Source organism: Sorghum bicolor, chromosome 8 (genome assembly GCF_000003195.3).
Source record: "Sorghum bicolor cultivar BTx623 chromosome 8, Sorghum_bicolor_NCBIv3, whole genome shotgun sequence".
NCBI lineage: Eukaryota > Viridiplantae > Streptophyta > Magnoliopsida > Poales > Poaceae > Sorghum > Sorghum bicolor.
In genome coordinates this window covers 1,832,140-1,895,440 of record NC_012877.2, presented here as the reverse complement: position 1 = coordinate 1,895,440, position 63,301 = coordinate 1,832,140, and the positions used below count along the sequence as shown (strand labels likewise).

At 43.7% G+C, this 63,301-nt stretch overlaps 4 protein-coding genes and 3 pseudogenes across 6 annotated transcripts; 2 read left to right on the top strand and 5 right to left on the bottom strand.

Moving 5' to 3' along the window:
- LOC8071455 (trigger factor-like protein TIG, Chloroplastic) lies at window positions 9,901-15,232 on the top strand. The gene is made up of 13 exons (XM_002442686.2): window positions 9,901-10,246; window positions 10,472-10,555; window positions 11,103-11,231; window positions 11,679-11,767; window positions 11,915-12,098; window positions 12,743-12,833; window positions 13,115-13,269; window positions 13,458-13,550; window positions 13,750-13,842; window positions 13,998-14,078; window positions 14,154-14,303; window positions 14,432-14,527; window positions 14,791-15,232. Exons 1-13 carry the CDS (start codon window positions 9,992-9,994, stop codon window positions 14,866-14,868), a joined length of 1,578 nt encoding a protein of 525 aa, XP_002442731.1. The 5' UTR covers window positions 9,901-9,991; the 3' UTR covers window positions 14,869-15,232.
- Window positions 31,559-36,489, bottom strand: LOC8071453 (annotated as a pseudogene).
- Window positions 39,715-40,289, bottom strand: LOC8071452 (annotated as a pseudogene).
- On the bottom strand, window positions 41,225-41,798 carry LOC110429739 (annotated as a pseudogene).
- On the bottom strand, window positions 44,068-50,202 carry LOC8067139. Of its 3 annotated transcripts, none has more exons than XM_021446385.1 (6): window positions 50,050-50,202; window positions 48,810-49,006; window positions 48,467-48,725; window positions 48,138-48,366; window positions 47,893-48,043; window positions 44,068-47,256 (listed from the first exon to the last, which is right to left on the bottom strand). In XM_021446385.1, exons 2-6 carry the CDS (start codon window positions 48,936-48,938, stop codon window positions 44,899-44,901), a joined length of 3,126 nt encoding a protein of 1,041 aa, XP_021302060.1. In that variant the 5' UTR covers window positions 48,939-49,006; window positions 50,050-50,202; the 3' UTR covers window positions 44,068-44,898. The 3 variants fall into 3 exon arrangements, with proteins under 3 accessions (XP_021302060.1, XP_021302061.1, XP_021302062.1); XM_021446386.1 differs by having other exon boundaries at window positions 44,627-47,256; window positions 49,992-50,196; XM_021446387.1 differs by lacking the exon at window positions 50,050-50,202 and having other exon boundaries at window positions 44,627-47,256; window positions 48,467-48,736; window positions 48,810-48,950.
- LOC8071450 lies at window positions 54,969-57,032 on the top strand. The gene is made up of 5 exons (XM_002442684.2): window positions 54,969-55,371; window positions 55,620-55,684; window positions 56,027-56,090; window positions 56,297-56,443; window positions 56,553-57,032. The coding sequence occupies exons 1-5, from the start codon at window positions 55,083-55,085 to the stop codon at window positions 56,681-56,683; spliced, it is 696 nt and encodes a 231-aa protein (XP_002442729.1). The 5' UTR covers window positions 54,969-55,082; the 3' UTR covers window positions 56,684-57,032.
- LOC8071449 (V-type proton ATPase subunit C) lies at window positions 57,436-61,296 on the bottom strand. Its single transcript, XM_002441710.2, has 11 exons — window positions 61,080-61,296; window positions 60,888-60,956; window positions 60,666-60,793; window positions 60,424-60,523; window positions 59,688-59,755; window positions 59,368-59,509; window positions 59,023-59,139; window positions 58,800-58,925; window positions 58,068-58,151; window positions 57,909-57,988; window positions 57,436-57,817 (listed from the first exon to the last, which is right to left on the bottom strand). Exons 1-11 carry the CDS (start codon window positions 61,200-61,202, stop codon window positions 57,721-57,723), a joined length of 1,134 nt encoding a protein of 377 aa, XP_002441755.1. The 5' UTR covers window positions 61,203-61,296; the 3' UTR covers window positions 57,436-57,720.

Here is a 63,301-nt window from a genome sequence, read left to right as displayed (position 1 = left end):
GAGACTGACGCGCGGGGCCCGGTTGGCGGTGAGAGAGGAGAGGGAGCGCACCTGCCTGGGCCGTTTGGGCCGCTGCGGTGCGGTGGGGGAAAGGGAAGCGGGCCGGGGGAAAGGGATTAGGCCCAGGGGGTTGGCTGGGTTTTCCCTCTTTTTTTTTATTATTATTTTCCAAAGCATTTTCACAAGTGAATTTGAATCAAATACATTCAAACCAAAAGCCAAAAGCACAGAATTAAATATGCTCCAGCATGAATGCATAACATGTTTCTGAACTTATGATGACTTTTACTTTTCACAAAATTATTTGTTTGCTAGATTCAAATGCCCACAAAAACACTTAATTAAATTAAATTAAATCCTATAAATTGAAAATCAGTATTTCGGGTGCTACACACCGTTAACTTCTCTAAATGAATAGGGGCAAACATTGTCTTTAGTTTAGGAAAAAATGTTATTATTTTATTATATTATATAATTTTGGTCAAACTTAAGATGCTTGGACCGTTGAAGAAAAGCTGTAATAACTTGTAATTTGGAACAAAGGGAACACTTAATTAAGGTTGTTTTCTCATATTGGCATCTATGAGTATTTACATATAGAGGCTTAATTAGGTGGTTCCTTTATGTTTTTTTTTTCTAATAATAGCATACATGGAAAACTTCATGAGGATTTCTAGGATAGTAGGATTCATCTTTTTTTGAAGCGTCCCGTGAGGATGCCACATCATAACATTCTTGCTCATCTTATTTGTCTCTGCAAAAGGCAGTCCAAAGAGACAAAATACTCCCAGAAAAACTAGGGGCTGTTTAGGCCTTGTTTAGTTCACCTAAAAAACCAAAAACTTTTCAAGATTCTCCATCACGTCGAATCTTACGGCACATATAAATAGAGGATTAAATATAGACTAAAATAAAATCTAATTACACAGTTTGCCTGTAAATCACGAGATGAATCTTTTGGGCCTAATTAGTCCATGATTGGATAATAATTACTAAATAAAAATAAAAGTGCTACAGTACCCAAAACCAAAAGATTTCCGGAACTAAACAAGGGTCTAGTTTCTGAAAAATTTTGCAAAGTTTTGAAAATTCTCCGTCACATCGAATCTTGCGAGACATGCATAGAGCATTAAATATAGATAAAAAATAACTAACTACATAGTTCACCAGTAATTTGTGAGACAAATCTTTCGAGCCTAGTTAGTTCATGATTCGACAATAATTATCAAATACAAATGAAAATCCTATAGTAGCCAAAACCAAAAATTTTCACCACTAAACAGCTGTTCATAAATTCAGCGTTGACAAACAGGGCCTGGCGCAGCTGAACCTATGCCCCAATCCCCATGCGTGCATGCGTTGGTGGACCAATGCTAGGGCAAAACGTCATCGCCGGAGCCACTCATATTTTAGTCGCCGCAGAACACTGCAAAGACAACGACGGCGGCGGCGGCGCACGCTGCTCGACCGAATGCACATGCATGGTTGGTCATGGTCCACATATGACAATTTGCTCCATCAGTAGTGAGATACTCCCTCCATACCTAAATTAATTGACGTCCTAGGCTGAAGATGCGTTTTCGCAAAAACTGTCGTCGTACGTCCGCTGTTATTTTTAGGACGCGATTGCCCTTGCCCACCTGTAGCGCTCGCCAACTCCTCGTTTCGCTCGCAATTAATCGCTCGCGTCAAAGTAGTCCATGCATCAGACCTTTGAAATCCTGCGCCACCGTAAAAAAAAACTAGCCCCGTAAAAAAACTAGCCCAAAACGCGCGCCACACCCAGACCCAGCCGTAACGCATGCAGGCAAACAATGCCAACAAAACCAAAACCTGCAAAATATGTGGCCACAAGGATTCGAACACAGCTGGCCTGACTAACACCTCACTGTACTAACCATATGAGTTAAGTAGTTTTCTCATATAAAATGCACCCGATTTCATATTTAATAGGGGTAGACAGGGAAAAATACATCCTAATTAATGACTCCTTGGTAAGCACAATCATGTCCTAAACGTCAACTAATCTGGGTATGGAGGGAGTAGTATACAGTAAGCACACGTTTGGTTGATCCTAGAGTATACATACCCCATTTGGTTAAGGAAGTCTCCTCATTGGAGACAGCCAATTTTTTATGCTTAGCCTTCTCTAGCTTAGCTAGATCTTTCAAACCATCGTAGAGCACATGACAAGAAGATAATGCAAACAATGTAGTATGTACCTTAGCTTTTAGTGCTGGTCATCATCTCTACCTCTCCTCTAAGCGATCGCACGCGAACACATTAAACTAGCTAAAGCATGATGTCACATGTTAAGCCTAACTTGGTAGGATTGGTACTTATTATTAATTTCTGCATTAGCTCATGCATGTGCTGGAGAAGATATCACTGCCTATATATAAAATAAAAAATATATAAAGAGGTGATGACCGATGAGAGAGCGAGCTAGTAGATAAGGGAGGAAGATGCATGGTAAGGGTCCAAATCCGTTTGCTTATAGTCACGCCCTAAGCATATCATAGATTATCTCTAATAAGCATGTTTATGAAAAGCTATATTGAAAGTTTTGGGGCTTACTAGGATGTAGTGACCTCTATATGTCAAAAGGCTAAAATGCTTTTGCGTTATCCATGATGACATGCACACCCCGGTTGATTCCTTTTCTAGAATGAGCCACTAGCCATTAATAATCGGGTGATATGAACTAACGTGTAAGTGTTCGGATCATGACTCAGTTTGCAGTAATCATGATGCTGGGTACTCACACAAACACGTCATTCTTTGTACTGTTGCCAGTTTTATTTAATAAAAGCACAGTAGGGGAACCCCTCGTACTGGAATGCCCTTCTTTGCCCTAAAACAGGTGACAAAGGCTTTGTCGATTGTTTTACATGTGGCAGTCGGCAAAAAACATGTGGCAAAGAATTCATCGGCAAAGAAACCTTTACCACCTGCCAAGTGGAAAGCAGTCGGCAAAGTCTTTGCCACCTGTCAGCATGGCAGTCGACAAAGGAGACGTACGCCGTTGTGAGATGACGGAGCGCATCCCGTTTGCCAACTACCACGCAGCAGTCGGTAAAGGCTTTTCTTATTTTTTTTATAACAGAATTTCTTTGCCGATTGTCTTGATGGACAGGTGGCAAAGGCTGTTTTAATTTTTTTCATAACAGAAATTCTTTGCCGCCTGTCTTTATTGGCAGGTGGCAAAGGACTCTTTGCCGACTGCCTTTATCGGTAGGTGGCAAAGGATTCTTTGCCGACTGTCTTTATTGGCAGGTGGCAAAGCTGTCATGGTTCATGAGATTCCAGCTTTGCCACCTGCTTTCCACGTGGCAGGTGGCAAAGCTGGAATAAGTAAAATTTTGGTCTGTTTTTTCTATTTTGCATCACAAATATGATTATATAACTGGAATTCGCATATATCACATAGATGCACATATATATCACATAAATCCACATATATAGCACACATAAACCATAATAAATGAGTCTAACAAGTCCATCATCCAACAAATTGTACTAATCGAGCATCCAACATGAAACATCCAACATAGTGTGCAAAACCAACATCAACCGTCCTGCAAAGTAGAAGAACCACATAGCCAGTCACGCGTCCTGCGACCCGTCGCCACCGTGGTGTGAAGAGCTCCCAGTTGGCCACAAAGGCCACGAGGACGGTCCAACCTGCGGCGCGCTGCTGTACACCCACCCGGATCCGATCTGCTAGGCATGCGGAGGGCCGCTAGCCCACCTCGGAGGCCCCCTCCTGCGTAGGCCTAGGAGGAACACCACCTGGTCCCACCTGGCCTGGAGAAAGGCCATGTGGAGTCGGGTTTGAACCCGCCGACAGTGGCTGCACAGAGGAGAAGCGATCTCATTAGTAACTGCGGGATGACTGTACAAGCGAAAACAATAGACAGACTGCTAGAAACCCACCGGAGTCCCTAAAGGGTTAGAAACTCGCATTGGAGATTTGTGCTGTAAAAGTTCCTCATATGTTTAGCTCTTTGCCATATTAGTTGGAGATATGTGCTGTAAAAGTTCCTTGTATGCTTAACTCTTTGGCATTTGCATTGGAGATGTATTTCACGAAAACACATCTAATTACTATTTGTATTTGCAAGTATTTATCCCAAAAATACGTCAACATTTTCACCTAATAGTGTCAACAACCAGGGAAATCAGGTTCAGGTTTCTTTTGTTCTATAAGTTGTTACATAATTATAGCTGAGTTATTATTATGATATTAGAAGAGGTCCTACTATTGTTATTGCTCTTTTGGTTGAAAACATCTTAAAAAAGAAGCTGATTTACTGCCATGGTTCATTCTATTTTTCATGACATAAATCATCTCCCCATGGTGTTGATAGGATTTTTATATATCATAGGGAATGGCAGTAACCACACTCAGATAAATGTTTGATATCTCTGTCCCAGATTCAAATTTGTTGCCTTCATACTACTTGCAGGCATCTGGAGGACAATTACTTGGAAGACCTGTGCGATCTCCTGGAACCACAGGAACCCCTAACTTCGAGAATGTATCCACTCATCCAACACCATATGCTAGCTCTCCTAGGTCAGGCACCAATATGATGAATACCCCTTCCCCTAGCAGCATCTAAAACTACAGCTACAGAGGCAAAAGCTGATGCAAGCATCTCAACAGCAGCTGCTGAGGCCATCAGCAGCTAAAACTCAGGCAATTACTGACTCCCCTTTTTCTGCTGAAATAATTCTTTTGCCTGAAAACTTAAATTTCTGAAGGAAGCCTTATGTAGGTCCCTGTTCAATTGCAAATGCAGTACAACCAAGCCTTGTGACAACAGTTTCATAACAGACAGATGCAGCCTGGACGTATGCAACGACGCATGCCTCAGAGTCAACTGAATCAAGGAACTCAGCTGCAAAATCATTTAGGCCAGTTTACTGGACCTGCAAATAATGCAACGTTCGCTGCTGCACAGGCATCATCAAACTCACAAATGGTTAGATAGATATACCTTCTGCATCAAATTCTCATTTAATTGACTCGCTTTGATTCAATTCCAAATTTCCACAACTGATGCAACATATTCGAAAGCTTTTTTTTTTCCATAGATACAACTCTATTCAGATATAGAAATGCTGTTTTTTCAACTATTTAATTTGTACCAGTTGGACTTGGTCATGTTGCATATTTGTAGATGGCATATTCGAATGTTTTTTTCCCATAGATACAACTCTTCAAATATAGAAATGCTATTTTTTCAACTATTTAATTTGTAACAGTTGACTTGGAGTTATTATTTTCTCTTGTTGCATATTTGTAGATGGAACGGAACATGTTTATTTTTTCCCATGAACAAGCAAGTGTTCCTGTTAGATATAACCGTGATTGTTCTACTCTCTAAGGTCTGTTTTATCCCCCCCCCCCCTTGATTTCTGTATAAGAGTATTGATAATTTGAGAGTGGCCTGCTGCATCCTATTTATGGAGTTATCTGAATGAAATATTAATCGAAACCTATCTGAACAAAGTGCCATTGATCATTAAATAACACTATTTTCAGTAATGTAGGCCATTTCTCATCCTTTTATTTTTGTATCTAGCCCTTCTCTATACATTATATTTGCTCAGTTGTTCGCACTGTTTTTTCCCGTTCATCTCCTGCAGTGACGACGGTGTATTTTGTGCTCATTTGTTCGCAGGCAGCAATGGTTGCCTCATCTGCTGTTTGTGTGACGTTGCTCTCTCTTGCTTTTAGTTTAGATTCTTATTCATGTGGTGCCTGAATGTGATTACAGCCATGTCTGCAAATTAGTTACAGCTTACGTGTGAAAAGAATTTCCTGTTGTGGGAAACAAATCTTTTATTCAGTATAGATCTGTTTTGGGCTTTATCAGTTTGTAAGTTCCTTTGATTAGACATGATAATGATCCAAAATGGGAGCAAATATATGTATTAGAATTTAGAAGTTACTTTGATTACACATTTACACATGATAATGGTCCAAAATGGAAACAAATATGTATTAGTGTTCAGCTTACAGTGAGGATGCACACAAATAGTTCTCAACATATTGCATACAGCTGTGGTAGGCCAGTGGAAACAACAGTTCGCCTTACTGCATAGTAGGTACATATCTGCTGTTTAAGTTACAATATGTGATTTATTTATGTGCCAGCGCTTGGTATCCTGATATGAAATTTTTGATGTTACAACATTCAGCAGTCCTAAAAGTACATGTGCAATGTGATCCACAGTTTGAGCAGGTTTTTGGTCAATGATGACCTTGAGATATGCTATGAGAATTTGAAGGTAATTCACCCAGATCATTGGCTACCTTGCCTGTATTTTTTTCGATGCAAGACTCCAATAATGACATTAATATTTTCTAAATAATTGATTGTAACCTGCAGAGGTTGCTATCTCTGGATGATACCAAGAAGATTCAGATGATTTTTCTAACTTTGATGAAGTACTTTTCCTTCCACTGTGGACTGATGCTTCAGTGTGTATTTTTGATGCTCAATCCCATTATCCTTCAGTTACCAAGTAGGGCAAAGAAACTGCAAGTTACTCTATCATGGCAAAAACCGGATGTAATCTATACCTATGCACCACCGTATATATGTAATATACACTCAATCATATATCCAACACGTTTTGCCCATCTTCAAAAACTTCAGTTACCAAGTAGAACAGACTGTATAATATACACTCAATCGTATATATATGTAATAAACACTACAGATTAGTGAGCATGCATGTATAAACAGTGTCCCTAGACTGAATTTGGGGGGGGGGGGGGGAATCCATAACTTTGTGATGTTTTTCAACTTTAATAACTAAACATATATGTGATGAAGGTGATGACCCTCAAGGTTGAACACTTGAATCCAAAAGGTTGAGAAATTTTTGAAATGGTGAGAGTTCAAAGTGAAGATAGAGTGAAAATTGCTATATCATGTATCCCACTGCTTTGAAATGGTGAGGTTCTTGGCTCCCTACTAGGCTGAAGCAAACACGATGTGTACTGTGAAACAACATAAAAAACATAGGCTTATTGCCATTAGTCACTAAACATATGTTTTCAGACCAGTGAACAGGCTCTCAAGGATTATGTTGGATGAAAATGAATACATGATTTTTTTCCAAAGTTAGATGTAAAATGTAAAAAAAACATCTGAATGATGTTGCACAAAGCAACAACAACCTACGTGTATTATCTATACTATAATTGACCACTTCAAATAATTTTAGATCTACCAAGGAAAATGTCCCTCGCTGAGTAGTCTAACCATTGTGTACCCAGAAAATTACACACAAAAATTTATCTCCATTAAAATTAAGGGCTCACAAAACAACTATGTCAGATCCAAAGGCCTAGAACCAAAGTTTGATGCGAGGCTTCTCACCCCCTTCACACCCGCTCCCTCCCCTCATGAGTCATCCCCCGCACGCCGCAGGTTCGATTCCTGAGACTCGCTAGAAAAAAATCACCGTATAGAAAGAAAAAAACCTCCCAGGCCCAGGGCAGCAGGACTCGCTGCCCTCGACGCCTCGCTCCAAGACGCACGGCGGCGGCCCTCACCATGCTTCTCGGAATCGTGCTCGAAGCCATGAACTAGGCCACGTGGAAGCAGTCCTCGCCATGTTGCATGGAGCCATGCTCGATCACCGGCCCTCCTCGTGCTGCATGGCCCCTCACGACCTCACTGGATGTTTGTACTCTACCACTTGCAGGTTCTTCTCTCTTCCTTTCCTAAACCCCTTCTGATTCATAATCCAATACAGGTTCCTAATACAATGGGCTTTGTGTTCTCCTGCAATGGATTTTTTTGTACTCCCTAATGATGTTGCAAAGTGTCCTCTTTAAAGCCCTGAAGATGTTCGACAAAATGGCAGAGTTGAATTGGCACACTCATGGTCAAGCAATGCATTTGCACCAAGGTACCTGGTAACAATAGAATTCTTTGATTCGTGTCAATTTAAGCTCCAGAAAGAAACTCATGATACCTTGCCATTTAAATCTAAGACTGGACCCTTTTTTGAGGACCCTCCAACTTTCAATTCCACAGAGAAAAATAGTACGAAAGCAACCAATTTTTTCTGTTTTCTTGCTCTATTCTGAAATGATATATTTGGCAAAATGGTCACAGAGAGCATTTGTGTCAACCTACATTTGGTTACTGCAGGTATTCACAAATTCTGATAAAGCTCATGTGGAGGAAGCTCTGCACAGACTTTGTTTATAGGGTTTACTGTGTTCACAAATTACTAGGACATGGTTGTGAGTAGTCCTTTCTCTTCTCTATGTGCAAGATGGTAACAGTAAAAGAGCTAGGACTTCAACATAGCACTATGGACAATGCAAGGTAAATTTAGATCCCCTTACAATATTCAATTATTAAGTCATTGCTAACATGGAGAGCAGTAGAGCTTTCTCATCCTCTGTTCTTTGTTTGACGTCACTTTAGGAGCTCCTTTTCTGCCTCTGACAGATGTAGTGCCTAGCCATTTGCTATCAAAATCATTGAATGCTACATCACCAAATTATATTTTTCTAGGTGCCAAGATTTATGGTTTTTAAAAATTTAGGCCAAGAATAATTTATGTTTTCAGGGGTAGAGATGACTGAAAAAATGTATGGAAATTTGTCTTTGATTTGGAGGTGGGGTGGGGGTGGGGGCATACTTTATCATCCGGTGAAACAAGAATGATATTTGAATGGCCCATGATGTGTAAATGTCAATGCTCTTGATCGATGTGAAGTGACTGCATGTTCTTTTTAATTCCTTTTATTGTTTTGCCAGCTGACCAAAATCAAGCAATTACCATGATATCATATATGCATCGTCAGCAGAGACAGCACAGGTAAGAAGGAAAATTGTGTACCTTCAGTGCTCCAATAGATAGGAGATTGTCAACAACAAGACAATTGGGGAAGGTTCAGACAACGTTTTGCTTGTGGGAATGGAGGGTGTTGCACCAAGTTCTGTCAGCATTGATGTTCTATATGTGGTGAGGATGTTAACACTTGCATCAAGATTTCTGTTAGTTAGGCCAATGAATACGAAGGTTTTTGCTGTTTGTTTGCAGAAAGTTGAAGATCCACTTCACTTTTATAATCAAGATATGCTAACGAACACATTTTCTTATTTAATCAATTGTTATTTTTGCATGTGAAGATTTCTGTTATTTAGGCCAATGAATACGAAGGTTTTTGCTGTTTGTTTGCAGAAAGTTGAAGATCCACTTCACTTTTATAATCAAGGTATGCTAACGAACACATTTTTTTATTTAATCAATTGTTATTTTTGCATGTGAACTTGCCTCTGCAGATATGCGCAACCTCATATGATCTATCTTGCAAATTGAGTGCAGTTTTAGATTCCAGAGAGCTCACTAGGTCAGTATCATTTCTATTTCACTAGAAAACATTACACTTGTGACTATCAGGTGATGGCTTGGGGGGAAAGGTCATGCTTGGATACGCAGAGAGTGGCAAGCTTATTGCCTTTTGCAAAACAAAAAACAGTTTTTAGGAGTGGCAAGCTTATTGCTTTTTGCACACAAAAAACAGTTTTCAGTGAATGAAGGATTGTTCCTAACCATCTTGCACTGAACTTTCTCAACCTGCCTATTCTCGGTTGGCATTAGAGAAGGAATAGGGTTCCACCATTCTTGTACTGCAGTTAATTTGACCCAACTTAAGGCATGGATAATATTTTTGACGAGAAACAGTTATATTGCTTTCTTTTCTACAATGTAATTTGGTTGCATTTGTATATATTTGAGTTCTAATTTGTAGGTATCTGAATGTTGTCGTAGGGCAATATACTAGTGTTAATAATGCTCTCAAATTGGCAGAGATGGCGCGAGAGGACAAAATCTCTTGTCTTATCCGCCACACACGTCGCGCCGGCCACACAAACCGCGCTGATCCCGGGCGCCCGCTTTAGTTCACTCCCCTGTCCCCTCCTCTCCGCGCAGCGGCGACCAAACCATGGAGCTGTCCACCGTCGCCGCCGCAGTTGCCTCGGCCGCCGCGCGTCCACACGGGCATTTCTCCTCTCCCCGCGCGGCCTCCGTCTCCGTCTCCGTCTCGTGGAACAACAGTCCCTCGCTCGCCTCCACCTCACGACGGCAAAGGCTGCTGCGGCGGCTCCCCGTCACCTCGGCCGTCGTGGAGCTCCGCCAAGCCGCTGCCGGGGGCGGAGACTCGCTTCGTGTCACCGAGACGCGGCAGCCTGGATCCAGTGTGAGTCCCCCGCCCGCCTTCCCCTTCCTTGCCTCGCCACGTTGCGATTGCGGCTCGGTGAATGAACAATGAAGCAGGGCGCGTACTGTTCGAGCTTCCATGGTTTGCATATCTTGCAGTTTGCCGCCACGGAGGCTGCTGTGATGGGTAGTGTGAGTAACAGTGGGTAAAGTTTCGTGCTTGATTTTTACGGCCACCTGGCTGTGCGTGTGTCGTTCTTGGCAGGTTAAGTTCAGCGTGGAGGTGCCTACTTCCATCATTCACGACTGTTACCAAACCACGCTACAGGAGTACGCGAAACGTTTTAAGGTATCATTTCTGTGCAAACTGCAAACACGTATGATATGAGTAGTGGGGGTACACCCATAAGAAATTATAAACACATTGGTTGGTTCCTCCAGGAGGTTGATTATGTTACAAATGTTTCGTGGCACAGCAAGACATTAAGCTTTACTACTTCAAATTTAATCGGTACATGCTTCTGTGATCATGTACTTATGAATGGGGTCATGCTCTACGCAGTGCTTAGCACACTGATAGTTTTCTGGATGTGTGGCCAAGTGTACGCTCAACATTCTCATTAAAATTGTGCCTCATCCTTTTTGTGTAAAATAAAGCGCTTTGAAACTGCAAACAGTCAGCCCTGCTGCTTGCAAGTTCCAGGATTTGTCCACTTGTGCAAAATTCGTCAATTTATCATAGCTACAGTACACTAGACATCATTCAAAGAGACCAGAATTCCAAACTGGTGCAGATGTTTCTTCAGAGTAGGATGCTGTCTGTCAGTTGTCACTTACCATGTGATGCTGTATATTATACAGTCTGTTCTGATGTCCATGCTGTTTCTTCTTGACAGGTTCCTGGATTTCGGCCTGGGAAGATCATTCCAGAAAACATTCTTATAAACTATGTAGGACCGCAACATGTACAGGATGCCACAATTGAAGCTGTCTTGAAACATACACTTCCTCAAGCATTGTCCTCGGTAATGAACTCTTAGTCCTATTTGGGGAAGCATCTCTGATGTCTATGATCATAAGCTGTTGGTTTCAAAGTGCTCATGGAAACCAAAATCTAGTTTTGGTAATCTATATTTTTATTATACTCATTCGAGTGATGGTGAAGATTTTGTGGTGAATCTGTCAATTATTACTGAACAGACAGCATTATCTACTAGCATTTCATCATCCCTACTGAACAGACAACTGGCAAGGTGATCTGCAGGCAACACTATCTACTAGCATTTATGTAGAAATTCAATGTGCACCTTTCTGTACTCCATATATCTCCAAAATCACTTCAGCAGTCTGAAACTCTGAATATCTTGTTGAACCATGACTTTTCCTTCCTCCATATTGGCATATATTGTATGACATGCACTTACTACTACGTACATCTATCCAGCTAATGCCTTCCTTTTTTTGGGTGTAAGGTAGAGGAGAGGGCATTAGAAGATTCTGTTCGCATTCTTACTCAGTTTGATGATATGAGAAATTCTTTCTCACTCGACAATGTGTTTAGGTAGACAGTTCTGCCATATATATGACCTACTCATTTCATTTTTTTTAAAGAAAATTGACAGTTCTCAACGAACAGGTTCAACGCTAATACACTATCGATCATGTGATCTTGAGGTCATATACTTTGTTAATGTCAAATTTTGGTCAGGTATGATGTTGCTGTGGATGTTGTCCCTGAAGTCCGATGGTTATCCGAAGACAAATATAAGAACCTCAAAGTTGTCGTTGAAATAGATGAAGCTGTTGATGCAGAAAAGGCAGCAGAAAAAGAGCTTCAGCGACGTCATAAAGCTCTGGGCTTACTTAGAGTTGTGGCTGACAGAGGCCTCCAGGTAATTCTATAGGTACTCTAGTTTGTAACAAACTAATGACACTCAGTTAGTTATTCTTGTAATGAGGCATGTCTGTTTTGAAGCAAATCATGGGCCCACTCATTTTACTTGAAACTAGGCACTTTCAGCAACTATTGCATTATTCCAATATTCTTTGTGTTCCTCTCGTACGTTTATATCCCTTATTTCTTATTTTGTCTCTACTCTGTCGAATTGACCTTAAATACTCATAGTACCAACCAGTATAGGCAATACTGTTCAAGACTGGTAGGACCTGTGACCGGCTAGCTCTCAGCTGAAGTGATAAGTTGATAGCCCTGGTTGTTCTGCCTCTGAGAAACAGATACTGATCCTTGCTGGCAATTTTCCATTGAATTATCGACAGTCAAATTTGCTTTGTTACAGTACAGGCCTAATCTGATATTGGCGCCAGTACTCATTTTATGGCATAAATCCATTTGCTCAATAAATGGTTGTAACGTTTATCTGTGCAAGATGCAACTGGAGTCTAGAGTTCTTTGTTCCCTTTCCCCTTCAAATGTTTCCTTGTAATCAACAAGCTTTTATTTTTGAAAAGCTACTAGCTTCAACAATAAACAGATATTGCGTTATCTAACCGCATTCATTTTCTTGGATATATGCAGATTGGTGATCTGGTGGTACTAGATATTTTTGCAGACAGCATTAACAGTGATGGCTCTAAAGGTGAAAAAATTTCATCTGCCGAGAGTACAGGTTTGTCAATACTCAATTTTTCACGTATCTGACTTACATGTTATTTTCATAACTTTGCCTTTAAAATTTATTATGAGTTATCCCTGATTAGAAAAAATGTTATTCTAAATTCTAATGCTGTATATAGAAACTACTGTGCCTAAAAGAAATGCTGTCATGCCACACTTGTTATGCCTGCTGAGTTTTCTTTGTGCACCAGTTACTATGCTAACTGAGACAACTGCCTTGCATTTCTTTTTTTTTTAATCACAGTGTTATAATATACCTACTATGTTTTTCAGGTTTCCACTTGGACACTGAGGAAACTAATAACCTTGTTCCTGGATTTCTTGGTTCATTAATTGGGATTCGTCCTGGTGAAGCTAGATCATTTCCTATTCAGTTCCCTGAGTCATTTGAGCAAGAAAGTCTAAGAGGTGTCCATGCACAGTTTACTGTGAGTGTTATTTCTAAAAGATCACAGACAAAGATTTGTGTTCATGCTTTTCACTAATCACTTCACTTTGTGCTTTATCACACACTCATTACAATCAATTAATATCAGCAGAGGGTGTACTCCCTTGGTTCTATCACTGCAGCTGGTAGCCTGGTACTCACAATCCCATTTTCAATGTATTGGTGTAGGTTGTGTGTAAAGAGCTCTTCTACAGAGAGTTGCCAGAAATGGGTGACTCACTTGCTGTAAAGCTTCTTCCAGGATGCACTACAATAGACGAGGTTTGTATTTTGTTTCTGTAGTAACGTACTCAACTTTCTTGGACATGTGCCAGTAAACCTTTTTTTTTCTTTTTTTGAAAATTAGTGCCATTTGATCCTAGTGCATCTATTCAAATATTATCTATAAACTGTGAACAGCATATAGCTGTTGGTTGATTATCTTTTCTGTCTTAGTAATCAGCCCCTCTGAATATTGCAGGTTCGAGGACGTATTTTGGAAAGATGTAAAGAAGTAGAGAAAATGGCCATAGAACAAGCAACCGATAATGCAATCCTTGATCAGCTCGGGAAGGTATTGCTCTTACTTCTGAGACAACCTATCAATTCTGAAGTCTTGGTGCAGGGTAGATCATTAACATGATATGCTTTCTTCAATTATTCAAATTCTTTTGCACCTTCTCTCCAAGATCATTTAAATTTTCACTAATCTCTCCTTGGTTTGCTTAGTTGGTTGAGGTTGATGTTCCTCGTGCCTTGTTTCAAGAACAAGGCCAACAACTTTACGGAGCCAAACTTCTGCAGCTTCAGGTACTCAACTGTCTAACAATCAACTAATTTTCAACCAACCCTTTCTGAATAATGTAGATTTATTAATTCCTGCAGGCAGAAAGGAAGCTAGATAAAGACCAGCTAGCATCCTTATCGACCCAGAGGTCAGTTCAGGCGTACCTAGAAGATGAGAAGGAGAATATTACAAGAATCATTAAACAGATGCTGGCTGTTGGTGATGTTTTCAAATCCGAGAATTTACAGGTAACAATAATACCTGGGTTTCGTTTTTTTTTTGTGTGTTTAGTTGATGCTAGCAAACCTCCTAGCTTTCGCCTTTAGTTGAAGTATCTTTTATCAGCATTAACTAATAACAACAAATCATCATGCAGTACTCTACTGAACAGCTCATCAAGGAAGTTGAAAACTCCATAGCAGAGTTCAAACAGTACAATCAAGACTATGATGAGGACAACATCAGGCAACAGGTATTAATTCCTTGATTTGGGTATTTCTGGTTGTGAGTTCCTTCACTAAACGTCTAAACTGCAGCCTAGCTATTTTTTTTGTCTGATTTAACTGCAATTTTGATTTTCTTGATATTATTTTTAGTGTCTTTTCATCTCACAGATGTCAATTGTCAGTGAATCATAAGTTCCATGCTAAAAGGGATTATCTGCCTAACCTTATATTTTCCCATGAATGGAAAACCTCATTTGTATGTATTTCTATGTGGAATTCAATGATGCAGGTCCAGGATGTTCTAGAGGCAGCGAAGGTGCTTGAATGGCTCAAGGAGAACTGTACAGTCGAGTATATCAGGCGATGAGTCTATGATGCTGCTGGGTCAAGGCTCTCTGAACGTGAGAAAGATGGCTGGTGTGGCGGTGGGCAATTTTGTGAGTGACCTTGGTCCTTGCCAACCAACCCATGCAATGAAGAATCTTGCGCATAGCAGACCAGTGCAGTGATTAAGATTTTGTTTCTATATAGCATAAGAAAGAAGTATACTATATTTTGTAAGTACAATGCGAGTTCACAAAAGTTGTACCCAGTCTTTAAGAGGTTGTAATCCACATTTCAACAGATCAGCCTTGCCTCGGTTTTTTCCTTCCCCAAACCCCACTCATGTGGGAGCCTCTAGCACTGGGTCTGCTCTCTCTCTCTCTCAATTGAATCAAGAGTTCTACATCCGCTCTGTTGTGTCGTCTCCCTTTTTCAGTTCTTCAATTTGGGTGTGATGTGTTGGACTATGTGCACGACGGATTTCTTTGTCTACATGAAAATGTGGAGTTGGAAGCATGCTTGGCTGGTTGCTACTGCTTCCCCGTGGCTTGCAATGTGCAATGTATGCGGATGCTTCCCCGTGGCTTGCAATGTATGCGGATGAGCAACAATTCAGTTACCATTTTATAGTATTTCATAAGCTATTTTGTATAGAAGTTATAAAATTCTAACAGGGCTGTTAGAGATGGGGCCATTTGACCCCCCATGGGGATTGGGCAATGATCAGGGACTACTAGCAATGGAATCGGGTCTGCTGCTTCATGATGAATGCCTTGACCACCTGCCGGAATGCCTCTTCATCGTCCATCCCAAGTTCCACTGACGCAACCCATGTCGTCGTCGCCGAATGCCATTGCCGCCACCTGTCGTTCTCTGACTTGACTTGCCATAGATCCGGTGAAGCTGCCCTCGTTGTGCTTGTATGGCCTGTTGTGCCACCATAAGTCTTCTCCGACATGGTCCACTGCAGGGGCTGGGAACGCACCATCTTCACACGCATTACCTCCTTGTCCTCGAACACATCTTCTAGTGGCACCGCCTCCTCTCCCTAGAGGGATCAGCCCTGGTCCCCATCCCCAATCCTAGCTTCCCCACCCCGCAACAACTCAGTTACTATTTTGTGGTAATTTAGAAGCTATTTTGCATAAATATCATATGGCTCAAATATCTAATGAGAAATACACACGTGCATGTGGCATGTGTGCGTGCACATAGAACCCACCCACGCAAACACGCACACAACCAGCACCACCGACACACATGCACACATGCACACACATCTTGAGATGCTTTGATTCACCAAGATTCTTGGAATGACTTATAATTTGGAATGGAAGGAGTATATAATAATTCTAAAGCTGTTACGCGTGCAACACAAGCTCTAGTTATTTCGTGGCTGTTTTGTTAGTTGCTAACTCATTAATAAGTAGCTCGTATATTGAGAGATCATACTGTGTGTGAAATGGACATTGATTTTATATTGCAAAAAGGACTACTATATATAATGGAAGGCAGTCCTTCGTATATTACACACACATGCATGCACACACGCACAATGCATGCATGTGTGTCCTTTTATATTGTACAATACTGCTATATAATGGAAGGCAGTCCTTCGTATATTGAGAGATCATACTGTGTGTGTGAAACAACACACATGCATGCACACACCAACGCGTACACGTGCACACACACTTCTTTTTCACTTAACAAAAAATATAATGGAAGGCACTTTAGTGAAGTATCAAATATGGGTCATTTTAGAATTCTACACGGCCAAACTTTAGAATTCTATCTGGCCAAAATTTTTTGAACTCCAACCAAACATATAATGGTCACTGCTAGAGCGTGCACATGTAGGATTTGAAATTTCGGCACGCTCACCGCCTTGCGCAGCAGTTCTTAGTTGAAAAGGAAACACACGACAGCTCATTTTCCCCAACTCCGATGCCCTCACCCCTAAAGATGAGCATGCAACCTGTAGTCTGGTGGCACGGCACGAGGCCCATCCCAAGCATGGCACCACCACCACCTCTGGTGAAACCCTACCTTGCCTGCGGCGCCACCTTCTTCCCCTTTCGCCCCTCCCCCCGCCGCCATGGCCAGAGCTCTCCCACCCCGACCTGGCCCGGCCGCCGCTACCATCGCCAGCTCCCCTAAACTGCCAACAGGCCATCCCTATCGCCTAGTCCATTCTATACCCATCGGAGTTGGGAAAGATAGGGGAGAGCCTACCAGAACCCTAGAAAGCGGATCCAGGAGGAGAGACGAGAGAGAAGGAGGAGGTGCAGGTGGTGGTTTGGAGGCCTACCAAGCCATGGCCGTCACCGCCATGGACGGCGCTCGTGGGCATTGCCATAGAGGAGGGAGGGAGGAGCTCGCCGACATGGGTGGGGATGTAGGCGTAGGCGCGAGGAGGTGATCGGGTGCGGGTGGGGGAGAGGAGCTCGCTAGTGAGAGAGGGAGAGAGTGGTGTAGGAGAGAGAGAGAGAGAGAGAGAGAGAGAGAGAGAGAGAGAGAGAGAGAGTGCGGAGCGGGGAGGGAATAAGTGTGTCAGGGTGTGTGGGTGTAACCTGCTGTATCCAGCTAGATACAAATTTTACCACAATAGGTTTCTAGCTGGATACATTAGGGTAAGCGTTGGAGGTAAGCACCGGGATGCCACCTTACTTGTCGCGTACCCCATTGTATCTAGCTGGATGTAACCTGTTGTCGTAACATTTGTATATCATCTACAACTTGGTACTATCGTCTCATTGATTATGTTGTCTAAATTTCTAGAAAAAATATATGTACCATGCCATGTGATGGATGTGACTTGATAAGTGATGTACCTTGTTGATCCTTTTTATTTTTCAAAAAAATGTTTGTTTTCAGTTATGTAGGCATATATCATGCATTAATCGCATCTTAGCATTATGGATGCACAAAACATACACTTCCTATTTTTATATAGATTTACTCAAACGCAGGTACCTGATATTTTGTTTACCTATTAGTTGACACGCCCACGCCTGTGCCGCGCCGAATAGGAAGAAGACGATGGCGAGGACAGAGATGGAGACCTCGCCAACGTTATGGTTACAGAATTTCCCACTCTTGTGCTCTCCCTCTCTTCTTCTCCAACTCCGGCAAGCATAGAAGAGGGGTTGGGGAGGAAGGTTGTCTAGTGGCGGGGTAGTTTAGGGGCCCTAGCAGCGATTGAGAGGTCAGGCCAGGTCAAGTGGGGGAGCTCCATGGCCAGATCTTGCCACAGAAGAAGGTTGGCGGAGGGGAAGAAGATGGCCGCCACGGGCGCGCTAGGGTTTCGCTACAGCTCCATGGACACCCCAAAAAAAACCCTAGCGCATCGTAGCGGGGCGGTGGGCAGCTGCAAGGGCGAGAACAAGGAGGAAGGTGCGGTCACCGGTGAGGCAAGCAGGGGTGGGGTGCAAGGACAAGGACGAGGAAACACGAGGGCGAGGAGGCGGCAGGGGCTAGGATGAGGAGACAGCGCGAAGAGGAAGGACACCATTTTTTATAACTTCTCTTGATTGTTTTTGGAAGTTTTGTGACATTCTGAGATAGTGGCTAGGGGGATGGGAATTTCTACCCAAGGAAATAAAATGCATCTAAAATCCCTCTAGGGCTTCCTTTTCCACTAGGTTCATTACCCACCACTACCACCACCATCCAAACTAGCCCTTTTTCTATCACATTCTCGTCCCGTATCTTCCCCTTGGTTTTAATGGACATAAAGATACCCTAGCCCTTCCGCTAGATCTTCCACTAGCAGCATGGGAAGATAGATCTATTTGCATGTTCTACATGAGTATATTCTAGATACGTGTTACATAGATAATAATGCAAACTGTAACACTCGTAAAGAGGAATTGAGGATCGATTTTGGCCAATAAATAAACCTAAAATATACACTGAGAGGCCTCTCAATTTAGTCTTAAATTGAAAACCCATTAGAATGAAGTACAAATCATGTTGCTAGACTCACACATGATCCTGAAACACACATGAGTCATTTGCCCAGGTCTGCTGCTTCACGATGAACACATTGACTGCCAGCCGAAACGCCCCACCGTCCTCCATCCCCAGCTCCACCGTGCTGCCGCTGATGCTGCCACTACCGCTCACTGACATTGCCGCCGCCTGCCGTTCTCTGACTTGGCTTGCCACAGCTCCGGTGACACCGCTGCGCCCTCGTCATGCTCATAAAGCAAGCTGCGCCACTGCAGGTCTCTCCGACGTGGCCCGCCGTGGGGACTAGCACGCACACACAAGCCAAACAACCACGCATGTGCAGTGCGTGCATACACTCACGCAAGGGCCACGCAGATGCGCGCGTGTGCACACAAGAGCCACACACCAACACACACACACACGCTCACACGCGCACATCTTTAATTCAACTGGTGTGATGTGTTTTTACTTGGACCTGCAAGGGGCAAGCCACCCCTGGCCTTTGAACTAAGAAGAAGGACCTTCTCACACAAGCCCAAAAAACCCCCGAACCCTGGCCCCGCCCATACACTAGGAGACGTTACCCGTGAGACTACCTGCCTGGGCCACCACTACTAGAAACTCGAATTCACAGAAAAATACAAATACCATATCTTTACTAGTGCTCTGGACACAGGGCCAGCAAGGGGATTTTTTTACCCAAGTTTCCCAAAATCCGCCCCACCGGGGGTTCAAACCTGGGACCTAGGGTGCCGCCAGAACGTGCCTAACCACTGGGCTAGGCACCCTTTGGCTAGGCATCCCACTGGTTCGAACCCTTTGGCTAGGCCTAACCACTGGGCTAGGCCTCCCACTGGTTCTGATGTGTTTTTTACTTGCTAGAATTCAATAGTTAAACAAGGCAAAGATAAGGGGGAAGGGGTGCAAACTAAAATGGCAGTTTGCCGAGTCCCTAATTCCCCATGGGGAATTCCCTATTAGGGGATGGGGATGGGGCCATTCGATCCCCATTGGGGATCGGGCCATGATCACGGACTCCTCACGGTGAAACCATGTCTGCTGCTTCACGATGAACGCCTCGACGACCTGCCAAAATGTCTCTCAGTCATCCATCCCTAGCTCCACTAGCGTTGCTGTCGCTGCAGCCAACCACAGTTGCCGCCACCTGCCATTCTCCGACTTGGCTCGCCACAGCTCTAGAGATACCACCCTCGTCATGCGCATATGACCTCTTGTGCCACCGCGGGTCTTCTCCGACATGGTCTGCCACAGGGGCTGGCCGTGCACCGTCTTCACGTGCACTGCCTCCTTGTCCACAAACACCTCCTCTAGCGGTGCCTCCTCCTCCCGGAGGGCTCCGCCTGGTCCACATCCCTGATCGTCGCTTCCCTGTCCCACTACGATGTGTATGAGAGTTGAGGGGTTGACAGATAAATAGAAATTTCCTAAATTAATTCATATCAAGAAACTTTAATGTATGTCTTTTTTGTATACGTTCAAGACACATGTGACACACACAACTGATGTGGTGTGTTTTCACTTACTGAAACTCAATAGTTAGGCAAGGAGCTTCTTCCTCAGGTGAGTGTTCCGGTAGTTCTTGATGTCGTTGTCGGTTCTCTGCGGGAGATGCAATGGCGGCCCACGTCTTGTCTAGCAAGGACTGGAGGTAGTGGAGAGGTCAGAGTTGGTGGGGAAGAGAACACTGGTATTATATGTATGGAGCTGAATAAAACACTAGTATCTGGCCAAAATATGGGCAGGCTCCAAGGGGATTAAACCAAGTGGGTCATGCAAAAAATCTGCCTCGAGAGAAAATATAGACACAACAACACCAGCCTATGCTTTAATCCATGGTATGACACATTCAGTCTACTTGAAGAACATTACTTATATAGATATGATATGTATACTTGTATTGAAAATGTTTTACATTTTAATTTGTGTCAATAAACTTTATTGTGTGTTTTTTGTTTTACATATGCTCTTTTTTAGATAATGGTTTTATACATGCTCCGGATGAATGGTTGCAAGGTACACAACAACAAACCGAACCTTTCTTTCTTTGGCCAATATTGTAGCACACTATTGTGTAAGGATGACATCCAATTCTGAACCTTTTCATTCCTCATTTGGGCTATATATATGCCGCATCGCATGCTAATAACTCATGAGGGCCCTCTTGGGGCATGAAAGGAGCGGCCTCCGATCCCCTTTGCCCCACCCCCAACATGGGTCCTACAAACAACCATAGCAGCTACTAGACCTCGTTGAATATGCTTCGTGAAGACCATCAAGCCCTAGGAAGAAGCTACAAGTTGTATCACCAGGCAAAAAAGTGTGTCGGACGCCCTGGGAGGGGCCATTTCCTTACATTTGGCCATAGCTTTCATGTCCTGATCATCGACGAAGAATTTTATGGCATATGTACTAATTCTCAAGATGCTCCACAACAAAAGCTCTAGTTATTTCGTGCCAGTTTTGTTGGTTGCTAACTCATTAATTTATTGAGAGACCATACAATTTAGTTTGTGTTGTGAAACCGACATTGATTTTATATTGCGAAAAGGACTGTCATGTGTGACACACACACAGACACACACTAGTGAAGTATCAAATATGGGTCATTTTAGGATTCTACATACCTGGCCAAACTTTGAAATTGTATCCCGCCATTTTTTTGAACTTCTCCAACCAAATATATAATAGAAACTGCTGGAGCGTGCATGTGTAGGATTTGGAATTTTCGTGCGCTCACCTCCTGGCACATCAGTTTTTAGTTGTAGAAACACACACAATAGCTCTTCTTCCCTGACTCTGGTGCCCTCACCCCTGTCGCTACTACCCTAACACAGCGAGCTAGGGTTTCACCGGAGCTTTGTGGCCGCTAGCTTGCCCGCGGCGCCACCTTCGTCTTCCCCTCCCCCGCCACCACTACCATCACCACCGCCGCCACCGTGGCCGGAGCTCCCCCACCCCACCCTAGCCCAGCTGCCGATGCCACCGCTAGCTCCCCTAAACCGCCCACTGGCCTTTCTCCCCCTGGCTAGCCCCTTCTATATCTATCGAAGTTGGGGAAGATATGGGGAGAGCTCGCTGAAACCCTAGAAAGCAGATCCAAGAGGAGGCAGAGAGAGGAGCAGGTGGTTGTGGTGGAGGCCTACCTTGCCATGGCCACCATTGCCATATATATCGAGCGCGGGCGTCGCCAGATGGGAAAGAGGGAGGAGCTTGCTGGCGTGGGTGGGGGCACAGCTGCAGACAAGAGGAGGTGGTGTGGCACGGGAGAGGGAGAGGAGCTCACAATTTGCCGGCTGCCGGTCGTTAGTGAGAGAGAGAGAGAGAGAGAGAGAGAGAGAGAGAGAGAGAGAGAGAGAGAGAGAGAGAGAGAGCGAGAGCGAGTGAGCGAGCGAGAGAGTGCGGGGAGCGGAGGGGATAAGTGTGTCGGGGTGTGCAGGCGTAACCTATTGTATCCAGCTAGATACAAATGTTACGACAACAGGTTGCATCCAGGTAGATACAATGGGGTGCCACTTACCCCATTGTATTCAGTTGGATGTAACCTGTTTTCTTACATTTGTATATCATGTACAACTTGGTACTATATTGTCTCATTGATTGTATTGTCTAGATTTCTATAAAAAAAATTATGTACCGTGCAATGTGATGGATGTGACTTGGTAAGTGATGTAGCTTGTTGATCGTTTTTGTTTTGCAAAAAATGTTTCTTTTTAATTCTGCAGGCATATATCATGCATTAATCGCATCTTATCATTATGGATGCACATAACATAAACTTCCTATTTTTATATAGATTTACTCAAATGCAGGCGCCTCATATTTTGCTTACCTGTCAGTTGATGCGCCTGTGCCTGCCCCTACCGGATAGGAAGAAGACGACAACAAGGATGGAGACAAAGACCTTGCCGCATCTTCTGCTCCCATGCTCTACCTATCTTCTTCTTCGTCTCTCACAAGCATAGAAGGTGGATTGGGGGAGAAAGATCGTCCAGGTGGTGGGGATAGCAGGCGGTTTAGGGGCCATGGCTGTGGTGGAGGTTGCCAGTCCAAGTCGGAGCAGGGGAGCTGCATGGCTGGAGCTCGCCACGGAAGGAGGGGGAGAGGAAGAAGGCGGCCACCACGGGCACGCTATGGTTTTGCTGGAGCTCCACGGACACCCCAACGAAATCCTAGCACGCCGCAGCGGGGCGGTGGGCAGCGGCAGGGGTGACGACAAGGAGGAGGGCCTGGTCACCAGCGAGGCATGTGGGGGTGGGGTGTGAGGACGAGAACGACAAGGAGGCGCGAGGGCGAGGAGGCGGCAGGGGCAAGGACGAGGAGGGGCGCGAGGGGGGAAGGACACCCTTTTTATAACTTTTCTTGATTTTTTTGGAAGTTTTGTGACATTCCGAATTAGTGGCTAGGGGATTTCCTTGATATAAAATGCCTCTAAAATCCTTCCAAGGTTTCCCTTTCTGCTAGGTTTATTACCCACCACCACAACCACCACCATCCAAACTAGCTAGCCCTTTTGCTTTCATAAAAAATATAGGCTTGTCATTCGTCATTCAACTTTTTAGAAAGGACATCGAATTTGTTTTCCCTGGGAATAAAGTCTCAATCTTAACTTTTCATTGATTGTGTAGGATGAACATAATTTTCGAAAACTAGATGTAAAAAATCATCTGATGCAATGTGATCTTGCATGAATTAATCTCTGCTAAATAGTTGCTTCCTGTGCATGTACTCATGCTACCTTTGCTTAACAGTTTTATTACGAGGACGAGGATTAATTATCCGTCAGGGAACAGGGATGGGGGAAAATTGTCCTCGCTAATGTTGATGGGGACGGGAATCCCCCCTCCACTAGGGACAGGGATGGGGGGCCATCCCCCAATGAGGAATTCCCCATTGCCATCTCTTGGTACACTGTGTTATTTGCTTGTAGAGGTGGTGGAGCAAAAGTTGGTGGGGGAAGAAACCACTGGTATTATACGCATGAGAATGAAGAAAAATGCTAGTATTCTACATATGGGGATGAAGAAAACACTATTATTGTACATATGGGGATGAAGAAAAAATGATATTCTATTTATGGGAGGCCCCAAGGGGAGCCAAGACCAAGTGGGTTATGCATAGGCATGAAAACGGATCGGATACGGACGGATATCATCGATATTATATTTGTTTTCATATTTCTAGTCGGATTTGGATTCGAATACAGATAATATCAACCACGTCGGATAAGATACGATTGGATATCGACATCATAAATATATGATATAAGTATTCGGATACGAATACGGTATCGGATGTTAAATATTCGGACTCAGATACGGACAGATCAGAACCTCTCTAAATGAATTCGGTCTCGAATACGGTCGAAAAATATCCGTACCGTTTTCATCCCTAGTTATGCATGATTTCCACCTCAAGGGAAAATGCAAACACAACAAGAACATTTCATATATAGTCATTATACTTGTGCCAAAAATATTTTGCATTTTAATGGGGTTCGCTACTTATCTGTCTCTAGATTTTTTTCCAAGAAATCTATCAGATTTCTCACCATATGGCTAGGTATAGAGATTCACGCTGAACTTCCTCTTCTTCACCTAAATGGGAGGAGGATAAGGGTTGGGTGAAGGAAATCTAGGTTATTATGGTCTTGCATCCAATGGTTAAGAATCTGACAAAATTTTCCAAGAAACATGTGTCAGCAGATAAATGGAAATTTCCTAATTTAATTTGTATCAAGAAACTTTAATGTATGTTTTTTTTGTATATGTTCAAGACACATGTGACATATACAACTGATGTGGTGTGTTTTCACTTACTGAAAATCAATAGTTTGGCAAGGAGCTTCTTCTTGAGGTGAGTGTTCCGGTAGTTCTTGATGTCATTGTCGGTTCTCTGTGTCAATGGCGGCCCACCTGTTGCCTAGCAAGGACTGGATATACTGGACAGGTCGGAGTTGGTGGGGAAGAAAACATTGGTATTATTGTACGGAGCTGAATAAAACACTAGTATCCAGCCTAAATATGGGCAGGCCTCAAGGGGATTCAAGACCAAGTGGGTCATGCACGAAATCTGCCTCGAGAGAAAATATAGACACAATAACGCCAACCTATGCTTCAATCCATGGTATGACGCTCAGTCTAGCTACTTGAAGAACGTTACTTATGTAGATATATGTTATGTATACTTGTGTTGAAAAATATTTTACATTTAAATTTGTGTCAATACACTTAATGTGTGATTTTTTGTTTTATATAATGATTTTATATATGCTCTGGATGAATGGTTGTGTGTAAGGTACACAACAAGCAAGCCGAACTTTTCTTTCTTTGAATTTTGCTTTTCTACGTCTGGAGGTCAAGATGGCTTCCAGTTCATTGAGATATTAATATATTCCCTTTTCTAAAAAAACACCTCCTCATTCCTTGTTTGACCAAGCCCCAGAGTGCTTAGCCGCTTAGGTAGTTGGCAAACCGAGATTGTAATCCTGATGTGATGTAATAAAGCTCTCGAATTTTACCCCAAAAAGAAAAACAAGCAAGCCACCGAGTAGTAGTCTAGTATGGTCGACGTCAGCTCCATTCGAGGTCAGTGCAGTCAATGAGTTCCTTGTTGAATCCTTGAAGGATTATTCCAGCTACATCTGCTCTGGCGGATCAGGGCAATCAGCGAGTCACGGCGTAATCAGGGTCATGGAAAAAGCGAGGAGTTGTGATTTGCTTCACACAACATGGCTCAAGTGGAATCAATTGGCGATATGTCTCGGCTTAGGTTGCTACCTTCTAAGTTTTGAATTTTTGGGCTATATATATGCCACATGCTAGTAATTCATATTATATACCTAGGGATCAGAGGGCCCTTCCGCTTGGGGCATGCATGGAGCGGCCTCCGATCCCCTTTGCCACCCCCAGCATGGGTCCTACAAACAACCATAGCAGCTAGACCTCCTCGTTGAATATGCTTCGTGAAGACCATCAAGCCCTAGGAAGAAGCTACAAGTTGTATCACTAGGCAAAAAAGTGTCGCCAACGCCCTGGGAGGGGCCATTTCCTTACATTTTGCCATAGCTTTCATGTCCTGATCATCGACGAAGAATTTTATCCTGCCAAATTTTTTTGAACTTCTCCAACCAAATATATAATGGAAACTGCTGGAGCGTGCATATGTAGGATTTGGAATTTCTTGCACTCACCTCCTCGCACATCAGTTTTTAGTCGTAGAAAACACACACACAACAGCTCTTCTTCCCTGACTCTGGTGCCCTCACCCCTGCCGCCACCGTCCCGACACAGCGAGCTATAGGGTTTCACCGGAGCTTCGTGGCCGCTAGCTTGCCCGTGGCGCCACCTTCGTCTTTCCCTCCCCCGCCACCGCCACGATGGCTAGAGCTCCCCCGCCCCAACCTGGCCGAGCCACCGCTGCCATCGCTAGATCCCCAAAACCACCCGCTAGCCTTCCCCCCCCCCCCCCGGTTGTCCCCTTCTATATATGTCAGAGTTGGGGAAGATATGAGGAGAGCTTGTAGGAACCCTAGAAAGCAGATCCAAGAGGTGGAGAGAGGAGAGAGGAGCAGGTGGTTGTGGTGGAGGGTTACCTCGCCATGGCCGCCACTGCCATGGATACCAGGTGCGGGCGTCGCCAGACGGGAGAGAGGGACGAGCTTGCCGGCCTGGATGGGGGCACAAGTGCGGGCAAGAGGAGGCGGTGTGGCGTAGGCTAGGGAGAGGAGCTCACCATTCGCCGGCTGCCAGTAGCCGGTGAGAGAGAGCGAGTGAGTGAGTGAGAGAGTGTGGGGCGGGGAGGGGATAAGTACGTCGGGTGTTCAGGCATAACCTATTGTATCCAGCTAGATACAAATGTTATGACAATAGGTTACATCCATCTGGATACAATGGGGTGCCGCTTACCCCATTGTATTCAGCTAGATGTAACATGTTTTCTTAACATCTGTGTATCATGTATAACTTGGTACTATATTGTCTCATTGATTGTATTGTCTAAATTTCTATTAAAAAATATATGTAGCATGCAATGTGATGGATGTGACTTGGTAAGTGATGTAGCTTGCTGATCGTTTTTGTTTTGCAAAAAATGTTTCTTTTTAATTCTGTAGGCATATATCATGCATTAATCACATCTAATCATTATGGATGCACATAACATAAACCTCCTATTTTTATACAGATTTACTCAAACGCAGGCACCTCATATTTTGCTTACCTGCCATATAACACGCTATGCCTGTCCCTGCTGGAATGGAAGAAGACGACGACGAGGATGGAGATGGAGATAGAGACCTTGATGGTATTAGGGTTCCGGCATCTCCCACTCCCGTGCTCTCCCTATCTTCTTCTCCATCTCCCATGACCATAGAATGTGGATTGAGGGAGAAAGATCGTTCACGTGGTGGGGATAGCGACAGAGTGGTTTAGGGGCCCTAGCTACTATGGAGGTGGCCAGTCCAGGTCGGAGCAGGGGAGCTCCATGGCCGGAGCTCACCGCGGAAGGAGGAGGAGGAGAGGAAGAAGGCGGCCACCACGGGCACGGCAGGGTTTTGCTAGAGCTCCGCGGACACACCGATGAAACCCTAACACGCCACGACGGGGCGGTGGGCAGCAACAGAGGTGAGGACAAGGAAGAGGGAGCGGTCACCAGCGAGGCATGCGAGGGTGGGGTGCAAGGACAAGGACGAGGAGGAGGCGCGAGGGCGAGGAGGCAGCGGGGGCAAGGACGAGGAGGAAGGACATCCTTTTTATAACTTTTCTTGATTTTTTGGAAGATTTGAGACATTCCGAGACAGTGGCTAGGGGATGGGAATTTCTAACCAAGGAAATAAAATGCCTCTAAAATCCTTTCAAAGGCTTTCCTTTCCGCTAGGTTTATTACCCACAACCACAACCACCACCATCCAAACTAGCTAGCCCTTTTGCTTTCATAAAAAATATAGGCTTGTCGTTCGTCATTCAACTTTTGAGAAAGGACATCGAATCTGTTTTCCTTGGGCATAAACTCTCAATCTTGACTTTTTAATGATTGTGTAGGATGAACATAATTTTCCAAACTAAATGTAAAAAATCATCTGATGCAATGTGATCTTGCATGAATTAATCTCTGCTAAACAGTTGCTTCTTCCCAATAAGGTGGTCTATAGCACAGATGTCAGACAAAGAAAGTAGGGACTTTAACAAATGATGAGTTAATTATTCCACTGATTGGAGGCAATTTTCTACGTGTAGATAAAGGAAGTGTTCCTCAAACAGAGAAAGGAAAATATGTGTGTCATGAGTCATGGCAATGCTTCACATACCGAGTCGTCATGATAGTTTATACTTATAAGCAGAGTAGTTGAAACTCTTCAAAATTATCCAATGCATTTTATTTAGCTCAAGAACTCTAGATCAAGCTACCAACAAAAAAGATAACCACAACAGCCCCCACCCCGAAGTTCTTGGGAGCCCAGAGGAACGCTAGCGCCACCACCGATGTGGCCGACGCCACCTGCGCTGCGGCCAGCATCACCGTCAGCACCACCCATGCCGCACCATCTTTTTTAATTCTCAATGATGCAAAAGATTTGCGTGTGTTTGTATTAAGGTAGAAAAACAAGTTTGAGTACAAGATGGGTGGGCTTTACAAGGTTTTGCAATTCGCATGTGCCACCATCTGGCCACACGCGTGTGCACACACAAGCGCTACATCCCGACACACACGCACGTGCACATGCGCGCGCACATCTTTAATTCAACCGGTGTGGTGTGTTTTCACTTGCTAGAATTTAATAGTTAAACAAGGCGAATATGAGGGAGAATGGGTGCAAACTAAAGATGGCAATGGGCCCGATCCCTGATTCTCCATGGGAATTCATCTATGAGGGATGGGGCCATTTGATCCCCCTGGGATTGGGTGATGATTAATGACTCCTCGCGGTGGAACTAGGTCTGCTGCTTCATGATGAATGCCTTAACCGCATGCCGGAATGCCTCTCCGTATCCATCCCTGGCTCCATCGGCACCACTGCTGCCATTGCCGCCGACCGCCGTTGCCACCACTTGCCATTCTCCAACTTGGCCACCGCAGCACCGATGACGCCGCCCTAGCTCGTCATGCTCGTACGGCCTAATACTATGATGTCGTGAGTCTTCTCCGACATGGTCTATCTTAGGAGCTAGGCGCACATCTTTACGTGCAGCACCTCCTTGTCCTCAACCATCTCCTCCAGCGGCAACCTAGCCCCGTACCCAATCCGCACTTCCACGCCCCGCAGCAACTCAGTTACCATTTTGTTGTTCTTCAGAAACTATTTTGCACAAAAGTTTTATGCATATCTATTGGGAAACACAAACACACACACAAGCCACCCACGCAAGCGCGTACACAAGCCACACACCGATGCACGCTGCCTATCGTTCTCCGACTTGGCTCATTGCAGCTCCGGTGAAGCCGCCCACATTGTGCTCCTATGGTCGCTGCGGGTCTTCTTCGACATGGCCCGCCATGGGGGCTGGATGTGCACCGTCTTCACGTGCACTACCTAATTGTCCTCGAACACCGACAGCACCGCTTCCTCCTCGAGGGCTCTACCCTGGTCCTCATCTCCAATCCTAGTTTCCCTGCCCCACAACAACTCAGTTACCATTTTATGGTACATCGAAAACTATTTTCCATAAAAGTTATATGGCTCAAATATCTAATAGGAAACACACACGCGAATGGCGTGTGTGCACACACACAAGCCACACGTGCAAGCACGCACATAAGCCACACACCCACGCACACGCACATACACACACATAAGCCATGCTCGCACACACAATAGCCAAAGACCGACACACATGCACACGCACATGTGCGCGCACATCTTTAATTCAACCGGTATGGTGTGTTTTCACTTGCTAGAACTCAATAGTTAAACAAGGTGAAGATGAGGATAAGGGAAGCAAACTAAAGATGGCAATGGGCCTGATCTCCAATTCCACGCGACAAACTCTCATATTTGGGAACAGGCCTATTTGATCCCCCATGGGGGTCGGGTGACGATCAGGGACTCCTCACGGTGAAACCTGGTCTGCTGCTTCACGATGAACGTCTCGACCACATGCAAGAACGCCTCTCCATCGTCCATCCCTGATCCACTGGCCGGCGTTGACGCTGTCACCGACCACCATTGCCACCGCCTGCTGTTCTCCAACTTGGTCGCTGCAGCTCCGAACGATGCCACTCTCGTCATGCTCGTACAGCCTGCTGTGCTGCCACGGGTCTTCTCTAATATGGTCTGCCGCGGGGCTGGGTACACACATACCGTCTTCACGTGCAACGCCTCCTTGTCCCTGAACACCTCCTCCGATGGTGCCGCCTCCCTGGTCCCCATCCCCAATCCTCGCTTCCCCGCCCCACAACAACTCAATTATCATTTTATGGTACTTCAGAAGCCATTTTGCATAAAGTTATATAACTCAAATATCTATTGGGAAACACACATGTGCACATGTGGCGTGTGTGCACGCGCGCACATACAAACCACACACCCATGCACGCACACGCATACGCGCACACATAAGCCGCGCACACACGACACAAGAGCCACACACCATGGACACACATGCACATGCAAACGTGCGCACACATCTTTATTTCAACCAGTGTGGTATGTTTTCACTTGGTAGAATTCAATTGTTAAACATGGCAGAGATGAAGAGAAGGGGTACAAACTAAAGATGGCAATGGCAGGCCCAATCCTAGATTCCTCGTGGGGAATTCCCCTGTTTGGGCATAGGGTTATTTAATCTCCCATGGGGAGGCAATGATCAAGGACTACTCGTGGTGTGGAACAAGGTCTACTACTTCATGATGAAAGCTTCGACCGCCTACTGGAACGCCTCCTGTCATCCTTTCCTGGCTCCACCAACGTCGCCGCTGCCGCTTTCATTGTCGCTGATGCTGTTGCTGCTGCATCTCGTTCTCTGACTTGGCTCGCCGCAGCTCCGGCGACGCCACCCTCGTCGTGCTTGTTGGTCTGCTGCGCTGCCGTGGGTCTTCTCTGACATAGTCCACCGCGGGGGCTGGGTGTGCACCGTCTTCACGTGCACCGCCTCCTTGTCCTAGAACACCTCCTTTGATGGCGCCGCCTCCTCCTTGAAGGGCTTCACCGTGGTCCCCATCCCCAATCCTCGCTTTCCCGCCCCGCAACAACTCAGTTACCATTTTATGGTACTTCACAAGCTATTTTGCATGAAAATTATATGGCGCTCAAGTGTGTGTGTGTGCGCGCACACAAGCCACATGCGCAAGCACGCAAACGAGTCATACACCCACGCACGCTCGCGCCTACGCACACGCACAGGCCACGCTCGCGCACACACACACACACAATAGAGCCACACTAACACATGCATGCACACCCACAACACAGAACTAGAACCACACTCGACTTAAATACCACAATTTAACGAACAAGGGACAAAGGTGAATCGATACTGACATTTAGATAGAGTTTTGTTGTTGATACACTATGTCTGATGAGTTATGTATCAGTAGTCACTGTTGATCAATGGAGAGAGCAAACAACAAATGGATAGCAACTGAACATATGCCCAAACATAGAGAAATTTCGACTTTTCTTAGTCATTTGCCATGAAAACGATGTTACTGTTATCATTCTAAAAAACATCATGAACTCAACTCCCTAAAATATATGTCATAGTAATACACATGACTGACTGTAGATAACTGAACACTGTTGAAGAATCAGTATCACTTACTTGTCACCGGCACTGCTTACCACTCCAAATGTAGGACACCTTTTCTAGAATCTCTTCCATCACCGATGGACAGCTTGCAATGTGATGATTGAATCCATCGGTTTCCATGATTGGACCAAGCATGTTCGGCGAGGCCATGAACCCAATGCAGGCTCGTCGCAGCTGCGAGCAGTTGTGCTGCTCTGCTAAAGATAGTGTCGTCGCCACTGTTTCCACATCAATGGCTTCGCTGAGCTTACTTTCACACAACAACCTTAGCCTCTCCACACCATACCGGTGCTCGGCAACCAGCAAGTGCATGATCGCCAGATTCCGGCTGTCACTACAGCTATCAGGCAAACGATTTGTGTAGATGAAGTGAAGTAGAGCCTCGAAGATTGCTGGCTCCATGTCATTGATCCTAATGAGATTTTCAGCTTTCTCCTTCATTTGACCAAAGAGCTCCTCTCTAAACACCGGAGAGTGGAAAGCCAGGACACATCTGTGGGCACGGAACAACTGGTCGCCCCTTCGACATCGTTCAGCATCTCCCCAAAATCCTGGTGCAGGCTGGACGGTGGGACGATGACAGAGTTCATCTCGTTCTCCAGGACTGTTATGTGTGATACACACACATGCATGCACAAGCCCAGAACTAAGAAAATCCATATAATCGACCCAGAATGGGTCTGGACTATGTAAAGGATTTGGCAAGGCCTTTTGCCATGGCTGGTGACAGTATTCACTTCTGGACTGACAGGTGGAAGAACGAGCCCCTTAATCTGTTGGCTCCTGAACTATTTACATTTGTCAAAAGGGAGCAGTTAACAGTCCAAAAAGTGGCCAACATTAATGACTTCTCTGAGCTATTCCAGCTCCCTCTATCTCAGATTGACTTTCAGCAAATGCTGGAGGTGCAAGGCATGCTTAATGATCTTGTTTTGAATAAAGATAATGATAGATGGGTTTACAATGGGGGTTCTGAGACTTTTTCAGCTAATAAGATTTACAGGGCCTTGGTTGGGCATTCTGATGTTCACCCAGTTTTCAAATGGCTATGGAAGAATCGTGCTCAACCAAAGCATAGTCTTTTTCTGGCTCCTGATCAAGGACAGGCTTAGTACCAAAAACATTTTGAGAAGGAAGAATATGGAGCTAAATTCATACAACTGTGCTCTATGTAATGCCCTGACAGAGGAGTCCTCTTACCATCCGTTTGTAGATTGCTCCTTTGCAAGAATGTGTTGGGACATTATTGGTGTGGAAATCACAGATGGGAACCACTTCCCTGAGCTTACCTCAATGTTGAGGTCGCAGCTTAATTCCAGGTTCTTCATGGAGACAATTATTTTATTGTGCTGGACAATTTGGACAGCCCGGAATGACCTGATCTTCAGAGGTCTGAGAAGAAACAGAGAAGATTGCAAAGAGCTGCTATTCAAGGAGTTGAATCTGCTTCAGCATAGGCTTAAACAGGGTCAAGAACACCAGTTTGATACATGGATACAAAGTCTGGTCTCTTCAGCTGCCTAGTTCAGATCTTCTTTGTTTCTTTTTTTGTCTCTTAATTTTCTGTTGTACAGCTGTACTGCTGTAGTGTTGTTTTTTGTTTTTTGTTTCTTCTTTTGTAATCTTCTTTCAGCTTTTTTCTTTTTTTTTTCCTGTAAGACCTTTGTGTTCTAGTTTCTTTAATAAACTTCCTGTAGGGGCTTCGGCCTCTCCAGCTCCTTCAAAAAAATATGTGGTCAGCAAGTAACAGGAATCCTAAACTCTTAGGCTTTCTGCCTTTCTTCATTCTACCTTCCAACTACTTTTGCTGTCTATCTGAATTTCGTGCTAGCTTCTACTTTAACATCGGATTCACCAATCCCTTCGCTCCAATATTTTGAGTCCCTACTCTATCGATCAATCAAACACCAGATCCGATTGGCCTAACGCGGATCCCATCGGTGAGATGCCGCTAGGATCTGTGATTCCGTAATTCCCTTCTCGCCTGCTCAATTTGTCGAGAGTTCATAAATTCTGAGCCAATTCCACCCCACCCACACTGCATCTTCCTGCAATGCTGCATCTACAACTTGGTACTATTGTCTCATTGATTGTGTTGTCTCAATTTCTAGAAAAAAACTAGTAGTATGCCCGTGCTAACGCTACGGTGATATTCGGACACACAAATTAAAACAATCAAATACGAGCCAAACAAACTTAAATTTCTTTAAAGATAAAAAAAATCATGCCTTGCTGCATGATTTTTTTTTTCACAAACCATTAACCTCTAAAACTTTATAGCCAACTTTTTCATTCCAATTCTTTCTTTTTTCAACAACTACATTGTAACTCTACTAATTACAATACAACAAAACATACAACGACAAACAGTAAAACTAACCAGAAGTTTCTCGAAAGACTAAAATGATGGTGGACACCCTATGCCACTATAGCTTAGGCCGCGTCACCTCGGCCGAGCCCTAGTGATCTGTGGCGCCACAGCTTCCCTGCCCCTCACGGGAACCACATCTGGTGTTGGCAGCTTCAGCCGGTCATGCCACCTCCCCCACAAACAAACACAAACCCACACACAAACTTAGCAAAGAATTAGATTTAATAAATTTACCCCTTCATATAACAGGACAAATCGAACCAGCCACTTAGTTCTTATTGTTGTAAATGATGAAGCATGTATAGATGCATTATGGGCATACCAATAACACCTAGAGATCCTAAATGTGTGGTTGTTTAACAAATACGAAGTATGTAATTGTATCACAGGTAGAGATATGAGTACGGATTCTGAATAAAATGACTTTAGGTTGCAGAAGAACAGGTTATGACATGTACCTTCCGATGGCGTTATAGATTGCAGCAAGGTTGTTGTACACACCAAGAGTATCAAGGTGAGAGGCACCGCACTCCTGCTCGTTGAACAGTTGGGTGCCTGATTCCTAAACCCTTAACAAGAGGCCCTTTTTTAACATTGTCCCTTATCCAAATAAATCCAAAAAACATTTAACATTGTGCCTCTTTTGATAATTATTACCAGGGAGAAGAAAAATAAAAATCAGCACTGAGACTACTCCAATTCTGCGCCAAGAGCATACGAGAAGAATACCTGCCAAAATTCTCAACAATTAGCTAAGTAGATATCATAAAGAGTCAAAAAAAAATCAATGATTTGACCTTATATACAGGTAAAAACTAATTTAGGTAGAAGCTGTACCTAATCAACAATCAATTTCTTTTCCTAATCTACAGGGCAACAAAATGTGAAGAAAAACAGAAATGCTTTATAGGAGCAAATTTATTTAATTTAGGAACATTCATTGTCCACAAGACCAAGACAAAGAAGTATCGAACTGGAGCATAGATAAAATTCAGTTTTAACTCACCCACGGGGACATCCCTTCTCTAGCAAAGATTTACTATTATTGCAAAGATCAAATATGAGCAAGCAGACATGAATTCCTTCTCTAGCAAGATCTCCACCAGGTAAATTTCTTAACACTACCCAAGGTATTTTATAGTGAACAAATCAATTAGGACATTTGGTACAATGAACCACCAGTTTATACCCAAACCATGATCGGGAAAGTAGCAGAATAAGGGATCTTGAGACAAGCAGTACACATTAAAATTTTACCAGAGGAAATCTTGTTCACTGACAGCTACATAGCGCACTGACACGAACACCACACAAATCAAGTAAGAAGAGGAGATCTGGATAACCGACAAGTAGCCTTGAAGTGTAAGATTTCAAAATTATGGCAGAACTCTGATTGCTTAGTTTCTCAGACTAAAATAAGTTGTACTCATTTAACAAATGCACCTTTCTTCCAAGACTATGATGACCACTTGACTTTGAAGATGGCTGAAATTTCTCAGCGGCAGCCCACTTCTGACAGCAAGATCCAGCAGCACATCCTAAGCAGCTGTAAATCCATTGTAAAAATTCATATGTACTCATTGCCTCTTCTTTAATTTTCTATTGCTGATCCTCACTATACAGATCATCAACAAAAGAATGTTAATTTAAATTATATAATTAAACCAAAATATAAGGATCACTTATTTACTTGTTTTTATGTGTTTAGGATAGACATTTTATTAGCAGTTTTTGTTGACAAAAAATTGTATGTTTTTGCACTCCATTCATTGATCTAATCAATCTCGAAACCAGTTCAAACCCAGAGAAACCCACCCCTTCTCATCCTAGATTGCAAAGTAAAGATTGCCAAGCTTGTAGAAATTCATATGTACTCATTGCCTCTTCTTTAATTTCCTATTGCTGATCCTCACTATACACATCATCAAGAAAAAATGTTAATTTAACTAATATAATTAAACCAAAATATAAGGATCACTTATTTATTTGTTTTTATGTGTTTAGGGTAGACATTTCATTAGCAGTTTTTGTTGATAAAAAATCGTATGATTTTGCACTCCATTCACTAATATAATCAATCTCCAAACCAGTTCAAATCCAGAGAAACCCACCCCTTCTTATTCTAGATCGCAAAGTAAAGATGGCCAAGCTAAGAAAGAATGGCAAGAAAAACATACGGTAGTGAGAGGGCAATTGGTGTGGGCGGAGCCTAGCCTCTTACCAGTCAATGCATACCTTGAAGGCTCGAACTTGCAAAAAAATTGCTGGTGGTTGTCGCCGACCCAAGCAAGGAGCTGCAGCACATTGACCTCATGGAGGTCGCCCTTGCATGAACAACATGGTCATCCGCGTGAGGTGGGTAGCTGGTGATCCTCTTCTCCTCCTCGTCCGAGGACACGGCCGCCCGGCGCTGCGGGAGGCGTTCGAGCATGGGCTCCTGCACATCGCCAAGCTCATCTTCCCAGAGGGCACGCTTTAGGAGGAGAAGCTCGCTGCCTCGGCCTCTGACGGGCACGTGCGCACCGTGGCCTTGGAGGAAGGTGCTGCAGATCCCATAGGAGGAGGTGGCGCTCATCCTCAGCACGCTCGGAAAGAGATCAAGAGCCCGTTCCCTCGCATCCGCATCGCTAGCCCAACTTGCTCCACCTCCACCTCGTCTTCCCCTCGACCCCTTCCTCGAGGCTCTCTTCCTGCTGAATCCTTTGCCTTGCCCGACCCGCCGATCGACATCGCCGCTAGCAACTCGACCCGTGAGGATGACTGGCCCGCGCCTGACGACGACCATGAGGACCGTGACGGACTCATCGGCTTCCAGATCTAGGTCTCCAAGGTCGGGACGCGTCACGGTGGCGGCTGGGCGTTTCCCTAGAGACGGCGGCGCGCCCTGGTCCTGGCCCCGGCACGCTCGCGGGCTGTGGCATCCTGGCGGCGGCGGTCGCGCATCCTGGCGGCGCCGCTCGCAGGCCAGGGCGTCCTGGCGTGGCACTCGCGGGCCGGGGCATCCTGGCGGCGGCCCTTGCAGGTCGGGGCATCCTGGCGGAGTCGGTGAGGAGGGGACGAGGCGCGTGGGAGGTGTCCCATCGCGTCTGGAGGGAGTCGAGGCACCGAGCGATGCGCGTGGGAGCGAGTCGAGGCGCGACTTCTCGGGTACCGGCGCGTGGAGGGGTGGGAGCGGGCCCGGCCGAGGGTGGAGGGGGTGAGTGATGAGTTTGATCCAAGTGTTCCTGGCCGTTGGATGTGAGTGAATGTGAGAAAGATGATTCATTGCCTAATCTTGTCCCTTAATTTTGAAAATTAGATATTGTTGTGTGCAAGTAGTTGGGTGTACTTAGATTAGGCAATGACTGTGCGGGGTAGTTTTCTGTGTAGCTTTAGGAAAGTTTAAAGTGGTGCATTATATAGTAGTGGAGATGTGTACCTTGCAATGTCATGGATGTGACTTGGTATGTGATGTAGCTTGTTGACCATTTTTGTTTTGCTAAAAATGTTTCTTTTTAATTTTGTAGGCATATCACATCTTAGCATTATGGATGCGCAGAACATAAACTTCCTATTTTTATACAGATTTACTCAAACAAATGTGCCTTTTTCTTTACCTGTCAGATGATGCGCTCGCGCCTGTGCCCCACTGGACAAGAAGAAGACGGCGATGAGGACGGAGACGGGGACCTTGCTTGGGTGTTCGGGTTCTGGCATCTCCTGCTCATGCGCTCTCCTTCTCTTCTTCTCCATCTCTAGCGAGGATAGAAGGGGGTTTGGGGGAGGAAGACCAGTCATGTGGTGGGGACAGCAGCAGTGCGGTTTAGGGGCTCTGGCTGCGGTGGAGGCGGCCGGACTAGGTCGAGGAACGGGAGGATATAAAGGGTTTAGGGGAGGAAGGTTGGCCACACGGTGGAGACAGCGGCAATGTGGTTTAGGGGCCAAGGCTGTGGTGGAGGCGGCCGGACCAGGTGGGGGATTGGAAAAAGGCAGCCGCCGCAGGCACGCTAGGGTTTCGTCAAAGCTCCACGGCACCCCCAACAAAACCCTAGCTTGCCGTGTTGGGGTGGTGGGCAGCGGCGGTGGCCATGGCGAGTGTGAGGAGGAGGGCGCTGTCACCGGCGAGGCAAGTGGAGGTGGGGCGCAAGGACGAGGACAGCGAGGAGGCACAAGGGTGAGGAGGTGGCGGAGGCGAGGATGAGGAGGGGTTTCGAGGAGGAAAGACACCCTTTTCTTGATTTTTTTGGAAGTTTTGTGTCATTCCAAGATAGTGGCTAGGGGATGGGAATTTCTACCGAAGGAAATAAAATGCCTCTGTCCATCCAGGGCTTCGCTTTCCACTAGGTTTATTACCCACCACCATCACCATCCAAACTAGCCCTTTTGCATTCACATTCTCCTCCCATATCTTCCCCTTGGTTTCAATGGACATAAAGATACCCTAGCCCTTCTGCTAGATCTTCCATTAGCAGCATGGGAAGATTTATCTATTTGCCTGTCGTACATGAGTATATTCTAGATACGTGTTACTTAGATAATAATGCAAATTGTAGCATTGGTAAAGAGGAATTGAGGATTGACTTTGGCCAATAAATAAACTTAAAATGTATGCCGAGAAGCCTCTCAGTTTAGGTTTAAATTGAAACCCCAATAGAATTGAGAACAAATCATGTTGCTTCATTAGACTAACACACGATCCTGAAACATGTTAATCAGCCATAAGGACGGATATCATCAATTAGCTAATGTTTTTCACATCCAGATGATCAATGTATTGCAGTCTGTCACAGATTGTACATCTTGGCAACTGAGACAGCAACGATTTACAGTTTCAATTGGGACGTCTGGAACTTTTTTTGGCCTCCTTCGACGAGTTCCAGACATTGTTCAGGCTACCACTGTCGCCATCGAAGCATGAGGCTATGGACACCTTATTCCCAGGTAGGAAGCAGCGCACACTTGGTGCTGTTAGCACCGCCACAACCCCTATGGTGCCATTGTAGCCATGTTAGAACAAAACTTTCTTATTTGGAATGTGTGTATGAACTCGAGAGCGCGTCGAGCGGCCGTTCGTGAGTTCCTGATCAAGGAAAGTATCTCTGTGCTTTTTGGTATAGACAAAAGTCGATGTAGTATCCCCCTCTATGATTAATGATTTAATGGGAATGGGGTTTGACAATGTGTGCTTGCCTTTGGTGGGTGTGTCGGGGGGCAATGTCGTTACTTAGGCCATGTTTAGTTCACCCTGAAAACCAAAAAGTTTTCAAGATTCCCCGTCACATCGAATTTTGTGGCACATGCATGAAACATTACATATAGACGAAAACAGAAACTAATTACACAGTTTAGCTGTAAATCACGAGACGAATCTTTTGATCCTAGTTAGTCCATAATTAGATAATATTTGTCACAAACAAACGAAAGTGCTACAGTACAGAAATTTTTTCAATTTTCAGAACTAAACAAGGCCTTAGTCATGCGACGAGTGGGTGGTCACCACGTGCACAGCTCGCTCCTTCCCGGTCATTGAGAGACCATACTGTTTGTGTTGTGAAACAAACATTGATTTTATATTTCAAAAGGGACTGTTATGTGTGATACACACACATGCATGCACACGCACACGCGCACACACACACACACACACACACACTTCTTTTTCACTTAACAAAAACAATATGTCATTTTCCATGAAACCGATGTTACTGTTATCATTCTAAAAAACATCATGAACTCAACTTGCTAAAAGATATGTCATAGTAATACACATGACTGACTGTAGATTATTGAACACTGACTAAGAATCAGTATCACTCAATTGTCACCGGTATTGCTTACCACTCCAAATGCAGGACACATTGTCTAGAATTTCCTTCATCGCCAATGGACAGCTTGCAATGAGATGATCGAATCCATCGGTTTCCAAGTTTGGGCCAAACATGTTCAGCGAGGCCATGAACCCAATGCAGGCTCTTTGCAGCTGCGAGCAGTTGTTCTGCTCTGCTAAAGATAGCATCGTCACCACTGTTTCCACATCAATGGCTTTGCTGAGCTTACTTTCACACAACAACCTTAGCCTCTCCACTCCATACCGGTCCGCGACAACCAGCAAGTGCATGATGGCCAGATTCCAGCCATCACTACAGCTATCAGGCAGACGATCTGTGTAGATGAAGTGAAAGCAGAGCCTCGAAGATTGCTGGCTCCATGTCATCAATCCTGATGAGATTTTCGGCTTTCTCCTTCATTGGATCAAAGAGCTCCGCTCTAAACACCGGAGAGCGGAAAGCCAGGACACATATGTGGGCACGGAACAACTGGCCGCCCCATCACATCGCTCAGCATCTCCCTAAAGTCCTGGTGTAGGCTGGACGGTGGGACAACGACAAAGTTCATCTTGGCAACAGAGACAGCAAAGATTTACAGTTTCAATTGGGACGTCTGGAACTTTTTCTTTGGCCTACTCGACGAGTTCCAGACGTTGTTCAGGCTACCACTGTCGCCGTCAAAGCGTGAGGCTATGGACATCTTATTCCCAGGTAGGAAGCAACGCGCACTTGGTGCCATTAGCACCGCCACAACCCCTGTCGCGCCATTGTAGCCATGTTAGAACAAAATTTTGTTATTTGGAATGTGCGAGGTATGAAGTCGAGAGCGCGTCAAGCGCGTGGCCATTGGTGAGTTCCTGATCAAGGAACGTATCTCTGCGCTCTGCCTGGTTGAGACCAAAGTTGATGTACTGTCCCACTCCATGGTTAATGATTTAATGGGAACGGGGTTTGACTATGTGTGCTAGCCTTTGGTGGGTGCGTCGGGGGGCATTGTCGTTGCTTGGTCGCGCGACGAGTGGGTGGTGACCACACGCACAACTCACTCCTTCATGGTCATTGAGAGACCATACCGTTTGTGTTGTGAAACAGACGTTGATTTTATATTTCAAAAGGGACTGTTATGTGTGATACACACACATGCATGCACACGCACACACACTTCTTTTTCACGTAACAAAAAAATATATCATTTGCCATGAAACCGAGGTTACTGTTATCATAATAAAAACATCATGAACTCAACTCCCTAAAAGATATGTCGTAGTAACACACATGATTAACTGTAGATCAGGGGTGGAGATACAGGGAGCACTGTGGATGCAGCCGCACCCACAGAAAAAATAAAAAAACAATGATAAATGTCAAATTTTCACCATATTTGCACCCATGAATCATAAATTCTTGCACCCATAAAGTAAGCGCATCCCCCTCAAATTTGTTCGAGCTCCACCACTGTTGTAGATTACCGAACACTGACTAAGAATTAGTATCACTCACTTGTCACCGGCACTGCTTACCACTCCAAATGCAGGACACATTGTCTAGAATCTCCTTCATCACCAATAGACAGCTTGCAATGAGATGATCGAATCCATCGGTTTCCATGTTTGGGCCAAACATGTTCAGCGAGGCCATGAACCCGATGCAGGCTCGTCGCAGCTGCGAGCAGTTGTGCTGCTCTGCTAAAGATAGCGTCGTCGCCACTATTTCCACATCAATGGCTTTGCTGAGCTTACTTTCACACAACAACCTTAGCCTCTCCACTCCATACCGGTCCGCGGCAACCAGCAAGTGCATGATGGCCAGATTCCGGCCATCACTGCAGCTATCAGGCAGACGATCTGTGTAGATGAAGTGAAGCAGAGCCTCGAAGATTGCTGACTCCGTGTCATCAATCCTAATGAGATTTTCGGCTTTCTCCTTCATTGGATCAAAGAGCTCCGCTCTAAACACCGGAGAGCGGAAAGCCAGGACACATATGTGGGCACGGAACAACTGGCCGCCCGTTCACATCGCTCAGCATCTCCCCAAAGTCCTGGTACAGGATGGACGGTGGGACGACGACAAAGTTCATCTCATTCTCCACGAACTGTTATGTGTGATACACACACATGCATCCACTCCAATATTTTGAGTTCCTACTCCATCGATCAATCAAACACCAGATCCGATTGGCCTAACACGGATCCCATCGGTGAGCTGCCGCTAGGATCTGTGATTCCGTAATTCTGTTCCTGCCTACTCAATTTGTGGAGAGTTCATACATTCTGAAGCCAATTCCACCCCACCCACACTACATCTTCCTGCAACCCTGCATCTACAACTTGGTACTATTGTCTAATTGATTGTGCTGTCTAAATTTCTAGAAAAAAAATGTGTACCTTGCAATGTGATGGATGTGACTTAGTATGTGATGTAGCTTGTTGACCGTTTTTGTTTTGCTAAAAATGTTTCCTTTTAATTATGTAGCATATATCATGCGTGCTAGCTATTAACTAATCACATCTTAGCATTTACTCAAATGAATGTGCCTGATATTTTCTTTACCTGTCAGATGATGCGCCCACGCACGTGCCCCACTGGACTAGAAGAAGACGGCGGTGAGGACGGAGACCGGGACCTCGCTTGGATGTTAGGGTTCTAGCATCTTCTGCTCCTATGCTCTCCTTCTCTTCTTCTCCATCTCCTGCGAGGATAGAAGGGGGTTTGGGGGAGGAAGGCCGGCCACGCGGTGGGGATAGCTGCAGTGCGGTTTAAGGGCCCTAGCTGTGTTTGAGGGGTTGAGGCATGGGAGCTCCATGGTCGGAGCTCACTACGGAAGGTGGGGGATGGGGAAAAGGCAGCCACCACATGCACGCTAGGGTTTCGCCGAAGCTCCACTGCCACCCCCGACGAAACCCTAGCTCGCCATGGCGGGTGGTGCGTAGCGGCGGGTGCGAGTGTGAGGAGGGCACGGTCACCGGCGAGGCAAATGGAGGTGGGGCGCAAGGACGAGGGCGACAAGGAGGTGCAAGGGTGAGGAGGTGGCGGGGGCAAGGATGAGGAGGGGGTTCCAGGAGGAAGGATACCCTTTTCTATAACTTTTCTTGATCTTTTTGGAAGTTTTGTGACATTCCAAGATAGTGGCTAGGGGATGGGAATTTCTACCTAAGGAAATAAAATGCCTCTAAAATCCCTCCAGGGCTTCGCTTTCCACTAGGTTTATTACCCACCACCACCACCATCCAAACTAGCCCTTTTGCTTTCACATTCTCCTCCCCTATCTTCCCCCTGGTTTTAATGGACATAAAGATACTCTAGCCCTTCTGCTAGATCTTCCACTAGCAGCATGGGAAGATCGATTTATTTGCATGTCCGACATGAGTATATTTTAGATACGTGTTACATAGATACTAATGCAGATTGTAGCATTGGTTAAGAGGAATTGAGGATCGACTTTGGCCAATAAATAAACCTAAAATGTACACTGAGAGGCCTCTCAATTTAGGCTTAAATTGAAACCCCATTAGAATTGAGAAACAAATCATGTTGCTTCATTAGACTAAAACACGATCCTGAAACATGTTAATCAGCCATAAGGACGGATATCATCAATTAGCCAATGTGTTTCACATCCAGAGGATCAATGTATTGCAGTCTGTCAAAGATTGTACAGCTTGGCCAACGACTTACAGTTTTAATTGGGACACAAGATGTAAATAGGCGTGAGGTCGTGACATTTTTTTTTTAGAATATAGAATAAAGTATTTCAGCCCTCACATTCACAAGATAAATGCTTAGAGCTTAACATTACAAGATGGGAACTTAGCCTAGGTTTCCGCTATCTGGATAGTCCAGACTCACCACAACCAGCAACCTTACAACAGAAGGCCACAAGGCCACAAAATGAATCGACGTCCACTGATCCCACCCCATCAGAAACACCAAAAACATCACGGCTTCTACATGTGAGCTCGTGACACATGTTTAAGTACAGTAACAAGATTTCATTTTGTTGATGCACAGTGCCATCTTATTTGTTACCTGAATTGCAGGTTATTCACAGAAAACACTGGGCGCCATGCTAGATCTGTTACAACACAAGCTTTATGCAAGTGCGTGCAAAAGCTCAACTAGATTTTCGTAGGGGTATGTAATTTAAACAAGTCACTCTGAATAGGAAGCAAACTCAGTCTGATCTGTATTGGAATGAACCAAGATTCCTGGGGAGCTTCAAACCTTGATGGAGTATCAATTCCCATCATACACATGAGTCCTGATATCAAGATGATAAGAAGCACTATTCCCTGAACATAGTAGACAGGTGTGAGACAATATTGCAAGGAAAATTTGTGATATCAAGATGATAGGAAGCACTATTCCCTGAACATAGTAGACAGGCGTGCATATTGATTTGTGAAGTATCGTCTCACACATGAGTGTACATTTCATAATACAGCTAACCACGAATGAAACAGAGTACAGGTAACAACTTACAACAAAAGTCCCCTCCAGAAAAGTTGACTTGACTAGGCACTCTCCATCACATTTGCCAAGGCCAGCCTTAGTAGTATTTTTCTTCTCCAGTAAACCAGATGGTTGAGAAGCATAAAGAATGGTATATTTGGCTCCGACTTCTTCAGCATGGCACAATCAGGTCAGCAAGAAATATTGAGTTACATGCACCAACCAGTTCAACCCAAAAGGTTAAGCTGACCAGGAGAGTTGGGCAATTTACTTATATTCCAACACTCTCCCTCACGTGGAGGCTCCCTCATACCTCAGACGTGGAATAGGAGCAAGCAGCAATTATATTTTCATTTAATTGCGCTAACCAGGATTCAAACTCGAGACCTCTAGCTCTGATGCTATATTGAGTTGCATGCACCAACCAATTCAACCCAAAAGGCTGATAAGGAGAGATAGGAAATTCACTTATATTCCAACAATAAACAACAAAATGACACTATGTATTAAAATTGATTGTTTCATTCATCAACTTAAAGCATTGTAGCGCTCTTGGAAACAGCAAAAACTGAAGTTTCCATTATCATCAACCTTAGAAATGTTGTGCTTCAACCATTTCTTTTATAAACAAAAACATGCATTTTGCCAAAAAAAGGGGGGGCATTATGTCATTAGTTTGCAGGAACCTAATAGCAGAAGATGGAATTAATACTGCATATGCGGTGCCATCAAACATAGAGGCGCAGCCAAGGCATCAGGGACAACTGCTCCAAAAGCTTCTCCTCCAGCTCTTCCTTGTCTGCGCCAAGAACCCTGTCCTTAACTGTGCCCTCCCTCATGAAGAGGAATGTTGGTACGCCATTAACACTCAACTGCTTAGCAATAATGCTCATTTCACCAACATCAACATCAACCTTGAGGAAAACCACATTTGGGTTCTTCTTGGCGAGATCAGCAAAAACTGGATCCATCCTGTGGGACGGTCTGCACCAGCTCGCAGTGAAGAAAACCACCACCAGCTTGTCGGGGCAGACCTGGCTGCTCCACTCATCCAGGCTCTGGATGGCGATCACCGGCGCTTCGGCTGCCTTCGCAGCAGAGCGCTGCACTCTTCTGTTCAATTCGAATACCCGATTGTTGGGGTTCAGAGATACTTGGCCTCTGATGTGGGCCTCTGCTGCCTCCACCTCTGAAGCTGTCAAAGTATCCTTGCAGTGAATAGTTGCACGGACCTGCACTAGACAAGTGAGATGCTGGATGCCAAATTCCAAAGATTCTAATTCGGGCATTTCATCCCGGGCATCAAGGTCTAGGCAAAGCCTCCGGAGCTGTGGCATGGCTCCTTCTTCAAACTGCAGCCCTAATGCACCGTGATACGAAAACACCTTGAGGCAATGAAATCCATCCTTGCTACCCACTGCCAGCCCTGTGCTCGTACTTAGACGTAGCTTTAGGAGGACTAAGTTAGGCAAGTACCCAAGGGCGCGGACAGCTTCTGCTTCGACTGCTTCTACATGGATATGCAAGTGCGTGAGGGCTCTCAGCGAAGCGATCTCTGGTGGGACCAGTGGGAGGCATTCATGCATCCTCAGCTCAAATTTTCGCAGGTGATGTGGCCTATTGTGGGCCCAGCTTGAAGCAGCCAGTAAGTCAAGTAGCTGATGGTGGTAGTTGTCAAGAAAGAGGGACTGCAGGTTTGATTTCCCCACCTCCTCGAGGAAATGCTTCACTCCCTGCCGATCAGTTTCATTCAGACCAAGCAAATGACTAAATCTTACCCCAAGCATCCTCAGCCGCCCCAATTTAGTAACAAGCCTTGCCACATCGCCAGCAAGCGAGCCATCCGGACCTAGAAGGACTTTCGATAGTTCCTCCAATTCTTGCATTCCCCCCATTACTCCCAGAATTATCAATTCATCGACAAGCAGGGACAACAGCTTCATGTCTCCAAATCTCGGTAGCCTTCTCACTCTGGTTTGCCTTAGATTTAAGGTAGTTAATTGTTTAAGTGCCATGATTTCTGGAGGCAACCTGGTGACATCGGTCCTGCTCAATCCCAGGTACCTCAGCAGAGACAGACGTCCAAGGCTTTCCAATTGTTTGTTTTCCAAGCCCTTGGTATCTTCAAGATCCAGCACCCGCACGTGTTTGAAGGCCCAAAATGCAATGGATTGCACCCTATATAGGTGCAGAGAAATTGCTTCATTGATGCCACCGCTTGAGTTTTCATCACTGCATGAAACCACCCAACTCTTCTGTTCTAGAAGACAACACATGTCCGAGAACAAGGTATCACCTTCGTGTTCATAACCATAGTTGATGTCAAGGCTAACTTGCCGAAATAGTCCGGAATTCAACTCTGCACCCGGTGTAATGAAGTTTTCTTCATTTGACAAGGATGCCATGAAATTCGCTACGTCACCATGAACAGTGCAGCCAGTTGGCTGATCATCGTCGTTGTCAAAGGCCGGTTGGATCAGCCTCCTATTGATAAGCTCAACAAAGTATCTCTCCCCTGTTTCCAGCAAGCTCTTTCCATGCCTTTCAGGGATTAGCCCTTCAGCTACCCATCTTCGTATCAGACGATCTTTCTTGATCATATGATTTCCTGAAAAAGCAGTCAAGTACAGGAAGCAAGACTTCACTGGAAGAGGTAGATCACCATAACTGATCTCCAGTATCTTTCTAATTGCTTGCGATGCGGAATAAAATTGATCTGATTCTGATAAAACAGTTTCATTTGTGAACTCCTTGGCAGTATCAGCAAAAACCGGAGCCATCCCACGGGACATTGAGCACCAGGTCGCAGGGAAGTCTATCACTACCAGCTTGTCAGTGTCAACCTGGTTGTTCCACTCCTCTTGGATGTGCATGGTGACCGTCGACCCTTCAGCTTCCTTCACAGCAGGATGCTGTTGCAGGCTTGAAAAAAAATCTATTTCATCTAATTTACTGACAACATCACTAATTCTAGGCCTTTTACGTCGGTCCTTGTCCATGCAGTTTATAGCTATCTCAATACAACACCTTACTCTTTCATAATCTGGTTCGACAAATGCATAGTTTGGCCTCGAGTTGTTGTATACCTACAAAATGGGAACGGTGAGTATAACCAAGTTTACTCAGTTACTGTTAAAAAAATTTGGATGTATGCTACCAGAAAATATACCCCATCACAATGCTAAATTGTAACACAACTAAATTAGCACAAATTCAATGTCGCACAACTTGAGAAGTGTTCTGGCCAACAGCAAGGACTGAAATAGTCAAGCATCTTAAAGTAGTAGCATAAGAGACATTTAGTTTTGGATGGAGGAACACATTGTGATCGTACATTTAATGAACTCAAAGGAAATGTTTCAAGATGACGTCTTGTTGAGAAGGACATATATTGAGTTGCATACACTAAAAAGTTCAATTCAAAAGATTAAGCTGATAGGGAAATATGGGTAATTCACTTATACGTCAACACTCCCCTCACGTGCAGCCTACCTTAGGTCTCAAACATGGAAATTGGAGTCGACTACAATTATTTCATTTATTTGAGTCTGCTATTGTTAGAACTTGAGACATCTAGCTTTAATAACATATTGAGTCGCATGCACTGACTTATTCAACCCAAAAGAATTTAAATTGATAGAAAAAGATGGACAATTACTTGTACTTCAACAGCATATACAACTACTTTAAGTTAACATAGTAAATAATTTAACTATTCTTACATAATCAAAACATCCTCCGGCATCTATATCAGCAATGCTCGAGTAGCCCTCAAGTCCAACAATTATCTTCATAATTATAACACCCAAACTGAATATGTCATATTTTTTTGAGATTATTCCCCTGTCTATGAATTCCGGTGGCCAGTATCCGCTGCAAGAAAACATTAATTATACACATAAAGCAACGGTTAAAAAAAACAATTTGGTTTCTTAAAAAAAATATTTACTCGAGACATTGATCTTACAGTGTCCCTAGTGGAGACATTGTTCGTATAGTGTTTTCTTCACCGAAAAGTCTTGATAAACCAAAATCTGCAATTTTAGGTACCATACCCTGATCTAGAAGTATATTATCTGGTTTTAGATCCAAATGCAAAATAGGAACTTCCAATCCCTCGTGCAGGTATTTTAAACCCTCACATATTCCCTTAATTATTTTGTACCGTATGGACCAATTCGTCCCAGTATATTCTTCTGCAAGAGCAAACATAGTACTTTCAAAATGCGAATTGTAAAGAATATCTTTTGTTGACATGCCAAAGAAAATATTCCTTAGACACGAGGGAAAACTTACCAGAAAGAAGCTTGGTAAGACTTCCATTTGGCATATACTCGAGGCAGAGTGCCCTGTGTATCACTTCACAATGGACTTGTCTTCCACCGTACTGTGCAATTATTGGTTCTGATTCATCGCAAAAGCCCAGTAATCGCACAATGTTTTCGTGCTTCAGCCTCTTTAGGTGTCCAAATTCATTTTCGAAATGCTGACTGTCAATCTGTGGCATGAATTGGAGAATCTTCACAGCAATTTCTTCTCCATCTTCAAGCACTCCCTATACAACAGCTTATGGAGTTTAAACTTTCAGGGCAACAGTAAGAAGATATACCGCTAAGTATCTAATTTGATTCTGTCATACCTTGTATACTTGTCCAAATGTGCCAGAGCCAAGTTTCCGTTCCTCAGAAAAATAATTAGTCGCCTTTCGTAACAATTCGAATTGTAACTTACGATGAACATCTTTTATCCGGCATGATGTGTTCTTCATTCTACTGCTTGCGTTGTAGAGTGAAAAATCCTTTTGTGGTAGTTCCCAAGTGCATTACATGTCCCACTCTGCAAAATTAACCTTAACATGTTACTTAAAATTCGTCCTTCTCTTGTCTACTGGCAATTTTACAACAAAAACTCATGAACAAAATACCGATAGAAGAATAGAGGTTACAATCAATGAGGAAACAATATTATGCAAGTATCCAGAGCATAGTTGTTGAGAAGATTTGGAGTTAAAGTCAGATGTACAAATAAGTATTTCCAAAATGGATTTCCTGTGGCTCTTATGTGGCCAATTTGGTGTGCACATAATGATTTGGTATTTAAGAAAAAAACGATTTACTTCTTTTATACAGTCTGTCTACAGGGGAGCGTATTGGCTGAGATTTCGATCCCTGTTGCAGCGTGAGGACACAATGGAGACTATTTGTCTAGCAAGCTAGGCGTTGGAGGTCGTGGCCTTAAATATTTTTGCTAAAATGGATGCAATAATAGACTTTGCTTTTAGTTTCTTCATTTCGTTTATATTTTGTGATCAGCTTATAAGCTCAATTTAATGCTGTAAAAACTTGTCTGTGTGCGGCTCACAGAGGCAGGCTATTCCTTTTTCTAAAAAAAATGTTTTTTTTTCTTCTCTTGCCACTCGATGGTTTTCACTTTGCATCTGTTCACCTGTCCAATTTGATGAGCTCTGAGGAGATTAAATTAGGGTCACGATTCAGGTTTGCTAGAGGTGGGAGAGCCAAATCGGCAGTGGTGATAATTGGTGTGCAGGGCACCGCTGTTGGTCGATGTGGTAAAGGACAAGTGGTGGATAGGGACAAGGTGAAGGCCACATGGATCCATACAAGGAGGGTGGGGCTGGGGCATCACTTGGTTGATGAACTAGCTGCTGAGCAGCGAATCGAGCGGAGAAAGGACTTTGTAAAAGAAGACTTTGCAGGAAGAAGATTGAATAATAGATCGATTTCAACATCATACTCGAACAAATAGAAAGTAGAACTAAAAAAACTAACAAATGATTTCGAGCTGAAAAAATCACAACTACCAGATGGGATCTGGGGTTCTGACGAGCTAGGATGTGAGAGCGAGGACGAGCAAAGCACCTGGCGAGCCCTCGCCGTGGGCGTCGGTGGCATGCAGCCACCACTCACCAGCGCGGGGGATGCATGAGAGGGAGACGGGAGACGGAGGACGATGCTAAAAGGCTGTTAGTGGGAGACGGGAGACTTGAGCTACATTAGTGGAGGACCAGATCGTGGGGCGTGTTGCAGTGAGATCCAAGGTCCCGTTTCGCTATAATTTACGATATGAATCTTTTAAGCCTAATTAATTTATGATTATATATTAATTATTAAATAAAACAAAATGCTACTTATCTATTAAATTTTAACAACCTTAATCAAACACCCTTACAGATTAGGTAGTAAAGGCATTGTTTGTTTGACGGATAAGACATAGCAGAAAATAATGTCGACTAATTTGTTATGAAAGAAAAACACTAATGAATTGCTGGTTGATTTAGCTAATAAATTCATAAGAACATGCTGTAAGTATGCTTTACTTTGGAGGTCGGTAGACATTGCATGTTTGGTTTCTAAGATTTCACTGATGTATCGTTGAGATCTAGAAACTTATAAAACCCTGCTTTGAAATGAGAATAGTAACGGTTATCAGTTATGGGCAGCAGAGCCGGCAAAGGGAAGGTACATACTCTGGATATTGGTTGCTGGTGCACATGTGGAAACACATAAGAGCAACTCCAAGAGAGTTGGTAAAAATGGATGGCTAAATTCAAGATTTAGCCAACCTCTAAAATAGAAAATTATGTAAAAAAACAAAAATCTCTAACAGTCTTTCTATACAGCAAATCATATGGTTAGCGGAACATGCATGCTATATTTACCATGCGAGAACTCCGGGATAGATGACTTGCTATTTTAGCAAACCAAATACAATAGCTGTTGGACTCTCTTTTCTCTCCCAAAATAGCCAAATATAGAATACATAACATGGATAACTCTTCTCTTGGAGTTGCTCTAATACCCAGTCCGGTAGAAAGCTAGTCATGGTGCAGTTCGGATACTATTATACTAATTAAAAAAACTAATTACATAATTCACTTGGAAACTACGATAAAAATTATTAAGTCTAATTAATCTGTCATTAGCACATGTGTGTCACTGTAGCAATTATGACTAATTATGGACTAATTAGGCTTAAAAGATTTATCTCGTGGTTTCTATGCAAACTGTGCAATTAGTTATTTTTTTATCTATATTTAATGTTTCATATATATGTCTAAATATTTGATGGGATATGGTGAAAAGTTTTTAGGTGAGAATTAAATAAGACCACTGAATAAAAAAATAAATTACAAATTCCGTCGATACTCCGCGAGACAAATCTCCCATAGACCACCCAATGTATCCGGATATTGTAATTTGTTTTTTCTATTAGTATCTGAAGACCACCTGATGTATCCTGATAATGTAATTTGTAATTTATTTTTCTATTAATATCTGAATACCTCATGGACCATCCAATGTATCTAAACTACACCCACTAAAAGTACTGGTATCTAAATTCTGTAAGTAAATTTTAGTCGCTACAACCAAACACCCACTAAATGTATCCGGACTACACAGAACTGTATTTAGAATATGAAAGCAAAACATATGTCGGCCCACCATGCATGTGAGTCGCCGTAGTCTTCGGCCACGATATGGTTATAATTTTTATCTACTACTGAGAGCAACTCCAATAACTCGGTTATTCTTGTTGTGAAGACTATTTTTAAATTTGAGTAGTAAAAAATAGACTCCAACAGATGTATTATTTAATTTTATAAAATAGAAAGTTAGCTATCTCTTGATTTTTGGTGACCATATATAGCCAACCACTGGCACAAGCTATCTGATATTATAAAATAGCAAGGCTATTGTGCATCTCTTCTTTTTTAAGAAGATTTCTGTTTTACAAAATGGTTAAATAATAAAATTTAGCTATTAACTTTAGTCAAGCTGTTGTAGTTGATCTAATAATTTGTAACTAAAGAATCCAGCACGTAAAGGATGTCACCAACTCGTATTTTGTTTTGTTTTACATTCCAAATAATATAACCGATCTTATTATTTATATTTCCTTCCTACCAAAAAAAACAAGTTATTTTAGTTTTGTCCTAAGTTAATTTTTAAAAAAATAAAAATGAGAGAGTATCAACATTTATAACACAAAAAGGTATATTACAAAAATATATTTTTCATGATAAATCTGATAATACTTATTTGGTATTATAAATGTTGGTTCTCTTTTGTACAAACTTGGTCAAATTTTAAAAAATTAGCTTAGGATAAACGTAGAGTAACTATTTTTTTATTTTGATAGAGTAAGTAACCTAGGAGAATATAGCTTATTGAATTATAATATTTTTTTAAACAACAATGGGGAGGCCAGATATCCCCACCTGAACAATTCGATTAACGGACCAGGCACTGCTCAAGAACCGGCTTTCCATCTTGAGCATTGGTACCGGCCAGAACAAGGCCCCGGTACTAATGTGAGCATAAGTACGTACGTACCAGGCCTAATGGTCACGTTTCCAACTTCAAGAAACACGTTACTACTGCTCGCAAAAAAAAAAAGAAAAAAAAAAGAAACACGTTACTATACGTAATACGCTCGGGTCGGGCGTGGGCCAGCGAAAACGACGTTACGTGTTTTCTGGGCCCGATACGAATCCAACGGCCCGGATAATGACCAGGTTATCATGGCTTTGTTTAGTTAAAAAAATTATAAAATTTTTCAGATTCTTCGTTACATCAAATCTTACGACAAATATATGGAGTCTTAAATATAAATAAAAAATAATTAATTACACCATTTAATTATAATTTGCGAGATAAATATTTTAAATCTAGTTAGTCTATAATTAAATAATATTTATCAAATATAAATGAAAGTATTATAGTATCTATTTTGCAAAAAAAAAAACCAAACAAGGGCATATAGTTGAAAAGTTGGCTGTCCATTATCTTCAGGTCCTCGCACTCAAGGGTCCTCCTAAATGGCACGGAGGGGAGACGGATTGACCATTTGCGCGGCTTACGACAAGGTGACCCGCTATCTCCCTATCTGTTCATACTGGCTATTGACACCCTGCACAGGTTACTCGAGCTGGCAACTGTGAATGGCACCCTCTCACCCTTGCGTGGTAGAAATGCAAGACTTCGATTATCCTTATATGCCGATGATGTTGTTATTTTCTTGAACCCAATAAAGGAGGAAGTTGCTGCTCTATTTGGAATTCTAGAGATGTTTGGCTCAACAACTGGGCTGAAACTAAATCTTGAGAAGTGCTTAGTGGCCCCGATCAGATGTGCAGGAATGAACCTTGATGACATTCTGGAGAATTTTGCAGGGAGGAGAGTGACCTTCCCACTGACATACTTGGGGCTCCCATTAACTTTGGGCCGGCTGAAAGTGGCACATGTGCATGGTTTTGTAGACAAATCAAGGTCCAAACTTGCAGGTTGGCAAGGGCGACTCCTAAACCAAGCAGGCAGAAGGGAACTCACTCGTTCGGTGCTGAGTGCGATGTCAATATATCTGCTGACCACATTGAGGCCGCTAAAGCAAATGCTGCAAGACATTGACAAGATCAGAAGGAGGTTTCTGTGGGCTGGCGATTTGGAACTCACGGGGGAAAGTGCAAGGTGGCATGGTCGTCAGTAGCCAAACCAATTGAGTTTGGGGGGCTGGCTCTAATTGAACTAGAAAAGTTTAGCAGAGCCTTGCGGCTCAGATGGTTGTGGTTTCAATGGACAAACCCAGAAAGACCTTGGAGTGGCTCAACATCAACATTGCCTATTGATTCAGTGGATATGGCCCTCTTTGCAGCTGCCACCACGGTTACGGTCCGGAATGGACTTAAAGCTTTCTTCTGGCACTCTAGTTGGCTGGACGGTAGGCCACCTGCAAAGCTCTATCCGCTATTGTACAGACATAGCAGGAGGAAGAACCGTTCGGTCAGAGATGCACTCACTGGGTAGAATTGGGTCCGAGATGTAGCCTACAATTTAAATCATGACCTCCTAAGTGAGTTCTTTAAACTATGGACAGCTATTGATGAGGTTGGCTTTGACCACGATGAGAGCGGGGAAGACAAAATAACTTGGACACTTGACAGCTCGGGAGTATACTCTGCAAAAGTCAGCTTATGTAGCACAGTTTGCAGGCCAAATTTCCTCAAACTTTCCAACACTGATCTGGAAGGTCTGGGCACCTCCGAAGTGCAAATTTTTTATCTGGTTGCTTCTCCAGAACAGACTATGGACGGCGGCGCGGCTTCAGCTGCGCGGGTGAGAAAATAATTATTTTTGTGCACTCTGTCAACGCAGTTTGGAAACGGCGCAGCACCTGTTCTTCGAATGCCCATGCTCGCGGATGATCTGGCATTCAGTAGCCCCATGGAGTGCTTGCAGCACCCTCAACCCAAACAGCTGGGTAGGAGGCCATGAACTAGAACTTGAGGATTGGTACAGTCAAGCTTTCAGAAGCAATGAAAAGAAATGCCAAACCTTGTTAATCTTGACCCTCTGGAGTATCTGGAATTGGAGAAATGACAAGATTTTCAGAGGAGGCACAAAGACACCACAGATGATTGTATCGGAGATAAAGGGAACAACGCTGCAGTGGTCGCTAGCAGGATGTAAAGCCTTGAGGCATCCTATGGTCGAGTCAACCTTTAGCGAGTAGTAAGTCATGTAAAAACCCTGCAAGGCCTAGGCAGTGTGGGGTAGCGCAACTCGCGCGTGTAAAACTTTGTTGTTCACTTCTCCTTATTAATCAATGCCGGCAATGCCGGATCTTTCAAAAAAAAAAAAGTTGAAGCTCACGTGGGGCCCCCGGAGAGGAGCAGTGGAGCAGATGACACAGCGGAAGAACGACTGGCTGTGAGCCCAGCAGCATCGGATTGCGCCCACGTCACGCCAAACAACCAAAGCAACGATACATTTTGGCCAGGAAATTTTCAAAACAAAAAAAAAGAAAAACATTTTGGCCAGGAACAAAAACAAGGCCCCAGCTAGCCCTTCTTCTCCGGCTCCGGTACATTCCCTTGCCTGTGCCTGCCCTGACCATGGACGCAGCAGTGGCAGCCACCTGCTCCCTGCTACTGGTCTCCGGCCCCCGGAGTCGATCATCGCCGACAACCTTGCCTTCCCCCTCGTTGCTTCGGCCTCCCTGCAAGAATATTTGCTGCTCCATCACAACCTCCACTACTGCAAGGCGGCAGCAGCAGCATCTCGTTGCGCCGAGGCTAGGCAGCAAGGGGAGTAGCAGGAGCATTAGCTGGAGGTGCTTTTCAAGTGCCACTGGCGGCTCATCAACCGCTGTCACGACAGAAAAATGGATTCTTGACCCTGCAGGTCTGAATGTCTGAAACTCTGAATGCCGTTTAGTCACTTTATTATTCTCCTCGGATCATTCACGGTCTACTCACTTTTATCATGTTACTATTAACTCATTATTCTTTAACAGCTAGCTAGCATGGTTAAGTAGCACCACGTCCTGCTTTCAATAATTTGCATGTATAATATATGCCCACTGTGGTGTATGCATGGTGTGCTAAAATCTGAGCTCAGCAGCCATTATGTTCTCGTGTTACCGCTTTCAGGTGACGGTGATTGGCGTCACATTGGCTACAAAGTTGCACGGCCTGGCGCGATCGAGATAATCTCAGTGAGTACATTCATTCTCTCCGTACGTCGATAAGAATAATATTATACACCTAGGGTGTAGAATAGCACTGCCGACTAGCTACATCCTTAGATTGATGCAGTGTGGACAGTTAACATTATGAGCAGCTTGGCAGCCAAAGCATACATATGCCTTTTTTTATCCAAAAAAGAAAATAAAAAAAACATGTATATGTACTGCAACTGCAACATGACACATACTGTCACCTTGAAGACTTTATTAAGCAGCTTGGCAGCGATACATACAGTATACTGTATGCACTGTAACTGCAAACATGTTACTAGTCACCTTGACAGTTAGAATTTCGGTGTCCATACTTTCCAGGATGATGCGGTAACCGTTGGCCGAGTTGCTGACAAGGCCGACATCGTCCTCCCCATTGCCACAGGTCAGTTCGATCTTGCAAGAGTTCAGTCAGGAACTCTGTTTGTAGTAAGGTACTCTGTCAATTCAGCCTGGAAACGTTGATAACAAGCAATCGTGGATGCAACAAAAACGCATTTCTGAAATATATGGAATGCCTTGCCAGGAATCAGGAGCCAGCAGGGCCAAACAAGCAGCAAGCAATCTGATCATATATTGTACTGCCTGCAGTTTCAGGCACGCATGCTCGGCTGGAGAAGAAGGGTGGCAGCCTGCTGGTAACGGACCTGGACAGCACCAACGGCACCTACATCAACGAGCGCCGGCTCAACCCTGGCTTCCCCATCGCCATCGACCCCGGCAGCTTTCTCATCTTCGGTTTGTATTGGATCACCCAACGATTCCCGTCCAATTCATCAATTTTTAGAGAAGTGGCTCTTGGTTGTGAACCCTGAAATTTGCATTATTCTGCATCGATGTATTGCAGGTGACATCCACTTGGCGATGTTCCGTGTAAGGAAGATGAGAGTTGAGGTGGCCAGTACTGAGGACGAGGGAGCTCAACAAGAGACCAAGACAGAGGTAGCTGCAGCAGCAGTTGAAGATACAGCAAGCTAGGAAGCTCGCTCTTTCTATCTCAAAACTTCTCAAGGGTTTCTTCCGAGCATGGTGTTCCCTGGATAGAGATGAAAATGGATCGGATCGGAGTCGAATGGATAATGCCTCTCTCTTATTCTAATCTGTTTTTCCGTCGGATTCGGATTGGAGTGGAAAATATTCGAATGCAGATGCAGGTTTTATGGGTGTCGAAACTGTGGTACGGATATGGAGCGAAATTGGGTCGAGTACGGATTTAAATAGTTTCGAGTAATATATGCTTGCTGAGAGAATTGTATGTTTGTTATGAACTAATTTTTGTAAAGAGCTACTAACATGTAGTAGATAATAGTCTTGCATTGCATTCCAAGTTGTGGCTATCGCACCTACTATAATAAGTTATTTTTGAAAAGAACTATAATAAGTTATCCTTTCTCACAAATGATAAGTTTTTTGATCAAATCATAAATGATAAGCTATTAGAATTAATTTTGTAAAAAGCTAATAACATGTAGTAGACAATAGTCTTTGCATTGCATTCCAAGTTGTGGCTATCGCACCTACTATGTTAAGTTATCCTCACTCACAAATGATAACATCAAAATGTATCCTATATGTGCTTTCGGTTATATGGGTTTGATTAATATATTTGAGGAATCCTAGAAATTCCATTTTTGTTTTCATTCAAAATCATTCTTGAAATTCTTGGACGCGGTAACCAGGACGAGCATGATTGGAAACTTTGGGAAGCCATTTAGAGAAAGCCGCGATTATTAAAATCCAAATCTCGGTGACCAGCAATCTGAATTATTTGGCATGGCTTTATTACAGTAACAATGTTACGAGAACACGTTATTACATGGTGATCGATCTATTTCAGTTCTCTCAAAAGCTACATTATTGATCGGCTTATCTACCCAATATAAATTACATGATAAGATAAAAGTGACAGATAAAGAAAGAATTGGCGTATCACTAATAATATACAGAGCCATTCGATTGTTTCGATTACTCGAGGTAATAGTTGCTCCAAAATATTGGCAAGCCACAGACTAGGCTCAGACAAAGTTTACAGTGAATGAGACGTAAGGATGGACCTCTGATTCACCTCCCAGACCAGCAACAGCCACATCATCTTCGGCTTTCCAATAAATACTGTAATTCAAATGTTGCATTTTATTAGTGAAAAACAAGACAAAAGCTGTGACTTAATAATGTAACTACTACACTCCAAATACTGAATTACCTATGGACATTGCCACAAAGCTCCTCTAAGATGCTCCTTACTTTCTTCTCGCCCTTTGTAGATGGAGCAAGAACGGCAGACTAATGCAATAGAAAAATCAGACAAGACATGCAAGATAGAGTTGAGCATTACAAAGAGTCAGAAAGCAGAGCAAATTACCAGGAATGATGGTGGCAGACCATATCTAAGAATGCTCTCTACAAAGATACGCACAGCACAGAAGTGCATCCAGGAACTGAATACCTGCACAAAAAATAGTTACAACCCTTTAGGGAACAGGTCCTTATGAAAGAACTTTTAGGCAAAAGGGACTGCTTTAGGGAACAGGTCCTTATGAAAGAACTTTTAGGCAAAAGGGACTCCTTTAGGGAACAGGTCCTTATGAAAGAACTTTTAGGCAAAAGGGGCTTAACCTAGTCAAACACAGGTAGAGTTGTCAGGCAAGCAAGATAAGCATGAGAAAGAAACCAAATCAAATATGAGCAAATTGTGTAACCAGTTAACCACAACAACAAGCATTTGATCCTCAATACTTTGGTCATGTTTACTCAAGCAAACTATCTGAAAAATCAAGTGCACGAGCAAATATCTAAAATCTAGCCAAGGTCACAGGCCCAGTAGTGAGAACTTTTTTTATGATATGATGAAAATTAGGAGTTTCATAGACCTAAGCCTTAAAATCAGAACACACACTCAGTGTCCAATGACTGTGACACCAAACATTAACAAAATGGCTTTCAATCAATATAAACATATGGTCTAAAATCAAATTCCCATTCAACGTTTCTGACATTCACAAGGAAAACAAAACCAGTTGCATTTTTAAGGAAAGAAATGCTATTGTGGGTAGGATCATAGGACCACTGGAATATGTTGGGAAAGGCTAAGTACCTCGCTGTAGCTGGCATAGCACCATTGCAGAAGCGAAGTCCTCATAGCTTCCTGATCTTGCAGTAACTTCTCCATCTCCTGCTTTCTACTTTCTTGTGCTTCAGGACTATACTCAAAATCACGAATCTGGAACAAAATGAATAAAACTTAGTGAATGACAAAAGACTAAAGATGTGATGTCAGATTAATGTAAAAAAGCATAAGACGTCCAAGGAAACCTTACCTGGAAACCCTTCTCGCGAGCACGAACCTTAAAGTTGTCAACAACCTTAGCAAAAAGTGTTACAGTGTAGAGGGCATACTCATTGTCTTCATAGAGCTGTTTAGATGACCTGGGTACCTATAAAATCATGTTTAGCTAAATATGAATATACACAATGAAAGAAGGGATACACTTTTAGAGCAACTTGACAGTTTTTTTATAGAAGTAAGATTCTCCTAAGGGCAGATTAAAACAGCATTCAATGTCTCTTTTAAATGAAAATTTGAAGAAAAACTTGCCAATTTAGGAGGTTCTAAAACAGGCTGAAAAGAACCATAAATGAAGCACAACAGAAAATTAACATACCACAAATGTGTCGAGTGACTCATAGCTTGACAACCAGTCCTTTTGGGAGTACTTTGGAACAATAGCAAGAAGTGTTACTAGATGCTCTGAGCTGACCATATCCTCTGGTTTTACCAGATTGGAAAGATCACGAACTGCTAAGCTGTCACAGAAGAAAAGGCAAATTAATCAGTGCATAACAAGAAACAGTTTACCTCATTCTGTTTTCCCATTTGCATTATGTAAAACAACAAATGAATTGAATAATGGTTGAGATCACAGGAAACATATAAGCATAAAAAAAAATCCTCCAAAAAGTAGTGATAAAAGTATGGCAATACCTCCCACTTTGCTTTCTGTTGATTGCACTAAGCTGGCTCCTTACATTGTTATATTCCGCTGCTCGAACCTAGAAAATAGAATATTTTTTAGTCATTGTAAACTCAGTTTCCAGTCAACAATATTACAAAAACCATCATCGTGTAACACCACAATGAAATTCATAAACTTGAGACCAAACCCCATGTGGGCATACAGCTGATAAGGAGCATGAGAAAAAAAAAGAAGCGTACATAGAGTTGGGAAGGAATAATCACAGGCAGATAGATATTTTCAAGGGGTACGTTATCTGTGAAATACATGTGTTTGCTTTATCCTCAGAAAATCTGGCATCAACTTCTCATTACTTTAGACCCTAGTTGTGATCTATAAATTTGTATAAAAGGAGTGTGACAACTGAATGCTAGTGAAAGGAGAAGTATTGCTAACGGTCAAGTACTAGCCATGCATCATTTAGGCACCTATTATGGGAAACAAAAAAAAAACACATGAAACCCCCAGAATGCTCCAGTACCAGCACAGAGTTCCTTTTAATTAATCTAGATATATAAAACTACAGAAGCCCACAGCAAATTATAAAAAGGCAATCTCAATTAGTCCATATCCAATAGCATGCTAAATAAATACAGCACAGTAGTATGTACAAGTCTGGTCATTATGCTATGTCGATGTTAGTGGATCTTTATATAGAACATTCTGACCCGGCATTAGAGTTGTGTTCTGAGAAACAAAACCAACCTTCATGTCATCCTCGATCTTGGCGACCTGTGTCTGGATGCTGCCGACGATCTCCTTGAGCGGCGACATTGTGGGGTACTTGCCCTCATCCCACACGAACCTGCACGCTCGCACAAGCACAACCCAAACAAACCAACAAAAGCTAGCTTTTGAGCTACACACATGTTGGGGCAACAAACCGCCCATCCGAATCCGACCGGGCGGGGTGGACAGGACAGTAGGCAGGTAGCAGCAGACCTGACCTGGTGAGGTAGGTGTCGACGGGGACGCCATCGACGGTGAGTGCCCCGCTGTCGACGCCTCCTGCGCGCTCGAGGTCCTCGATCTGCCTCCGGATCTTGTGCGACACGCCCTCGACGAACACGTTGGACTGGGCGGAGGGCGAGGGAGGGCAAGTGAGGGTGAGGCAGAGTCGAACTCTAGAAGAGATGGGAGATGGAATCGAAGGGGCCAAGCATACATACCTTGACGAGGTCGTCGCTGAGGGCGAGGAGGGAGTCGAGGGTGCCGACGCGGAGGTCCGGGACGTTGAACTGCGCGGCGGTAGCGGGAGGTCAGGTCAGGTCAGGTCAGGCGAGCTTTGTATTGTGTGGATGATTGGATTGGATTCCGGCGAGGGGAGTGAAGGAGGGAGGGAAAGCGACAGGATTACCTACCCGGTACAGCGGGGTGTCGAAGGAGTGGCGGGAGATGGCGTCCTGCAGGCGCGGCCACAGCGAGGTCGCGGTGGCGCCGGGAGACTGCACGGGGAGAGAGACGATCCAGTAGCGGGTTGCCATCGCCGCCGAGCACCTGGTCTGGTCTGATGGCGATGATGGATCTCGGCGGGGAGGGGAGCGGGGAACGCCGGGGAGGGGGGATGAGTGACGTTGGGCTGGGCCCATGTTTGGACTTTGGAAGGAACGATGGCGGCCCGGATCAGGCCGGGCCGGGCCCGGTTTTTAGCAACGTGTCCGTTCGATGGCCGTGGCCGGCCGAGCTCGTTGTCGGCAGGAGGCCCGGTGTCTGTGTCTGTGTCTGGATTAATAAAGAGGGAGAAAGACGTCATTAACGTATAAGAGTATAGACAGAGAGAGAGAGATCTGCAGAACACCAAGATACTTGCTGCAGTGTAAGAATTTTTTTTCCTCTAAGACCCAGATTAAATAATAAATCCACTGTTCTACCATGCGTAAATAAATCATAAGATGAGCACCATTCTACTCCTTGGTCTAGAAAAGAGCATGGCATGGGACGGTGATGTCGCTGTCACAAGCGTGGCTTAGCGGTAACAGCATCGCAGTTGTTTTACGAAAATACTTTAAGATTAATTTAGAATTAGGAGAGCACTACTGTAATAGATTACCTAAAACTCATCTCGTACTCCCTCCATTCCAGACTATAAGACATATTTTTCTCGACATTCTTTCATTTCAAATTATAACTTTTTTTCTAGATAAAAGTTTTTTGCTATACATTTAGATATATATAATTGTTTAGATATATAGTAAGTACAATTTATCTAGAAAAAAGCTAAAATGTTTTATGACTTAAAATATTTCTTTACAGATAGACGAGAGATGGGTTATCTCCTTTATTTCATGAGAAATGGTTTTAGAAATGAAGCGATCCATCATATAATTATTACTCAGTTTTCTGTTTGGTTTGTCAAATGGAATAGATTGACTATCACCACCTCAATCTTCTTAAGCCAATAATTATTTACAAGTACGAGAAATGGGGTCACTCCACGATACGAGGAATGAACTCGTGATGCATTACTTCATATAGAATTGGTGACTCCTAGAAACAAACAACCTATAAATTCCCAAAGACAATTCTCTAAGCATCTTCTCTGCCATACAGAAATGAGGAAGCTCACATGATGCATAGCTTCGTCAATTCTCTCCACCTGCAACTCACAAGTAGCCCGGACACGCAAGAAAAAAGAAATCTTGCAAATACATGGGAAGAGAACACTTGCAAATTGCAGACAATTCGATTGAAATAGGGAGAACACTTGCAAATTGCAGACAATTAGCATTGCAGGCTTAGAATCAAAGTATATCCACAAAATAAACTCATTCAGGAATAAATTACAGCTCAACATGGTCGAACTCATTCAGGACTAACTCAACATGATGCAACTCACTCAGGAATATAGGTTTAGCTCCAACTAGCAGAATGAGCTATATCAGATAAGACATTAAACCAAGCAGTGGGCATTTCAAACTAAGTACAAAAGGCTAGAATTGAATCAAAATGTTCAAACACCCACCACCATGGATACACCAGCAAGAGCATCACTAGGCAATGCAGGCAATCAATAAACTCAATGAAACAGGATTAAATAGACAGAATCTCATGTCCACTATTGAGTCTAGCAAAAGATAAATTGCATACAGGCTTACAGAAATTTAACCGATCTCAGAAGATGAATATGTTACAACTAAAGCATCACACATTTTTTTGGTAAAAGTAGGCAAAATGTATGATACAACAAAATCCTAATCATATATGATACAGCAAAATCCTAAACACGTCAACAGATATGAATTGTGTCATGATAGAGCAGATCAAACTAGGGAAAGAAGATACCTGACCAATCAGAATGTAACCATTTGGCAATTCAAAATGTCTTGCATGCCACATTCATGACAGGAGGCCATATGATAAAAGGCATCTAGATAGTCAATATGAAACCATTTCGCAAATCAAAACATTGACACTTAACACGAATTATTTACTGTCCATTTTCAGTGTCACTTCACATGCACTGCAGGAACCATGAGAACCGGAAATCAAGCAAAGACAAGTACTGTTTGTTGATTTGTTGTGAGAGAAAAACACTGCTAAATGGCTAGCAGATTCGGCTGATAAGCTCAAGCAAACAGCCTAA

Excerpts from the sequence above, each read along its gene's own strand:
- LOC8071449 (XM_002441710.2), bottom strand. The coding sequence starts at position 61,202 with ATGGCAACCCGCTACTGGATCGTCTCTCTCCCCGTGCAGTCTCCCGGC. Across the intron at positions 59,510-59,687 it reads AACAGAAAGCAAAGTGGGAG|CTTAGCAGTTCGTGATCTTT; the intron begins GTATTGCCATAC and ends CTTCTGTGACAG. Across the intron at positions 58,926-59,022 it reads CTCGCGAGAAGGGTTTCCAG|ATTCGTGATTTTGAGTATAG; the intron begins GTAAGGTTTCCT and ends ATTTTGTTCCAG.
- LOC8071455 (XM_002442686.2), top strand. The coding sequence starts at position 9,992 with ATGGAGCTGTCCACCGTCGCCGCCGCAGTTGCCTCGGCCGCCGCGCGT. Across the intron at positions 11,232-11,678 it reads TTCCTCAAGCATTGTCCTCG|GTAGAGGAGAGGGCATTAGA; the intron begins GTAATGAACTCT and ends TTTGGGTGTAAG. Across the intron at positions 12,834-13,114 it reads TTCATCTGCCGAGAGTACAG|GTTTCCACTTGGACACTGAG; the intron begins GTTTGTCAATAC and ends TATGTTTTTCAG.
- LOC8071450 (XM_002442684.2), top strand. The coding sequence starts at position 55,083 with ATGGACGCAGCAGTGGCAGCCACCTGCTCCCTGCTACTGGTCTCCGGC. Across the intron at positions 55,685-56,026 it reads GCGCGATCGAGATAATCTCA|GATGATGCGGTAACCGTTGG; the intron begins GTGAGTACATTC and ends CATACTTTCCAG. Across the intron at positions 56,091-56,296 it reads CGTCCTCCCCATTGCCACAG|TTTCAGGCACGCATGCTCGG; the intron begins GTCAGTTCGATC and ends TACTGCCTGCAG.
- LOC8067139 (XM_021446385.1), bottom strand. The coding sequence starts at position 48,938 with ATGAAGAACACATCATGCCGGATAAAAGATGTTCATCGTAAGTTACAA. Across the intron at positions 48,044-48,137 it reads ATGTCTCCACTAGGGACACT|CGGATACTGGCCACCGGAAT; the intron begins GTAAGATCAATG and ends GTTTTCTTGCAG. Across the intron at positions 47,257-47,892 it reads CCGGAGGATGTTTTGATTAT|GTATACAACAACTCGAGGCC; the intron begins GTAAGAATAGTT and ends CCCATTTTGTAG.